We start from the raw sequence: 72089 nt of genomic DNA, 5'->3' as shown, positions 1-72089 counted from the left end.
ATTGATTCTAAATGCTCTGGGGGTAAAATAGGAAACTCCTTGGAACAATGTGCATTTATTGATGGTTTGTACCAAGACGTACAATAGTACAAATGTCAACAGAAGGCTGCTGCCAGTTTCTCACAAACAATAATAATACAGCAAAATAGACTTTTCCGCATGGCCTGAAAGAGTCTAGGTTGCTGATCAATACGGCAGCCTTCTTAAAATTCAGGACCCACCGTTTAATGTGAGCCATGAAGTCAATATTTGATGGATGGGACAGATTTATTTGGCTGCTGGTATTTAACCTGGAGTGCCGGTCTGTGTGGAGGGCTCCAAAGATTTCAGAGGAGGTCCAAAGCCTCTGAAACTTGGAGGAAATTGCATTCAAGTGAGATTGAGAATTTAACAATCTTAACTTAACGAGCCAGTGTTTGCAACACTTTGGGAAACTACCATAATAAAAGCGCACTTTGAAAGTACAATAAAAAGGAATTACAATGCAGTCAGCTGTAATAGGAAAACACTGTGTAATAGCTGATTATGCATTGTATGTGTGTGTGTGATTATTAGCACCCATATGTATAAAATGATATTATATGTAATTATATGTACAACTATACTGTACTAATTATGATATTTTATGACTCTTTTACAATCGGAGGTTGTGTTTTTCTCTCAGTCTCTTTTCTCTGTCCTCCCTGGCTCTGAACCCTGAAGTCTGTAACTTAGCTGTTTTGTGATTACTTTCAGAGCATTTTATAGCACCTTCATCTCTTCATATGTCTAATTTCTAAAGTACCTTTAGAACAAATAGGAATAATTAGGAATACGGTATGGCCCATGCCCAGTTTTTACACTATCTACAGTTGCATAGTTTCTTAAATTCTGTCCCAATGTATAGAAGTGGCTGTGGCTCTAATGACTTGTAGGATACGCTTTATATCCATAGACTGTAAAAAATATGGATGTAGCCTCCGTGACATCACCCATTGGTTTCTGAAGAGTGGATTCGAAGCTTAAAGTGGGTGGCTCTGGCAATCGCCATCTTGGCAGTGCCTGACTCCACCTAAATCCCGTCTAATCCAAAATGGGAAAAGAGGTGGAGCTGAGGCGGACCAAATGAAGCCTGGTTGCTGAAACAAGCCACCTAGCGGCTAGTGACCTGTCACTCCAAGCAGCATGTCCTTAATTATGCATAACTTTACAGCTTAATAAAATGTAAATGTGTGAGTTATAAAAACATTCATCCCCCATACAATTGTCATGAAAGGGGAAATTAGCTATAGGGACCAAAACCGTTTTTTTGTACCAGGCTGTAAACATGTTTATTTCTGCTTTAAAGTTGGGCATTTTAACATGGGGGTCTATGGTGAGTCAGCCTCAAGTGGCTATTTGAGGAACTGCAGTTTTTGGCACATCTGCATTGGCTTCATTTTTGATCCCTGGAGGTTGCCGCTTGTTTATATAAGTTTGCCCTAAGCAAAAAAAAAAGAAAAAAAGGAATATATATGATAGCCTTGTGGCTTGTAATACACACAGTAGTAGATTATTATGGCAGCTGGATTTTGGAATTCAAATCGATGAAGAGAAATGGAATTTGGCATATATTACAGTGAAGAAAATCACATCAGCTTTCCATTTACATGAAATGCAACTTATCATCTTACACAGATTGCAGACAACACTGGGCAGCAGCAGCAGATATAATTCAAGTTGTTCTCCACTTTGTCTTAAATGTAAACAGGACAGGACTTAATGTGGTCCCGCCCAACTAATATTTCTCAAATATTGAAACTTAAAGTGAACTTGCGTGTCAGTGTATTTTACATCTTCCAGGTCTGGATGGATCAATCAGCAACAAAACTATTGTATTGGTGGGAAACAGTTTTTAATCTTTTTTCCTTTAGAAAGATTTACTCATTGTAAATACGATTGAATTACTGAAATGTGGCAACCTGTACTGTCAAGGACAGGATTCATTTAATGTATTGTACAGAGGACTGGCCACGCCAAATTAATGAGTTTGTTGTGGTTTGCACATATATAATGTATGGCTCTGTGACCATGGACATGGTTTGTGATACTATTTTGTTTATTGTAAATGGTCTGAGAATGGAAAATAAGTCACAGAATTATTTATAATTGGGTACAAAGACAAAAGAAGTTAAAAAGAAGGAATTATTGTATGGCCATTTTCCATTTTTATTTATTTGTACTTAGCTACTGGCATTCTTATTTACTTGTGCTAAATTAACATGTCATGGAGTACTGACAAATCAAGTGATCATCTCAGATATTCCTTTTTTTCTCGTGTATACGTGTATAATATCTCCATGCCACTATAATGTAGACAGAATTTATTTGTGTGTGGTTGTGTGTGTATTTGGTCCCACATACAATTAGATTTTTACTCCTTTGAATTGAGTTATTGTTTTGTTAAAGATTGTTGCATTTTTGCACTGGGAAACTGTTGCCATGGATTTCTTATTTGATTGTATTAATACTTACTGGAATAAAGAAATAATGAGAAAAAAAGAACAAATTTCAGGAGAAAGCGGACGGCAAAACAATACAAATAAGAGAACCTGGAGAGTTGATGATAATTCTTTGTAGGTTCATCGCTACGAGCGACAGCTTTCACATTACACATTTGATACATTATAAAAATGTCAATTTGGTTGCTTTGAGGATTAGTGGAACTAATAACACTTTCCATAGCAATCTGGCCAGTAGTTGCTGAGTTGTCTTGCTCTCTTGCAACATACTGACAGAAAGACTAGCATCTCAGAATGTTTTTACCTTGTCTTCCCTAGACAACTTCTACGAAGTGTTCCCTGATGTCGACCACGAGGGGCACAAAACGCTTTTACGCAAATGTAAAACATGGCGAAGTAAAAGAGGAGAATCTGTAACCATTACTATCAACCTCGGGTCAGGAGTATTTTACCAAATGAATCATACCATTGGGTGCAACATCACGATGAATAGTTCCAGGTTCACTTTAGTCACGTCAGGTGAAAGAGTGCAGTCAGTCTCTGGTGTCTTATCGATCACATCACACATGTTGGGATGGAAGGCTAGGTTAGGGTTAGGGTCTGATGTGTAGTCTGCCATATCTCTCAGCCATGTCACAACAAGAACTTCTAACTACATTAACGCCCAATCTGACACTGACAATCTCAAAAGACAAAATGCCATGTAAACCCTTACTGGCATTAAGGAGTGCACCAATAGATCAGCCACTATCATCACCCTTGGGTCATCGCCGCTTCTTGCAAAGAATGAGGAAAGTCACTTCTTTTCTAGTGTGCAGGGAGTTTGCTGCCTCCCAGCTGATGATTAAAGGCAGCTCATACACACTAAATGGATAGCTATCTTCTTTTATTTCAATAAAACTTGCATTTTAATAAAAGTACAATGACCTCTGACAAAATAATAACAACTTAGCACTTCCCATGGTTAGCTTGATTACAGAGTTGTGGGGCTCAACATGGGGAGTGACATCCTTAGGATTATTTAGTCATTCACACCACTGAACAATTTACATCAGCAAGACAGCAACAAAAAAGCATTAAAACCTATTACATGTCCATGCTCCTCTTAGTAAACACTGTTATTAGTCATTACCGCCTAATAGGAGGTATGGCAATGTAGATTTAAAGGCCAGCATTTCTTTTGGAGTAATGTCTTCTTAACTCTTATCTTGTATTTCAGTTGTGTCGCCAATGCAGGTGAAACAAATGCAGTAGCCTTCACTGCTTGTCATCTCTATTTCCATATAATTTCCATTTTGTATAGTAAGCAAGTGTGTGTCTAAAAGATTGAGACGGGAATGTCTAGTTTCCCCACGTCTTATTCAATGTTATCCTTGGTTTATCTTAAATGTGTGCAGGGCAGAACAAAATAAGTTCATGAAATGACAAACAATCTGACACCCTCTTTCCTGCTTAGACAGCAATGTAAAGATTTAAACTGACACAAAGGGTTAAAAGTAAGATTTACTGAACCTGTAAATCCCTAAAAGTGTTTTGCCATCTTATTTTGCACTGTCAAGCCATATCCAGTGGTTAATCAGATAAAGATATCCAAATTTGGCAAAGGGTGGAAATACATAACAAGATTACTTGAATGGAATTAGCATATGTTTGAGACAATAATTTGTTGACATCTATGCAGCAGCCTACATTTAATTTTATTAACACTGTCACTTATCTTTCCACTTATCCTCTCTTCTAGTCAGGTCATTTGTAGTTTAGAGTCAGACCACTATTTCAGCCTGAAGCTGCATGCAAGACTCTTCAAAGATTATCATCTTTATTAGTCAGTATAGTGAAGTTGCCAACATTAACCAGTCGCCAAAACCAGAAATCTTGTCTGCCCTCTTGGCTCCTGCTGCCTCATAATAAAAAAACAAAAAAACACCTTGTAGTCTAGTGGTGGATTCTTTGGGGGGCAATGGATGTCCAATGCTTTGAGAAATTCTTGACTGAAAGGTTGCTGGTTCAAAACCCTCAACTGGTTAAATAAAAGCATCAGTACAACAAACCCTCCACAGTGCAACATTTTTGGTAAGACTGTCCTTGCCAGAAAACAACAACATTGATCATTTGTTCAAATGCCTAAAATGAATATGTCTGTGTTTTCCAGACAAGTACCTCTAGTGGTCATGTGAATCATGACTGTTATATGTAAGAACCAAACATGGAAGTGACATTGTTTCAGCATCACAGTGCTAGAAGGTTGGTGACAAAGCTTCACTAGCACTGTCGGTCACACAGTTTATTCCTGATACCAGCTTGTTCTATCAACTCCTCTCTCATCTGCAAACCATTCCCCTTTTTTGTTGGCAGTGCATGGTTTCTTAAAAGTGGATTGTACACCACAGCTAATAAGCTTTGACATTTCCCTCTGTTTTGGGCTCTTAAGCTCTTCATTCCTTCAAAGGTCACTGTCAAAACGGTTTGCCCTTGGCCAACTGCGCAAATTGCAGTGTCAAAGTTCACTGCAGTCGAATACAATGTGATTTACTTCGCCCTCCCAGAAGCAGGTCCAGTGATTGCAGCGATTCCATTAACTATCAATTAACTAATTGATTTTACCGCATAATGCTGCTGTTTTAAATGCAGGTATGACTGAGCACTCAGAGAGGAGGTCAGGGTGGATGAATTGGCCAGATAAGAGTTTGTCTTTGACATGGGGAGCAATGTTTCCTGTTCCCTACGAAGAGTTAATGTTGGTTTCAACCATGACCATGCTCCTGATCCTTACCCTAACCAAGTAGCTTATCTTATAATCAGACCTTAGCCATAGCGGTGGCAGATCGGAAAACAGTCATTTAACTCATGTCATATGTCACATTTGTTAGGTACTGTCCTGCCAATACAGAATGCAAAAACCCTCTAACTGTTTTTTTTTTTGGAAGACAATGACACAAAAGGTGTATGGCAATTAGTTTGGAGGATGTTATGTTCTCTGCTGATGTGTCCATGAACAAGGAAGTACTGAAATGGTTAAGTAGAGCTGTTTGCTTGTACTTCAGAGCTAGGCATCATTAAAGAACTGTATTATTGATGTGATGTGGTTAAAATTCTTTGGATATTGCTCAGCTAGAATTAAACGCCTAGACTCAAAGATAAAAAATGACTCATTAGTGAAGATTTCCAAAGGACATGTCCTTGTGCAGATGTTCACAACATAAATCCTCCACAGATAAGTCTTATGCCGGAGATTGTTCTGTGTGAGCAGGTGTTCACATTGTATCTGCTTTACGAACCCTTCTTGTACTTTCCATCCTTCACTTCCATGGTAACATATGAAACCAGACAATAATGTTAATTTATTACTTCTCATGCCTCATCCACCACACACAATCACATATCCCCACCTGTTGTACCTCCTCAGTCTGTTAGGACATGACAGAAGGACAAAATCACACATTTGACCTTGTGATGTTGGGGTTTGGTTGATGATGACACTGTGATGCATTGACACCCTCCTTCATGTTCTTGCAGGCTGATAAATTGACAGAGAAAAGCCGACAAGCACAGCCACCCATCTACAATGACTCTCAAGGATTAGATTTTCAGTCTGCTCAGTCCAGGGATTAAAGCCTCCTGTGTACATACATGGATGCCATTAGTTGGATCTAACAGACCCAGGAGTGAATCTCTTTATATAACCTGCGTAATGAAGACCAGTGTCAGTACATATCATATGTACAATGTGTTTTCACTCTTCTCTTTCTCTCTGCCTTGTGTTTTCACACATTCACAGAGTTCTGGAAGCAGTGATGCTCTGGAGCCAAAAAAATCTCTGATTGGGTAGTAAATGAAGTAAATCATTTTATAAACCATCCAATATAGTATTGCAATTTATGTCTCTTTCCCTCTATCAGCAGAAATTGTGATTTCTGATTTGGTAAGATATTCTTTTCTTCATCTCTAACACCACATATCTAGTAGTGCAAAATCAGTAGCTAGCCAGCCACTTTTATCTCTGACAACCAACCAAGCATAATTGCAAGGTAACATTCTGTTACTTTTCCGATTGGTGAGAACTCACTTGTACTTAATGGAAATCTCTCTAGCAACCCACGAATAAACTACAATTTAACCTTAATCCTACCTACTTGGGTACCCGCAGACCCCAGAGGTATACCTCTTAATCATATCTCACAGGTGCTTTATTCTATCATTCCAGTATTTAATGACTTTGTCAATCAATTTGTTCCTAATGACTTGTTTTCTGTTTCTGTTTTAATTAGTGCTTTTTAAAAATACCAATGTTTTGGGGTCCTGGAAGACCCCAGTCAAAAGCTCCCAATTCCGCCTATGCAGTTTTAATAGATGGAACTATTTACTGAATTTATGTTTGCCATGGGTCCTAATTTAAAGTATCACACACTATCATGAGGGTAGGGGAACTCCGTCAGTCATATTGAAGGCTTTGTGGATAAAAGATGCAATTTGTATCAAAGAAAAGTATATATTTTACAAAATACGCAGATTAACTGTAACTTTCCTAAAATAATAATAATAATATGTTTTTGTTTTTGTTTTTTTACAGATGACATTAATTACATAACTAATAATATTTTGAGAAGAAATAAGTTAACATTTTACTATGATGGTTGTTTCTTACAGCAGTTTATTCTTGGGGTCCCCAGAGACCCCAGTCTGTAGTCCTTGTATGTTAAATATGTTGGTAGGATAAGGGTTAAACAAAACAGCAAAAACTAAATAAATATTTGGAGTGTCTATATAAGGTGTGACATGGCCAAAAGTATGTCAACACCTGAACAATACACCCGTAATTGATTGTTGAACATGTCATGGAAAAATCAGAGGCATTCATGTGCTGCTATAAAAGCCTCCACTCTTACCCTAGTTCCACACTTCTGAATCTCCGGCTCCATTTCCACTTTGTTCAGTGATTCAAGTATGTCTGGTGTTGTGCCGACAAACTGCTATTCCCCCTGGTTGTGGAAACAATCAACCCATCAGAGCTCTGACGGCTGGGTTAAGAATGGTGTGATCATCTTCCTTCACAGCTTGTTAGCTACCTAGTTACATCCATGAAAAATAGTGACAAAAAAGGCAACAAGCACGGATGACATTGACACAGCTTTACAGGTTGTTGTAAATCAACATAGAGAAATAAGAATTCTTAATTCAACATATTCCCTCTATCTCTACCAAAAAAAGAAAATGCCCCTAGCATCCACTACTGCAGCTTTTGTATCAACTGAAAATGACAAGATGGATACGGCACTCGCTACTGATTGGTTAGAGCAAAACAGAAATCAGCCAAAACAAAACAGGCCAAATGAACTAATTGAAATAAAACGACAATTGAGTGTGATTATAAGGCTAAGTCTGCGTTCCAACTGATCCTAAAGGTGATGAATGGGGGTTGAGGCTCTGTCAAGTTCATTCACACCAAACATGGAAAATGGGAACACCATTTCTTCCTGCAGGGGGTTATTGTTATGTTGAAACAGGACAGGGCCCTAACAAAACACAAAGTTGGAAGCACACTTGTCTAAAATGTAACTGTATGCTGAAGCATTGATAATTTCCCTTACTGGAAACTAGGGACCCAATCCATGAAAAAAACAGCCCAGGGCCAAAACTGCAGAAAAATATGCAGACAGGGGAATCCACATACTTTTGCCATGTTATCTGCCATGTTCAGATCAGCTTACAGAAGCCTAGGAGACTCAGTTCTGAGGGTAAAAGACAATTTACCATGTTCCCTGCAGTGTTATCTGGTTATCAAGTCAGGAATTCAAGATCATTTTGATAGGCTTAACTGTAGGCAGCGAACAAGTGTAAAAACTTGCAAAGAAGCAGGAGGGGCAAGAGCTTCTGCCTCTTAGCAAGTTTTTTATGCCCGTTTGCTGCCTACAGATGTCTTGTGCAGTAGAGCACACCTCCCTGAGTCTGAGCACGGAAGTTACACTTCGGACTATACAAGATCATTTTTATACTTTCCGGCTGACATAACTGGATAGTCTAAAAGAGTTTGGATTGAAAAGTGGAAAAAAATGCATGTGAAAAATTGGGGAAAAGTATTATGAAATTTGGTGTGGCCTTTTTCATGATTGAAAGCTTGGCAGATGGATAAAGGGCTGATCAGGGTTGCCAAGTCCGCTACTGAGGCTACTTTTGAAGTGTTGCCGGTGGTTGGGTAGACCTATTTTGCATACAAATTACATGAATAATATCTATAAATAAAATTCCATATTTTAAATGGAATAATTTATTTATACCCAAATCCTACCAAACTGACTACAGATCAGCATATACACACATGCCAACACGCCACCCACATACACTTAGACACACTCACACACACACACACACACACACACACACACACACACACACACACACACACACATTGTGCTATGCACTGAACTGACACTAAACACACACACTGTCACACTGAACATTTATGGTGTTACTCTGTACAGATTACAATACATTTGACAATGATAGCAATGCTGTTGGACTTTAAAAGCAGTGGCAGAGGCATATTTTGAGTCCTGGTATTGGGCTGGTTTTTGAGCTAATTTTGATTGGCCCATGTGCTGGGTTTGTCACTCAGACCTGGCAACCCTGGGGCCAACGCTGAAGTTGCCAGATTTCTGTTAGAAAGGTAGGTCACCAAATTAACCATTTTCAACCAGCATAATGAAGTAAATTCATAATGTCATGAATAATTAGGCTGATAGGCTTCAGTACGGTCTAAGTTGGTTGATTTTGATGGAAAAGACGACTCTTGGGGAAAGCCCATATCGTTTAATGCTCCTTTAATAATCATATCCCCTTTGGGGGAGGATAATGGGAATTTGACTTCCTGGGCTTCACATTTCGGCTGTGTGGGCACAGAAAAATATCAAACTGTGAATTATCTAACTGACAAATGTCAATAGCAAAGGAGCTCTTTTTAAAATTTAAATAAATAAAAATAAATAAATAGCTTATTTTGATTCATTAATATCATTCTTTCATTTTAATTAGCTTACCTACATCACTACACATTAAAGGTTGTAGCAGAAGTCATAGGCTTGATAACAGTCATTACCTCCTCTTTAATCTTTTACTTTTTACCTTCTGTACTTGTCTTCAATCATTCAGCCAGTTTTGTCAGTATTTATCTCAGCCTGTAATATCTTTTTTTCTGCTTGTGTTCTGTTTAGCACCTGTACACCTCTTTCCATCATCCCCTTTAATCTCGCTGTCTTCACCATTTCCATCTGTGCTCTCTGATTCTTTCTCTCCTGATTCTGACATTTCATCTTTATGTCTGTGTCAACACACTCTGCATATATCAGCGTATTATTAGCTTTCTGCTCATCTGCCTTCAAATCACACACTCTGTTGTGCCACACCAAGCGTGATGTATTGTTGTGTAAAAAGGTAAAAAAAAAATAGTGAAAAAGACACATAGTGATTTTGTGTGTACGTCAAGATACATATCACATTAAAGATTTTGTGACAATTATGAATTCATGTTAATATTGTCTAAAGTGCAATCTGAAAGAAAGCCTGTCCAATGCATCTGTTCATAAGAACAGTGTTATAAAAGTCTGGAATAAGCTTTCTTATCTCTGAGCACCCTATCAAGCTGAAGTATCACTCAACACAGGGACTCTTAATAGCTTTTAGCCTGGGATCCAAATGAAATTCATCTAGGGACCAAAACGAAAATGTGATTCTGTTGCGCCGGCACTCAGTCTCATTATAACATATTAGTTTCCTTGCCATATGGGAGCCCAGCAGAAACTTCAGTTTACACAGACAATTACTGGATTTATCAATAGCTGAGCCGGCAGGTGAGTGGGAAATAAATGCATTTGCATTGTACAGCACTCTAAAGGTGAAATTCCACCTTAAAAACTTCTGGAACATCTCGTTTTGGATTATAACTGAGCTGGGAAAGATATCTTGAGTTTACCAGCCACATTCATCTGGCAGATACTGGGTGAAGTTTATCTACTAACCAGTAAGGCAGATAACGGTAATTTATTATTTTGAGATACTATAGTGTCACAGGGTGGGTGGTTGACTGCAATGTGTGTATTGCCATGAAACCAATGGCTAATCTCCTAGTGGAAGTTATAACGCTATATGTTTTGTGCTGATTATTATTATTACTTGTTCTACCAGTGGGGTTGTTTACATGCTGAAATTCCCACATAGCTTGATGTATGTGGGGAAGGCAAAACAGAGAACACAGCCACACAATTTCTAGGCCAAGCTTTCAAGGCATTGAGAAAGTGAACTGCAAAGAGCAAGATGGCATCTTGATCTATTACTTTTGAAATTAAATTGAAAGTATTTTGGATACACATGGACTGAGTGAAGAGTTAGATTTGAGGTGTTTCCTTACAAGCTAAGTTAAACTGTTATTATTTAACTTTGATACATTTTTTGGGAAATTATACTGGAATTAGATTTTCTGTTTGTTTCTTTTGGTTGGATTGATTTTTTTGTTATTTATCCACAAGATGGTGCCACAATGTGTAAAGCAAATACAAGGTGACACAGATGATGGCTTGATTACTGAATGATGTAATTATATAAGCTGGTGGACCAGCGTGCCATATTATTTTTATGCATGAGAAAGCCTCGCCAAAGCAAGCATACAACTTTGAGGAATAAATAACTGAAATGTAGCTTCATTTCTCAGGTCAGATTATGGTCTACAATTAAGCAGAACCAGTTGGGTCAGGTAAGCTAATTAGCATGCTTCCTGAGCCACCAACTCAACCAAACAACAAACTACCTGTTAAGCTAATTACCCTGCTAAGCTAACTAGCATGCTGCCTGCGCCACCATATAACCAAACAATCTTCTACAGCTACTCCACCTTGTCAATTAAAATACACCTCTATCTAACAAGCTACAAACTTTGTTGGCTTGCAATTTTCATTCAATTGAATACATCCATGCTAACACTATTAGCTAACAACATGCTAGCTAATAACAGCCAACAGCATGTCAGGCTAACTAGCTCGCAGCCATCTAGCCATCCTCAGCATTATATGGAGTTATTATTATAACAAAAGTTCAGGAACAAGACCACGCACCTCTCTCTCACTAAATTGAATCACCTGTGCCTCACTAATTCAATCATCTGTGCATACGTGTTTAACCTCTTTCTCTCCCATTCGTCTCAGTTCTCACCTACAATACGCTTGCATCGCAAATGCTTCCCCCCCGCCCGTGCTCCATGATCCACGTTCCTCGGCAACATACCGCCCACGACTAGATCCAGCAGTGCCAAAGAGATATCTCCTTCACCACCACATCCACATGGAACCCTTCTCCTCCAGACGCCACGCTTCTGATCAGCTGGGATCCAGACGCTCCACACGCATCCACACAATGGCCCACTCAGACGCAGCTCTTTTCCGAGTGATTGACATCTTCAACCGGATGTTTGCGCACCTCCAGTGAGCTCTCAAGGAGACGGTCGTCCCACTCCTATGAAACAATCATAAAGACAAACTTTCCAACTCTATGCAGACTCTACTTCCAGGAATCCTCTCTCCGGCAGCTAAAATCCCCCCGCTCTTCCGGGTTCATTGTCTGCCGCCGGGCTGACGCACACCCCCGGCTGAAGGCCAGGCTGAACTTCAGATACAAATCCTGTTTCGCCGAACCGACAACAAAGCCAGGTTCTTCCTGCTCCTCTCTGCCTCCACCTCCACCACCACTCCGGATGGCCACTCACTTCTGGGTTCCCCACCCAGCGCCACCTGTACGCTGCCCGTCGATGACATCACAACGCAGCAACTTCTTCTAACTAACCCTAACCCCTACCCTGAGTCTTGACACCCGGGTTCCTAGATACTCCAGCCTCTTTGATTCCTTTTGGTCCCCAGTCATCCCCATGCTATCTACCCCCTTCATCCCTCTCCTCGACCCCATCATCCCAACACACACGACCTGCACCAACCTTCAGCTCCCATTCATCCCCCGGCAATCGACCCCATTCATCCCTCTCCTCGACCCCCATCCAGCCCACCATACACTATCCTCATCCAATCCTGAACCCTCTTGATAATCCAAATAAAACTACTTTTATACGGTTCAAATGGTGTGGTCTTTGTTAGTGAAGCTCAAACCTCCAAACAAATCAACCAAGCCCCTACAGCAACTTCATCCTTGCAGGCAACGCACCATATTCACTTAATATGTTCATATTGATACAGTCATGAAGTACAGATTTGTAGCATCTTATACTGGTATACTGGTACAGTGTACCCTCCTTTATCCTCTACTTCTCTTCCTCTCACACACAAACACACACACATGCTTCAGGTGCAGTCGTCCTCAGTGGCCTGTGATTGACTTGACAAATGTGCTGTGGAGCAGTGCTCTGACACTATATACCCACCTGATCTCATGTGAAAGCCTGCAGGCTTTTCCCTGCAACACTCCCTCTACCCATCAATCATCGCTGAAACCCGTGGCAGCCATCATTCTCAATAAAAAAATCAACAAATAATATGATGGATGTCACTTTCTTCATTATATGCATCATTCTTTATCATCATTATCGTCATTGTTGTTATTTGGATGATATATTTAGATTGCAGGGAGGCCTCAGTTAGAATAAACTTCCGAATATCACACCATGTAGAACTGTTGAAATTCTTTACCACGAATCATGTTGTTACTAGAATTTAATGTCAAAAAGTCTTTTTTCAAACTCAGGGAATATCAGCAAAGTTGGAGCTGTCCTTTCAGACCCTGGCATGGAGAAAATCATCCCCACCTTTGTGTCTTCACGCCTGGCCTGCTGTCATAGCCTGTTGTCATGCCTCAGTCAGGCTGCAGTAAGGCCACAGCAGCTGCTGTGAACTCTGCCTCCTGCCTCCTGCGTCCTGCCTGAGCCCTCCACAGGTCCCGTGTCACTCATCTTTTAGCTCCTTTGGACTGACTTCTACTTTCACAGGGTCGAGCTAAGGTTCTCCACATCACAAATTAGGCATGTCATGGTGTTGCTCAAACTTCCATAGGGGGATTTCTTTTGCCCTTATACACCATAGCCACAGTCCTTATGTCGTCTGAGGACTGCTGTCTGTTCTTTTAAGAGAATGGAACTTTTAGCATGCAGGAAAGAAAACTTTCAAGCACAAAAACAAAATGTATGCTATTGTTAAGCCTGAGTGTCCATGATGTCTTCCCAGTCCAGCTACTTAAGTTCATGTTTTGTTTATGCCAATTCATAACTAGATTTTGTTTATTTAGCTTTTACAGACAAGTGCAAGAAACCATTAGTTCTTAGCCCCAGTGTATCCTTTGGAGTGTTCTTTTTAGGAGATAAAGTCACTGCTCTTAGGCAAATACATTATATATGGTTCAGTCCTGGCCTGGAGACTTCTTCTTCAGAGGAAGTCAGGAAAACCTTCATTCAAAATGTTGGGTGAAAAAAAAATGCTGTCAATTTTATCAGTAGGAAAAAGACATACAGTAGCTATGGAAGTCCATTTCAACCAAGGAAAGGAAAAAAAAAAGTTTAAGAGTTATACATTTATGGTACAGTTAATACAGTTAATATGCATGTGTGTGTGTGTGTGTGTGTGTAGGATGGACCTAAGCTAACTAGAAATGTGATGTTAAATGTTTTGACTGCAATGAAATATCTAATGTATCAAATTTACAAAAAAGTGTCCTCTTGAATGTATGTTTTTATTTGTTTATTTAGTATGAATGTATCTTGGTACTGTTGGTATGAGGAGGGTATAGGACAGTAAAGGAGATGATGGAATGGGTATGTTATAAAAAAATATCAGTAAAAAACCCACCTGAATATTCCTGTACTTATTTAAATTACTAATGTCTTCTGTTGAAACAGGGGAGAGATCCTCCAGCTGTGAATATTACAGTAATATAATTGGATTTAACATACCAAATTAATTACCGAAGTGTTGGACAAAATAAAAAAAATAAAAAAAATAGAATGCACCATTTCATTTGCATATCTGCTGTTTTTTTTCCTTTCTATTATAAGTGATACATGCATGTATGTCATATATTCATCTCAACTTTTAAAGAAAAAATAAATGTTCATTGCATTACTTAATGTATTTATATTACATATGTGCATATACTGCATTTATATACAGTAATACACACATACATACATTATTCTAGTCTATATTTGAATATATATTTTGTATCTATTTATTCATGTGTTTCTTTATCTAATCTTATTTAATTATAGTGCATTCTACTTCATTATATCACTGTTTATTGTATAATATACTTTTATAATCAATCAACCGCTGTCTCATTTTGCTCAGGAATATGAGAAAACTGCACTGTTGGTTAATGGGATTGTTCATTAAGTCCATAAATATAATCCTTTCTGATAATAAAGACATGTTTAACAACTGACTAATGTCTGTGACTGTGAGAATGACAGGAGATAAGAAAATAGAAATAACGAGAGAGACGCTGGAAGCCTGAAAAGAATCCTTTCCTGCCTCCTAGTGGCTTCATGGGTAAAAAGGTAAAAAAAAAAAAAAAGAAAAACATCCACAAACTGACTACCGGGGTGGCAGCACTACGATGAATGTAGCCCTGTTTCTGCAGCATGATATGTGCATGATCATGTCACATCCCTGATTTGCAAGTATATACATATATTGATAGATAGATTAATAGCTTCATTATTTGGTGTTGCAGGAGATGCTGAAGAGGCTTTTATGCAATTTAATTCCCTGATAGGCAATAAGGTTTAAAGTAACGTGTATGTTATTGTATACGGAAACTAATATTCTCAGCTGTACCTTAAATAGTGATACTGCACATGTTTCTACACGGGGAAACTCCGTCTGAGTGACATAATGTAACTGCTTTGAGTTTTAAAGTAGATTTTTTTCAAGAAAAATTACAATTGTGAAACCAGACAGACAGACAGACAGAATAATGATGTGAAAACAATAACAACAACAGGACAAATATATTCGATGTAAGAAATTCTCATCAGGTTTTCAGTGAAAACAAGTGAAAATCAGATTATTTTGAGGGCGAATTTATCATTTGGTTTAAGACTGAATTTAATTATATTTGAGGAATTGTTAAAACTAAATATTTTGCAGGATAGAGGTCTCTTACTTTCAAGAGTCTCTGTGTGTGTGTGTGTGTGTGTGTGTGTGTGTGTGTGTATGTGTGAGTGAGTGTTGAGTGTGTCGGTGACGTAACGGCCCCTGGGTTCCTCTCTCTCTCTCTCTCTCTCTCCCTCTCTCTCACTCTCTCACACACACATACACACACACACACACACACACTCACACACACACACACATACGCTCACACACACACACACAAAGGCAGTCAGGCAGCAGCAGCAGACGCTCAGTGCTGCTCTCAGTGTGCGGAGCGGAGGAGGAGGACCGACGGCACAGGCTGTAGTTATGCCTCAGCTCCGGGAATATATATCTCCCTTCGCTCCCTCTCTCTCTCGTGCGCTCCTTTCTCTCTTCTTTTCTCCTCTCGACTCCACTCTCACCCCTCTCCTTTCTTTCTTCTGGAGGAGGCGAGAAGGAAAGCCAGCCGTGCGTCATGGTGCGTCTTTGCGCATTATTTCTGGATCTTTAAAAAAGTGATTTTTGGGGGGTTGGACTAAAATGAAGCGCTTTTTCTGTGTGAAGGGGAAGAGAGAGAGCGTTTCGCAGCCGGTGTCTCTCTCTGAATATTTGGCTGCAGCTGCTGGTGATCTGCGTGAAGCCACTGAATAAATCGGCGCTCTCCAGAAGGAAAAAGAGGTTGCAGTAAGCGGCTTTTACTCCCTATGATTCTTCTCTGCCTCTGACAATGTGCCAAGTCCATTCACCACGCAGGATCCCGTTGATTTGCGGTGGTTTCGCTTTTTTTCTTTTCGAGAATTGATTTTTTTCTCTCTTTTGGTGGAGTGATTTTGGAATTTTTTGGATTTAAAGTGAAGGTCAATGGAGAGATTTGCGCGCCTCCCGTGCGTCACGTTCCCATTTTAACACCAAGTAACGGTGTTGCGCCTGTTTTTTGCGCGCTTGTGTATATGTGTGTGTGAGTATGTGTTTGTGTGTGTGAGCGCCTCTACCTCCTTTTTTTTCTCTCCCTTCTGTGAGAACTCACTCCCCTTTTTTTTTCTTTTTTTCCCCATTCGAGGCTCATGCTGCAAAGTTAAATGCTGGATCTATATTTCAGCGACCATTTTTGGCTGTAAAAATGCTGAGCGGCGTCCTCTTTCTGAGCGTCCTCACGGTCACCAGCCTGTCACCGTCCGAAACGGAGAGCCGCAAAACTTCAGCCTCCAAAGATATCTGCAAGACCCGCTGCGCCTGTGAAGAACGGGAGAACATACTGAACATCAACTGTGAGAATAAAGGATTTACCACCGTCAGTCAGTTCCAGGCGCCCCCAAATAAGATCTCCCAGCTTTTTCTAAATGGAAACTTCCTGTCACGTATCAGCGCCAATGAGTTTGTCAATTATGGCAATGTCACCTCACTGCATCTGGGGAATAACGGCTTGCAGGAGATCCGAACCGGCGCTTTTAACGGGCTCCGCTTCTTGAAGCGGCTCCACTTGAATAACAACAACCTGGAGGTGATTAAAGAGGACACCTTTGCAGGACTGGAGAGTTTGGAATATTTACAGGCAGATTATAATTATATTAGCGCCATAGAACCTGGCGCTTTCAGTAAGCTGAATAAACTCAAAGTGTTGATCCTCAATGATAACCTGCTGTTATCTTTGCCTCCCAATATTTTCCGCTTTGTGCTCCTCACACACTTGGATTTACGTGGCAACCGGCTCAAGATGCTGCCGTTTGCAGGGGTTCTGGAGCACATAGGCGGCATCATGGAGATCCAGCTGGAGGAGAACCCCTGGAATTGCACCTGTGATCTGATTCCCCTCAAATCCTGGTTGGACACTATTTCTGTGTTTGTGGGGGACATTGTGTGTGAGACGCCGTTCAGGCTGCACGGTAAAGACATCACTCAGCTCATAAAGCAGGATCTGTGCCCGCGCAGGAATGCTGGTGAGCGTGTTCATCCCCCCTCTGACTCTCACTTTCAAGGGGCCCTGCCCCCGACCTACCACCCCGGCATGATCACCCCCACCCGTGCCCCTAAAGCTTCCCGCCCACCCAAAATGCGCTACAGGCCCACCCCCCGCATCACAAAGGACAAACATGTCTTCGGGCCCATAATGGTTTACCAGACGCGCTCTCCTGTGCCCATGTTGTGTCCCAGTGTGTGCGTGTGCACGTCACAAAACCCCGACAGCGGACTGAACATCAATTGCCAAGAGCGGAAGTTGCATAACATCAGTGAGCTGAATCCCAAGCCCTCTTACCCAAAGAAACTCCACCTGACCGGTAACTACTTACAAGTGATTTACAGAACTGATCTGACTGAGTACAGCTCTCTGGAGCTGCTCCATTTAGGAAATAACAGGATAGCAGTGATTCAGGAAGGTGCATTTGAGAATCTAACAAACCTCAGACGGCTCTATCTGAATGGGAATTACATTGAATCACTTTCACAATCACTCTTTGCCGGCCTGCAGTCGCTGCAGTATCTGTACTTGGAATACAACATCATCAAAGACATTTTACCACAGACATTTAACTCTTTGCATAACCTGCAGCTGCTTTTTCTCAACAACAACCTGTTAAGATCGCTGCCTGACAATGTTTTCGGGGGCACCATGCTAACAAGACTCAACTTACGGAATAATCATTTCTCCTACCTTCCTGTTCGAGGTGTGCTAGACCAGCTGTCGGCGTTTATCCAGATTGACCTACAGGAGAACCCCTGGGACTGCACCTGTGATATTGTGGCACTCAAAAACTGGATGGAGCTGTCCAGTACCAGTGTGGTGGTTAATGAAATCACTTGCGACTCACCCTCTAAGCATGCAGGTCGCCTGTTGCGCTCACTACGCAACGAGGCCATCTGCCCTGAGCCGAGTGAGGTGCCCCCACCTCAACATGCCCCCCCTACAAAAGCCCCAACACTAATAAGCCCTGGCACCGAACCCACTGTCCCTTCTTCCTCTTCTTCTTTTAGCTCAGTCAGCCCCACTGAATCCCGAATCCACACCCCAGAGTTACACCCTGAAGTCCCGCTCTCAGTCCTGATTCTCGGGCTTCTTGTTGTTTTTATCCTTTCCGTTTGCTTTGGTGCAGGCCTCTTTGTGTTTGTTCTAAAACGGCGTAAAGGGGTTGAACACGTCCCCACGGGCGCCAACAACTTAGATCTCAACTCTTTCCAGGTGCAATACGCCTCCTACAACCCTGAGCCGACCCAAGATAAAACCTCTGAAAGCCACGTGTATAACTACATCCCCCCACCTGTGGGCTCCATGTGCCAAAACCCCATTTACATGCAGAAAGATGGTGAACAGGTGGCGTATTACCGTAACCTTAAGGAGCTCAGTTTTGGGCCCCTGGATGCAAAGAAGGATGACGTCCTCACCCGCAGCCCGGGGACCTACACTATCAGCACAGTGGATTTTATGGATAAATCACCAACGTCGTGCGGTTTGACCCCAGAGCCTCCCGAGATGTTGTATCAAAACTTAGGGGAAAGGCCCAACAAAGAGCTTCCCACGGCTGCAGGTGCCCCTCCTTTCAGTTACAACTTTTGCACTTTACCTAAGAGACCTTGCATCGTGCCCCCCTACGAGGCTGCAACAGCACGGCGGCATATCACCAACCAGGACAGGTTGAACAAAACTGTGCTGTACGGGACCCCCAGGAAATACTACGGGGCGGAACACCTTTCCAAAAACAATGAGCACCCACTTCTGCTCCCTGGGAAACTAAAAACAGAACCAGATTACCTGGAGGTTCTGGAGAAACAGACTGCGATGAGCCAACTGTAAGATAACGACAATGCCCTACCAGGTTCTTTGCAGCATTCATAATAATGACGCAGTTACTGTAATAATAGCCCTCTCTATATATCTATCTTATCTATCTGTGTTCAATCCTACACTGGAAGCGAACCGAAGCCTTTGATGATCTTTTTTCCTCTCTCCTTTTTCTTCTCTTTTTTTTTTCTTTCCAAGATGTATAAAAGGAGTATAAGAGTTATATTATTATGCAGTTCTATTTTTTCTCCTGGAAGGTATAAATTATTTCTTCTTTTTTGAAAAATGAAAATCTAAAAGACTTTGATGACGGCAGGTATATAATGGACAGGACTGTGTACAAATACGGCTTTGTGCTTTTCATAAAACTGTATTTTATTTTCCCTGTGAGAAACAGAAAAATTATGAAATAATGATTCTTTGTAGAAGAGGAAACGCTACAGAATGACATTCCTGTACATACTTAGCCTACACAGATAAATGGTGAGTGTAAAACCATAAAAGAAAACCTTTCAAAATCCAACATGCGGCGAAATCTTACTATACTTACTCCGGAAAGTGCCTTTGCACTCAATTATTTTATCAACGATGCTCTCTGCAAAATGGAAATGTTCCTCTCTTTTTTTTTTTTTTTTTTGAAAGTGCTGTATTTTAAAGAATCAAATCTTTATGTAAAATAGAAGACTTATTTGTCCGTTAAAAAAAAAAAAATCAAAAAAAGAAAATGGAAAAAAATGAACTTGAGACTGGGTGTGATAAATGAAATGATATATGAGTTCTTGACAGGGAGAATCATGTTATTTTGCTTTGAATATGAAGTGTCTTTGGAGATGTACAACTTATAGAGAACATTGTATGCTATAGGGGAGCAATACAGCACGGCGAAATTGCGCCATTAAATTTTCACTGAAGCACTTTGTCAAGATCCTGAGCTTGAGGTAAATTTTGTTTAGAATGTGCATGATTATTTTTGGATGCTGCGGTGTGCTGCTGCTGACTGCTCTAATGCGAGTGTGTGTGTATGTGTGTGTATGTGTATGTGTGTGTGTGTGTGTGTGTGGTGGGAGGCAGAGAAATATAAAATAGAGCTCGCCTGCAGCTCCTGCTCTCTCTCTCTCTCTCTCTCTCTCCAATGAAATGTGATGGGCCCTCTAATGATTGACGAGGTGTTTCTTTTTTTTTTTTTGGCTCCTTCTGAGTTGAATGATAGCTGCTGCTTCCTTCATTCTTCAACCTGACACAGCATTTCCAGATTTTCTCCAAATTCCTATAGCTTCCTCTGAATATCTCCACACCATCCATCCTGATGGTACACAGACAACACTGACATTTAATGTAGAGGGTCAATATTGATTTCAGCAGAGACTAACATGGAAAATTATTTTATTGTCTAAATGAGGCTATTTGGCCTCAAGAAAGGTATGTAGATTGAGGAATGTGTAACATGCTGCTTCTTGCACATTGCAATCTTACAGAAGAGAAAAATTGTCATTAGTATAGCAATTAACAGTAGTGAATTGCCTCTTGTGGATAAGCAGTAAAAGAAAATGTGCCTGTGCTGAAAATGGAGAGTAGTCTGCAGCGTGAAGAGTACTACCTCTGCTAGAAACAATTTCCCATGAAATACAGCATTTCTCCACATCTTGCCGTTAGAAAAAAACACAGTTTGTGAATTTGTGTGCGTATTATCATCCTCTGTTCGTTTATAGGCCTGTCCTTCTCTTCTTGCCTAGCCGTGTGACATGGACGAACTGTGCTACCCGCTCTAATGCTAATTCTGTTTTCTGTCCTTCAACTCGAGTTGACATTGGCTCTTTGTATCCTCTGTGAATGGCCTCCCAGCGGCCAAATTCTTCTCTTCCCCCCCTTCTCCCTTTTGTATGTCCCAGGCCCACCGCCTCCTCCACCTCCTCCTCTGTCTTTTGTCCTCATGTTTTTCCCCCCGCTGGATCTCTGCTGGCTATTGTGTAGCTGTCCAAGGTGCTGAAATGTTGCTGGCAAACAGGGCTGCGTTCCAGCCTGACGGCTGGGACCTGCTGAGAGCCCCGTGTGAAGGAGATGAGTGGTTTCACTTCTTTGAGATTGAGGTAGCAGTAACAGTTGTGCTTTCTAGAGTTCTTGATGAGAAATCTGATTTTTTATTTAGCTGGAAATATTTTCTCATAAAATAGGTCTGTCTAATCTTGAGGGCACTGGGAGAGTCCCTGAATGTTGCATATTCGCTGGTTGTATTTGCTGGTTTCAGTCATTTTTGTGTGTTTTTGTTCACTACATGGTTGTTGTTTGGTTGCATTGAAGGAATGTGAAACTTTGGAAACAGTAGTTTGACAAAAATATATTTAACTAAAGGTTCACTGACTTGCTTTGTCAGGAGTTTCCAACCACAGCGTCCTCTGAAAAACAGTGGAGTCAGAATTAAAACTCCAGAAAAAAACAATAAATGCACCTTGAGTGAAGATTTTTTTTTTTTTGTCAAAGTATGCAAGTCATGTTTGGGTTTGTGGGTAAACCAACAAAGTAAATCAAGTCAGCCCATATGTTAGGAATTTTAGTGAAGCTGCACTGTGGCAAGTTTTTTTTAAAGGCTAGTTCCAGTTTATTACAACTTGTGTCTTACTTTTGTACTTTTTGCCATCTATATCAGTTATGATAACATTGTACTCACCTAATGAATTGCTAAGATCTGTGAAAATCACTAAAATGAAGTGTGATGGGACAGAAACACAAACAGTCAGATGACCAGACAAGTTTTAAAGAAGACAACAATTTAGCCAGATTTTATAGGCTACTTTATGTTGAGGCTAAACTGAAAGTCAGCGCACTGGAAATGATGGTAATAAGGTCTCATTGGACAGGAAGACTGTTAGCATGTTGAAATGCCTTACTACATACTAATTTGCTTACAGTATGTACTAAGTGCTAATTGTCTCAGTGTACTGTTTTAATATATTAAAAGAATCAACATATGTAACCATTTCATACCAACAGAAAATGTGTGCACCAGTGCATGTAAATCTAACAGCAACTTTGGAATGTCACTGCTAATGAAACAGATGGAAAACATGTTTTCCTCCAAAAATTGAACAGAACTTTTTTGGTTTCCTGGGGTGAACATGTGGGGTGTTTTACCACCATCTAAAATATGTTTTAATTTCACTCCTCCATGTCCGTTGTACATCCTTTGTACATCGTGGGAAAACAGTGTCCATTAACTGCACACTCAGAAATCAAGCGTTTATTTAGTGTTTGCACTTGCTTGGAATTAGTATGAAGTAAGGAAATGGGATACAATTAGCAATATTTATCAGTTAATAGTTTGTAGTTGGTCTGTAAACTGTGATGAATGTTCACAATGGACAGATTTGTTAATGCAATTCATCACTGACTCTTTTCAAAATAAGTTTGGCTAACCGGGGGGGTTTGTTTAGAGCCTGTCTGATCATCTAACTTCTTTTTTCTGATGTCAGCATTTTTCCAAATCTCAACAATCAATTTAGTGAATATAGCATTATTGATCCTGTTAAAAATGCTGACCAAAACTACAAAAAATAAGACCTAAGTTTCGATAATGCATGCCTTTCCCCTTCCTCACATCTGCTGTCTCAGACTCCACAGAGGTATACACATATCCATCCATCTAGTAAGAATTGGACCACTTACATCAGCGATTCCCCAACGGTCCACAATTCTTCCATGATAGATTGTTTCAATATTACAGGGCAGGCACGTCAGTTTCACTCAGTAAGCAGAGTTTTGGATAATATCGTTTGCAACAAAATTGTGTTCCAGAGAGAACATGCTGCAGCTCTGCACACCTGAAAAAGCATTCTCCTTTAATGTTCTTTTGTTGTTGCTGCTGCATGAAACAACTCATTTACTCCAAACCTTGATAGTTTATTTTCTTCTTTTTTTTACCTTTATGCATGTACTTGTGGCCTCTTAGTGTCGTAACTTTTTTTTAAAGACATCGTATCGAGTTGCTTTCATCTGTGGTTTCTGGTGCAAAGGCACACGGTGAGCAGGGGAGATGCTGCGGTAAGCAAAGCTGTGAATGCTGTCATGTGGGCTTCCTTTTTAACAAGCTTCGCCATTTCAGCTGCTGGGTGAATGGGAGGGGAGAAGAAAGAGAGTGTGAGAGAGAGAGAGAATGAGAGAGGTCGGGAGAGATGAACGGAAGGAGAGAGAGAGCTGTTCATTCCTCTCCTTTTCTGAAAATGGAGTGATTTTCCTTCCTTGGGCACAATAGGTCCTCTGTGTCTTTTTAGTGGCAGCGAAGGAAAGAGAGAGTGCTCTCACACACACACACACACACACACACACAGACACACACACACACACACACACACACGCAAACACACACACACACACACACAGGGGATATAAGGGAGGGTTGGAACATGTGCAGCCTTGCACACCAATGAGGAAGCTTTCTACCCAGAACACTCTCCCCTCTTATCTTGCAGCCCTGGGACTCTTGTGTGTGTGAGTGTGTGTGAGAGTCTGTGTGAGTGAATGAGTGAGTGAGTGAGTGAGTGAAAGTGCATTCATATATTCATATACTGTATGTGTGCATGCCAATATCTTTGCAGAGCTGTCCTCTTCACTCTCCTCTCCAAAAAGATTGAAATATAGGTATTTTGTGGATAATTCTCTCCCTCTCTTCCTTTTCCATTCTCTGTCTACCTCTCTCACCCCTTTCCCTCACTTCCTCTCTCTCCCTCTTTCTCTTCTCTCTCCGAGTTATATGATAGAGGACTATAAATTGGTATTCCTATAGTGTGGCTCAATGTGTGGATAAGCGATTCAGAGATGACTTTGAAGCATAAGGGCTGCTTTGAGTTGATTTATAATAGGTGTTTCCGAGGCCTTTTCTTTATGTGTGTTTGTGTGTGTTGGCATTTTCTGACTTGTGCACGATTGTGTGCATTATGATGTGTGTGGCGCTGCCTTTTCACACATACGATTTTAATCATTTTGCTGCAGATTGCTGTAATCCATTTTCCTCCTCTCAAGGGTGTGTGTGTGTTTGTGTGTGTGTGTGTGTGATGTGTTTACCCTTATTCCATCAGTCAATTTAGCTGTTCCCCTTAACTCACTTTCAATTATGTTCACGTCATCCTGAGCTGTCATTTCTTATTCGGAGGTTTTTGTTTAATTCGAGCAGCCGAACACAGTGTTTATATATGAGAGCAGTTGTTTCATTTAGCTCTGAACTTCATATTGAGCAGAAGTGGAAGGTGGGCAGATGATTTATCTTAGCTCTCCAGTTTTTGTCATGACCTTAAAATGTGTAAAAAAGAGAAATGTGCTATCATTTCTTAACATTCGGAGCATCCAGTTTGGCTCATTTATGTCTGTGCAAAAAGACAGATGACAGATGGCAGGAAGATTACTGCTTCATGTGTCATTTTACTGCAGTCTCTCACAGACTTGCAGTAGCTCTGTCTCTGTGGTTTGTGAGAGTCTTCTTTTCTGAGCCCTTTTGTTGCATTCGGTCCTATTTGTCTTGTGTTGAATACTTCTGCTTGATGTTAATTCAATGCTGTTTTTATCTCAAGAGTGTGTAGACAGGGCTAAATTAACCCGGGCAAATGTGCCTCCTGTTGAACCCCACCCTCAGCTTTTGTTTTGCTTCAGTTGTGCATTTTGCCAAATAAATTTGCAATTAATCAAATTACTAATTCCCACACGGACAACCTGTGGCCTTCGCGGTCCAGTTGTTATTCCAGCCTTGTCTGTAGGATCTTTTTGTTTCATGCAATTTATTATTATGTATCGGTAACTGTTTAACAGGGACTTTGTGTAGTTTTTAAAAAAAATTTTTTATGGTTTTTATAACTTTTAGACAATGCTAGACCAACTATGCAGAGTGTCCAACTGCCCCAAAGCCACAGACCCCGAGGGTCCCCTGAAGCACTAGGTTCACAGAGTGCCAGTTGGTTTTTGATAATTGGATTGATTTCAGAGATTTTGCACCTCTGAATTACAATACCAACTAAAGTGGGTCCTCCAGTGTTACCTAATCTTGTAGCCTTGTTTTGTGGAGATTTAAGACCATACTTATTGTAGTTTATCTTGTGCTGACATGGTACACGTCCTGAAATAGAATTATGGTACTCAACCTGACAGGTCCCAACAATGTAGCGCATTTCGAGAAGGGTTCTTTTTGTTTTGTTGTGTAAAGCTTCAGTATTGGATCAGAAAATGTAATTCATAAAGGAGTTTCTTTCTTTCTCTTTCTGACTAAGTCAGTTATCAGCACCCATGCTTATCATGTGATCCCAGCAGAAACATAATACCCAGTGAAAAAACAGTGAGTAATGAATGTAATAAAGCAGAAGTGTAGCTCTGTGGCTCAGGTCAGGTTTTGGTTTCAAATTTAGCAGTGACAGTCAGGTTCAGTAGGGTCAGGTTTTAAAAACATTGGGTACAGACAGGGTCAGGGTCCCAGCTTTAGGCCCGTGTAGAACTGTATTCCTTAATGGGTATTTGTTTAATCAAATAACCAAACAGACAAAAAAGAAAACCCGGGGCTATCTCAGCATAGGAGTTCTGATTGGGTTCTGTGTGCATTGATTAGAATTTGAAGAAAACATGATACAACAGGGGCCCAATAACAAATGTTTGCCCCGGGGCTGCCTAATATATTTATCTGGCCATGCCTTCACTGTTTCCATGTCAGTGAGCATGTTAACATGTAACCTGTGATCTGTGAATAGCTGCAATTGATTAAAAATGACACAACCCTCTATTAACACTTGAGTGGAACTAGATTAACCTGATCAGCCTTAAAACAGGTGTCTATTCAGAGGAAGGACCTGGGTGACCCTTTTAAAACTCTGCCGTCTAGTGTGTGTATGAAATGCATGCGTCACAGTTGTGTGATATGATCAGCTATTTATATAGACAGAACTACTCCCAGCAAGCAATGCAGCATGTCTGTGGATGATTTGCTGTTTGAAAGTATCTTCTACACACACTCAATGATATGTGAGATATTAGCAAAACGCAAGTGTGCTTCTTTTATTTAGAGTGGGGAATTCAGTGTGTGTGAAGCGTTCCCACTGCTACGCTGTAGACCGCAGAGTCATCACAGTCAACCAAGCAGAGAGAGACATAGCTGATCTGGATGCAAGGCATTCTCCAGTGAGGTGCTTACATATAATTAAAATATAATTTACTCCTTTGCATGTAATTAGTGAGCCTGCTTAAATATGAATGATACTGTGATCATTCTTGATTAGAGTATTGATTTACAGTTTCCTTTGTACAGGCAGTGGAATCCATGTTAAATGTTATACTGTATCATGTTTGTCAATGGTTAATGATGATCTTAAACCAGCGGATTTTTTAAATGTCACCATGACAGATTATAGCTGCACTTATCAGTTTCTTTTATATATTAATGGATCAAATGACTTCTGTATGTGTAGGTGTTGCTCATACTGATGAACCCACAGAGAATTATCTTCCAACTCTGTAGTTCCCTTCTGCTCAACGCAGATGTTTAGCCTCTTTTAGCTATTGTTTTGGTTTTCTGACCCACAAACAAGCTCTCAGCAACCTCTTTTTCAGCAGCAAGCAGCGTGAAAGCTTCGATAAACCCTCTGTAGCACTAAACAGTAGACATAGCAACTAGCTGGTGAAGCATTCATTGACTAAAAATCAGATATTTTTTTTCCAGAGTTCATGTAGACTCAATCAGAGCTAAAAGATATACGGACTGAATATCAGACATTCATCAGATGGACACAAACAAGAGTCCAAATGAATGCTAATGTAGCTTTGTGTCTAGATCTGAAAATAGACTGTTGTTTGCTAACATGTTAGCCATAACAACTTTATTAGGTGATAATATGTGAGATTGCTTTAAGGTTTGTTCTGCTTCCCCCAAGTGGCCAAAAATAACAATAATGCACATATTTTATGAAACTTCTGTCCAAATTGTGTCTGTGGCACATTTTTATTGGTAGCATTTTATGGTGTGTATCCTTGAGACCTAGAATGCATTTCCTGTCTCATAAAACATTTGTAAATATAATTTCCGGAGTATTGTGAAACCAGCATTGCTTACATTCATTTGCTAGCTAGCAATCTTCTTCTTCTCTGCTTTTTGTTGATACTGACTGTTAATTAGTGGGATGAAACTGACGGTAGGAAAGTATGTTGTGTCATGTGCTGCTATCCTTATGTGTTGCACAAGATACAAACTGACTGGGAACTTGTCCAATGAAAAGCTCTTTACTGCTAGTTAAGTAATAATCAATTACTTGAAAAGGTACATTAATAAATAATTATCAATTACAGTCCTATATTTAACAATACAGTATTTAAAATGACTGCATTGGTAGTAAGTTTGGTTGTAGTGTGTTGTACTGTTGGCACTGATCCCTACTGCAGTACAGAGTAAGACACTCACCTACAGGATGTCAGCACAGTATTACACTGTTGTATTTGGCAGTGGGATCTATCAGCTCTTCTTTGTTCCTGGTATCTTCAGGCAGTGATGTCGCGTACATGACACTGGCTACAGCGGCTGATTTCCAGACTGATAAGAAAGGTTTCGCTCGTCTTTATAAAGGGTTGAATGTCAGGCGTTTGAAGCGGTCAGGCAGATCCTGTTGCGGTGCATTCTCAGCTCTCTGGTGGCCCTAGGTGTGTAAACCGATTGTATTCTGACAGGAGCCTGAGGAAAAACAGAATTTCTAATTTGACTTTATCTGACAGCCAAGAACTGTATGGGCCAGATCATCTATTGTGTGATTTAAGTTGTTAAAAAAAAGATAAAAATCTACCAGCCTGCCAATGATTCAATAACTGCACTGGCTTTTTGGAGATTAAAAGGTTTCGGCAGGAGACACACGCATTTGATTTCAAGTCATTCTAGCTCTAATATGCAGCTTTACTCTGATCAAGGTTCTTGTACTTTCCCCTATCAGTCTACAGTATCGGATATCAGAGATGTTGAACCTAGTTATATCTGTTTCAAGGTTGGACTCAATCCAATAGAGTGTTACCACTTTGATACCGAGTGCTTTGGTATAGGGTGTAAGAGGTTGTCTAGCAAGTTGTAGCTGACTTCAGCTGCAGGGTTAAGTTTAAATTGCCTGGTGTGGTGAAGTTTGGATCTTCACACACCCCTTCAAAAGGTTTAAGTTGAAGCTTGAAGTCAGTCTGTAAATAGTGATGTAGGTTTACAGCAGACAATTCAGTTAATAATGTGACTGTTCATCTTCACTCTCTTTCTCAAATATGTTTGGCTTACTTGAAAGGTTTTTCAACTGGCTGCTAGTGTTTCCACCTCTCAGCAACCAAATTTACTCAGTTCACCAGCTCGTCGTTGACCATTTAGTTGTAGTTTTTTTTTTGTTTTTTTTGTTAAACCACTGTTTCCGAGGTAATGAATGAACTTTCATTCTCGACAACCAAAGCTGTTTTACATCCACTACGTAACCTTAATCACTGGCTAAACTATTCACATGACAAGTGGCTGGAAATGTTAGCTGCTGTGGTAAAGAGGTTCCAAAGCATGTGCAGCATGTGCCTCTATCTGGATGGAGTGTCTCTGTAAAGAGATCTTCAGCTAGTTGAATGTGATTCCATCTACATTATTGGTTGTAAGCCATTCCTTATATAGCTGCACAGTAGTAGAATCAGTCAAGGTCTCAAGGTTTTTTCAGCCAGATGTGCTAAGCTGCTGGCAGGATTAGACTTCTCTCTATCTCCAATCTTAGGTTTGTGTCGAGGTCGAAGGAGCTCGACCAGGAGACGCTTCCTGTGACAGGAGGATGTAGAGAGAGAGAAATCAATTATAGAGGGAGAGAGATGGTGGGAGAGAGGAAAGACTGGTAAAGATGTAGAGAGAGAGGGGAAACGGACATCGAGCAGGACGGTGGAGGAAGGGACGGAGGAGGAAGAGAGAAAACAGAGAAGAGAATCAATAGACTTAGTTCAATAGGCCGATTGGAGTTGGATTTTGCCAAGAGAAATCCTATTCCTGCGTGTGTAGTTTGTGTGTGTGTGTTTAAGTGTGTGTATTACGCTGCCACATTGCTCCAGGTTTCATGATTTGATCACTGCTGGTCAGAAGAGGATTTTGCTCAATTTTATGGTTAACAGGAGATGATAGCATGGGACTTGGGAGAGAGAGAGAGAGATTAGGAGGGAAATGGGGGATGGATAAACGAGGTAGAGACAAAATGAAAAAGAGAGATGGAGAGAGAGAAGGGAATAAAAATTAAGAAAACCCACCCTGAGGCCTGTTCAGTAATTCAGAATGCATTTACCCTAATGGAGCTGCCTCACTTTAAATCACACCAAAATCAATGCTGATCTACACTAAGTCCCTGCTGTGGAATGGCAACTGACTTAAACTGTGTTTACACAAAATCCAAAGTCTGATTTAATACTAATATAGTCCATATTTGACCTTTTTACTTTTTATTTTGTTTGTTTTTGTGGATTAACACAGACCAAAGTTGCTTAAATCCATCTAACCAGAGTGCACAGATGCAGGATTAAAGAAAGTAAATATCAACTGAAGAACACTGATACTGGACCCCTGTATAAGACAAGACCTCTAGATTCACCCTCTCCAGATTTGCCTACTTTGACCAGTTGATAATCTGGTTTTCAAAGATATAATAGTGCTGGAATCAATAGTCAAGTCAAATTTATTTGTATAGCACATTTTCTAAACTCAATGTGCTAATCACTTCTTTCACTGATGACGTTTCTGCAATGGCCCTTAAGAAGATGGTCAATAACTCTGTTTAGAAATCATATAAAAACTCTCTACTTATAACTTCAGGTCTTGCATAATAATCATCAAATGTTGACATCTTCTTCAGTAGGTGAATCAGGTGATTGTTGTCTGTGAAGGTTTCAGTGCAACGCAGCATGCATTCATGATGCAGATTTGCCTCTAAATGAAAGTTTTCCAGACCTTGTGACCTCCGTCCACTGATGAAGGTCACAAGACTGAAAGCTCTGGAAAATTTATGTTAAGTGTATCTGGTGATAATAATTTAATTTGTGTTTAAGTACTATTTCCGAGATCAATAATGAACCTTCAAGTTGGAGATGACCAATCTGATCCACTGGTACAGTTACATTAGTTCAGTTTTTAGTGCCACCCTGGCCTCATATTAACTTACATACAAATGATTCCATTAATTCCTGCAATGATTTATATAGACTTTAAATTTGAGAAAAGGTATCTGGTATCAAATCTGTAGCCAGTAGTGGCAGACCAAATGATGTGTTTTTGAGCAGCTGACTTATTCTGAACCATACATGGCATGTCTAGCTGAAACATTTAATGTAGAAGCAGTGAAAAAAAGAGAAAAGGAAAAGTAGTGCTGATGGCAGATAGGAAGAAAAGAGAGGTAGCAAAAACTAAAAATACTAATCATATTACAACCAAACGCTGTACAACAAAAATGAAAAGGGAGGAACTCAGGGACCACAGTCAGGCCAAAATGAAAGAAACTACAGACATGAGAAAGAAATTAATGAAGCAGTTAAGGAAAAAGAAGAGATGATGAAAGAAGAGCTGGGTGAACAGGGGAAGAAAGGAAGCATGGCGTCATAGAATTAATGAACAGTGGCACTTTAAATCCGACTGATTTAACTGCAGCTCAATCCTGAGGCTACAGAGTGAAATAAAATAAAACATTTGTCACTGTGATTTTCATATCGCTACTAAAGCCATTTTTCATAAAGTACAGCTTTAATAGAATTATTACTGTGACTGGCATGGACTATTTGCAAATACAAGATTAATTATGAGTTTGAGATGAAAAGAAGAAGAATGGAGGATGGAAGGAATAAAGAAGGAGTGGCAAGGAGCAAAGTAGAAAGGAAAGTAAAGGGAAGCAAAGAAGGGGCTTTAATTAATTTTCTTCCCATTCAGACCAGTCCTGTAAGGTTCTTAAATGTAGTTAAGGGACAAGGTTTACAGTAAAAGCACATTTTAAAACTCACAATAACCATATTATCACAGTAAAGCCATAAAAAGCCATAACATGAAAGCACAATAAAACGCTAAACCAATCCCCTCTACATTCACCTCCAGCATATAGAGTCGCATCAGCTAATACGATATGAGCCAGTCAATAGTTATTTTATGGTTGGAGGCTGTACAGATAATAAATGAGTGAATGGATGACTGAATACTTTTATGGGATCCAGTGTTGATTGTTTGCTGTTTCACTGAATGGCTCAGCACAATGTGAAGAAACTTCCTCTCTTTCAACACTCAATCACAGTTTTTCATGGTAACACACAAGCCTTTTGGGAAGCAGTGAGCTGATTTGTTCATTTGTTTAGTTGCTTTTGTTTATTGCAAACTCTTTTTCCCACCTCACAGTGATTCTTCCTCGCATCTGTCTTGATGACCTTCCTTCCTCTCTTCTCTCCTGTTTGTCATTTATTCTTTATAGCTTTGAGGTGTCAAATGGTAGCCCTGTCCCCTAAAAAACGTACATTTATATTTTACGAATTGCTACCAGCAAATATGTTTTGGAAGAACCGTGATGCAACCCTGATTGCATTTTTTATTAACATAATAAAGAAATGTTTTCAATGAACATTTGCAAATTCACAAAATGTTCATCCTGAATATACAGTATCTGCAAAATGTTCATTGCCATTATATTTCTCCTAAGTCTGTCATTTAAACTAAAGTATTCAAACTAAAGCAAAATTAACTAAATCAAAAAGAACCTCTTCATGGTTATGTTGAGGCACTCACAGCACTGGGTTAATTTTAGGGAAAGATCAAGGTCTTGGTTAAATATTGGAAAAGTCAACATTGGCTTGAAGCACGAGACACACTTACTTCATAACCACAATCTTTCCCTAACTTAAATCAACTAGTTTTTGTAGCCTAAAGCAAAACACATGCTAGATGTAAACCCCCGGTCTCTGGTGTCAAACTCCTGCATTTTGTACAGACTGGGAAAATGATCCAAAATCCAAACAGCAAACCATTTAGTACTCTAGAAATGCAATTTTTAGGAGACAGGGTTGCTTACTGTAGAAAACAATATTGATGTGGCAATCTAGCGATCTTTACAATCAGATTAATAAATTGCAAAAGTGGATTACTAAACTGTGTACAGATTGCTAAACTGAGCACATGCTTTAGTGGAAATTTTGTAGCACAGCTTCTGGAAAATGCATGTGACATTGATAGTAAAAGCGATGAATTACAATTCTGTTAATAAGAAAATAAATAATGTAATGCAGTGTTTGGAACTTTCAACTGCATCTCACAGTCTGCTGTTGAAATCTCTGAAAAGATAATAAGTGGCCCTTTGAGCTGTGATAATTTTGTTACACATACTATTATCAGTTGAAGAAAAATGGTATGGAATGTCACAAAAACAAACTTGTGACCTTTATTCAGGCTCATCCAATTAGGCCCTGTAGCAAGTTTGATGAAGATCGGGTTAATAATGTCAGACAAGATGCGAAAAATTCAAAGCGAAGAATGTCTAATCAGGAGAAAATGGCTGCGTTCTATTTGAAACAACACTATATGACCCCAACCACCCCCACTGTTCTGTAGGTCAGAGGTCCATATCAGAAGTCTTGTCGTTCTCATAAACACAGTCTAACTGAGCTGTTCCAAACAACTTTGTCTCACTTTACAGTTTATCAATCTGTGTGCAGATTGCTAAATGGGATGTATGTTTATTAGTCTATGCTCTCGGTTTATTAATCTATGCACACAGATTTTTGCGTTACCATTTTCAGGCATAAACAAGCATTTCACATCGGAATTGAGTTTAGGCAGATCACATCTACACATAGCATTAAAATGCATCTCTTGTATACAAATTAAACTCCAATTTCTTCTTCCTTCTCCCTCACTAGAGTGCTAAATCAACTCATGCATCACTTCCTATCAAACTATTTCCATCTAAATCAACTAACAACTCAGCACTTCTATCCTGCATCGTCCCGCCGCCTGCAGCTTGTTTGATCTGCTCTACACTCAGAAACATAATGGTTCTTAAATGGTTCTTAGTAGTTCTACAAAGAACCATGACCAAATAAAGAACCTTTTAATTTAGTGAATAGTTCTTAGTTCTTTGTAGTTTGAAAAGGTTCTTTATTCTTATTAGAGTTATTTGATGGTACATGATGGCATAAAATAAAATAAATAAATTTTTTTTTTAAAAAAAATAAAAAACATAGTTATAATCTGAGGTGGTTGGCTACTAACGGACAAAAACAAAAAATATCAATCAATCAATATCAGGAGTTTGTGCGCAATGGGGTAAAAACATCAGCAGTTGAACTGCTCAAACTTTTGAGGCGAAGAAAATTGTAGACGGTGTTAAACACCCATGTCCCTAATCATGGATGTATTATAACTCTACGCCTTTTCCTTACCATTCCAGTCACCAACGCAAGTGGAGAGTGATCTTTGTCTAAACTTTCCTTTGTTAAAATTAGTTCAGGCCGTGGATTTTAAAAGACACAATCAAGGAGTTTGCAGTGAAGAAGACCAGAAGAAAGCACTTCTGAAGGTAAGACAATATCCTCTTTTTAAACCGGTTCTTTACTTGTGATGTTTGCAGGTTTTTAATTGAAAAGATCTTTTCATGTTGCCGCTGTGCACACAGGCCTACTTGGCTGATAACCTAGCTTTGTCTTGACTTATTGTTGACATATTGTCTTATTTTGGTGAGTTTTATATTCTCTTTACTGATCAGGAGGGCACAAGATTTACTATTTGTTGCTATCCATTGACCATTGTGCTGAATATTGCCGATTTAATTGAGAAGACTGATCCTCTCATGTTGCCACTGTGCACCCACACAGGCCTACTTGGCTGATGTAACCTAGCTTTGTCTTGAGGGTGAGTGGGGGGTGGGGGGGCTCCAAAATGTGCATAGCCCAAAGGCCTAAAGTAATGTTAAGGCGCCCCTAATGACTGCCCAGAAGGTCTGCACACAGAAAACGAGCGCCCCTCTTGAACTATAACTCTGGGAAAATGTCTCTCTGTGACAGCAAGTGACAGTCATCAGTATCCCTAATCAGCTCTCTTTTCACCTAGCCTATGTGATTTTAGTGGCACTGGTGCCTGAAGCAGTGAGGTGACATAAATATTTTCACTGTAACGTTTGTAGCTTTTTCTCTTTCTGATAACGTTAGTCAGTGTCGGACTTGAGGCTGTGCTAGTGTTTCAACAGTTAGCAGCTAACTAGCATGTTGTGGCAATCAGTGCTCTACATTAGGTTCAGCTATGGAGACATAGTGCCAGAGTCAACATCCATTAACACTAGAACCGTACTCTGTCATTGTATTAAGGCACTGTCTTCACATAGAAATGTCTAAAGTCATTAAATTAACTTTTTTAGTCATCAGCTGTGTTTTGGTCCTTTTGTTTCATAACCTAAGTATCTTTAAGAACACTCATCACTTTGCATGGCCGTCAGTATAGTTCAGTCTAAAATGACACTGAAATGATTATTAGAAGGGCGGTGTGATATTATTATAAAACCACATTCATCACATAATAAGATAATCCATGTTATTTAAATCAGCAAAGTAGCCTAAATACCTCAAATAGACAATGATGATCCATAATAATAATAATAAACAACCGCACTTATGGGTGATTTAATGTTGCAACAAAATCCACATGAGAAAGTCAATCACACAGTTTCACCTAATCAATTATTAATTTAGGCATTTCAACAATGTGTGAATAAAAGAACATCACCAAGGGACTTGAGGTAACCATTAAAGCTTTTTTAAATGTATAACATCATAACACAAATATACAGATTGGTGACAAATTAAAGGAAAAACTGGTACAGGTCTGAATGCTTGACCCCTACAGTGAGGGGATATGGTGGTGGTTATGCTGTGGGGGGCATTTTGCTGGCATGGTTTGGGTCCACTTGTCCCCTTAGAGGGAAGAGTCACTGCAAATCAATACAAAGTTTTTCTGAGTGATCACCTTTATCCTATGATGAAACATTTCTATCCGGATGGGAGTGGTTTCCTCCCGGATGACAATGCCCCAATTCATAGAGCACGAGGGGTCACTGGATGGTTTGATGAGTATAAAAATGATGTGAATCATATGCTATGACCTTCACAGTCACCAGGGGTCCGTTTCACAAAGCAGGTTCAACAAACTCTGAGTCTAATCCTGAACTCTGAGTTGATCTACTCTGAGATAGGAAACTCTGAGTTTCCGGTTCCAGAACAGCTGATTTGAGTCAGTTTATTCAACTCGGAGTAGTTTCACCTGGAGTTAAGCGCGTGCACCACAACTATAAAAAGCCAGCATCAATGGAGCCCCGATTCAACGAGTCACCATGGCAACGGGGAAGAGGAGGGCTGCGTTTTTCGCCCCACCAGAATTAGAAATCTTAATGCGATAATACGGCGAGTTTCAACACGTTTTCAAAAAGAAGTGCAACACCGCTGCAGCTGCAAAAGAGAGGGAGACGGCGTGGGAGAACATCGCTGCTCGGGTCAATGCGTAAGTTTAAATGTGGTCCTTTGCAATCACAATAATATTACAGAGGAAAACTGCTTGATTGGTCGCCTATTAATTTATTTCATTTAGGTCCAATCCCGCGAGGGAGAAGCGCACTTGGCAGCAGTTTAGGATAAAATATAAAAACATTGTTCAAACAGGTGAGACCTCGACATAATCTCATGGGGGAACCTCATTTTGATCATTTTTACATTGTAAAGTAAATATTAAGTGGCTGTTTGACTGTGCACTTGTTTTATCCCCAACATAATGCTGGTTTCACACACATAAATGTCTTCTCATCTACATCACGTTCTGTTAAATAATTAATCCTATTTAAACTAACACAGACTTCTACTCAGCCAACAGAAAGAAGGCAGATGTCCGTAAAACGGGTGGTGGTCCAGCACCGCCACCTCTAACGGAGGCAGAGGAGCTGGCCCTAAGCCAGAATTTAGGAAGGCCAGTGGCTGGCTCCGACATTGTACAAAAAACTTCCGTTTGCAAAGAAACGCAGCGCAACACACAATATCTGCTGGGATGTGAGAGAATTGATTACGATTAGTAACGTTGCAAATGTAAGGACGGATTAGGTTTTGTATGTAGATGATGGACTGTGACCGCTCAAAAAGATAATTGTCTGGAAATGCTAGAACATCTATGCGCGGTCTGATAACCATCTCTCAACGAATATTTAATTCTCTGCGCAGTAATGCTGCACCTTCATCCACGGGATCGTTATCAAAAGGACATGCCATGTTAGTGAAAAAGTCGCTACTTACTGTGCCTAATGGACTTCTAATATACTGACTTTGATTTTTTTTAATGATGTTTTTAAATGACAGACGGCAGAACTAGACTACGCCAAAACTCGCCTGCTGACTGAATGAATGAGGAAATCAAATGGAGTGTGTGGCTCTGAAAGAGGGCGGAGACTGAGAGAAACTTGAGGTTCATTGAGAAAAACCTGGTCCCGACCAGGTTAGGTTCATAGAGTCTGTTACTACGGTAACTGACCGAGAGCTTAAGTTACCCCTCTCTGTGAAACAGGCTAGAGTTATCCCTCTTTCTCTGGTTTGAGTTACCTCCCTTTTTGAAACGGAAAACTCAGAGTTTCCCTCATTTCAGGGTTAACAGACTCTGAGTTTTCACTAAACCTGCTTTGTGAAACGGACCCCAGATCTCAACCCAACTGAACACCTATGGGAGATTTTGGACTGATGTGTTAGACAGCACTCTACACCACCATCAGCAAAACACCAAATGAGGGAATATCTTTTGGAAGAATGATGTTCCACAGCCTCGGCATTGATTCTACAAGTCTCTACAAGGATCAACATGAATCATGAAAAATGCTGTCATTTCATTTGCTGCCAGATAACCTCTTCAGAGCATGGATGTTTTTAAGAGCTGGATACCAGATGAAAATGATGCCTATTCAGTCCAATAAGAATTGCTCGCCTGGCCCATTTGCCAACAATGTTTCTATCTTCTGGATATGCTTCTGTGTTGTGCGGCCCACTAAATATGCCCATATATATATTTATATATGTATATATCAACAGTTTTAGTGGTCTATGGGGAAAATGCTTTTTGGGCCACAGGGGGGATTTTTTGCTGCAATACCGCAAGTGGTCACTGGGAAAAAATCAGCTGCAAGACTGAGTGGCCGTGCCATATCCAGTTCTTATAATACATCCATGTTTCAGAGTAGAAAATCCTCCTGGTCAGCTCACAAACCAGTGCTCACATAAGCATAGTGTCTGTATTTTCAGTGGCATGGAATACAACAAAGCATTTAACACTGGTGATGGTGCATTTAGTATAGATAAACATGAAATTTTATGGTACCTGACAGATGATGTTACACATTATGTAAAGCCATGATACTGTAAATAAACAGTCTAAATGAAATTAGTTTAAATATTTTTTAATAGTTCAACACTGCATGTCAAGAGTGGTCCTTGAGAAAAAGCTTAATTCCTCTGTTAAAAAGTGGTTATTGAGTAAAAATAACATATTTGTCGACTTTCTCCTATACAATAGCTTATTAAGGATTATACATACAACAGTCAAAAAACATTTTGATCATTGTAAATTGAGGTTTGGACATTTGAAGATGTCATATCTGGCTCTGGAAACTTGCAATGAGCATTTCTAAATTAATTCTTTCATTAATTAATTAATTTATTTTGCTACATTCTGACATTTAAAAGCTAAACAATTAAGTGATTAATCAAAAAATAACTGACAGATAAATCTATGAAGAAAATAACCATTAGCTGCAGCCCTCATATTAATTGCTGTCATAATTTACAAGACATTAATGTATAATTTATTTTTTCTTGACAGATAAAGATACAACAACCTGGCAAAGTTTCCATTTGTCTGCAGGAATTTGATTTAAGGGCAGCCAGCAAGCCTCTTAAGTGAGCCTTTACCATTTTAGGTGAGCATTTTCCGGCACTCAGTTCTCCAGAATGTAACATGAAGGTTTGCTAAAAAAAAAAAAAAGGAGCAATAAATGAAGTGTCTTTGTTATCTGAAACAGCCTTCATTTGAGCCTTCATCAATTCAATTATTATTGTTAAACAGCATTCCCATATAGACTGTATGTTGCTCTGTCAAATTATGTTTGCATGCAGTGCTCTTTAACAATGTCTGACTTTTAAAATGTTTTCATATATTTCATTGCCAACAATATTGTTCATTCATTAACTCATCTTAATGAAAGTTTTGAATGGAATTTTAGGTTGATGATTTCTTCTACCACAAGGTACTGAATATTCAGTCATGTGCTGGGGGACAACAGTAATACATAAATGCAATAGCACATCATGACTTGAGGTAGCACACTGATATTAATATCATGGTTGTGATGAATGTATCACTCTTCTAATTTTGCTTCTCGTAGGATGGTTTGCCTTTTCATTTGTTGTTTCCATGTTTTCCATGTTCCATGTTTTTTTTTTAAGGGAACTTAAATGTCTTATCTTAATTAATTTGACCTATCTACCCATTTATTTTACATAGATTTCACAGTTTATTTGGAAAACCTGATTATTGTACTAATAAACCTAACTGGATTCCACCATACCATAATCAATAATAGATATTTAAATCACAATCCTAACAGAGTCTCAACTGTGTTGTTTCAGGTTCCAGTGAGCCCACAACCCTTCTGAACAGCAGTGACTGCAAGCCCCTGTGAGACTGCAGTGAGGTTAACGTCCAGATGGATGGTTACAAAAGGATTATGGACATTAGAGTGTTGGACATTTCTTTCAGACTACGGTCTTACTCATGTCTAAAACACTGAATATCCAAGTGAGTTGAGGAAAACATTTTTAGCCATGCTAGCAGAACAGCTGTTGGGATGGACATGTCTGCCGGCCAGTTGGTCCACTACTTTAGTCCAAACTAAAACATCTCAACAACTATTTATGTTCTCCAGAGGATGAATACTACAGACTTTGGTGAATCCCTGACTTTTCAACTGGCACCACCATAAGGTTCACATTTAGGGTTTTGAGTGAAATGTCTCAACATTTATGAAATGGATTGTTAAGAAATTTGGTTCAGACATTCATGTTCCCCTCAGGATGAATTGTAATAGTCATGGTGGTCCTCTCACTTTTCATGTAGTCCCATCACCTGGTCAAACTTTTAATTTGACATATACTTTGGTTTATGACCAAATACCTGCAAAACTGACATTCCCAGTAGCCTCATCTGTACCTTGTATTAAGAGCTAATAAGCAAATGTTAGCATGTGTTGGGGAACATGGCAAATATAACTGCTTAACAGAAAATAAACACTGTAATTTTGAGCATGTTAGCATGCTGTCTGTACCATTTAGCTTTAAGTACTTCTGTGCCACTCACAGCTGCTAGAATGACTGTAGTCTCTTACCCCCAGTGTTCACAGGATCCAGCTCTGTCACAGCTGCTGGAGACGAATGGCTGCCATTCTAGCTGGTGTGTTTATGTTCACTGGGCTGTTCAGCTCTTTTCTCTGCTCTGCTATCTTTACGTGCCGGGTCTATTTGTGCGGGACTGGCTTGTGCCTCTGAAGCATCATATTCACTTGTGAATGTATATAAATGGTTGTATTCATTAACAGTTGACTTAAAATTAATTTTTAATGATCCATTTGATTTGATTTGATTTCACTTTGTCTCAGCACATAAAGCACAACAAATTTTTCATGTTTGTAATTGGTGAGAGAGAGAAACCGAGAGGAGGGAGGGAGACAATTGCATTTGGACTTCCATTCTGGCCCGTCCTGCTCTCTGTGATCACCTACAACGAGAACATCAGCCAGCCATTTCCTGTGGACATAAAGAGTTAATTTTGTTAATTTTAGAGGCCTTTTATCTTGAAGCTTGATACTCTGACTGCCAGTGTGTCAAACAGCTGTACAGCATATGGGAAATATATTCAATATTTTTTGGGAAGCAGCCAGATGCTTTATGCATTTTTATGTTCCCCCTAAAATGAATAATTTTGCAGGTTCATGGCTATGAAGTCCATCATCACAGTGCTCTTCTGAAGCTTATCTGAAGCTGACATTTTTCTTCTCTTCACTTGTTCAATACATTGTATGAGATTTATTCTTATTGTAGATGGGTCACCTTTTCAAGCTGTAATCAGCCTTTGCATATCTGCGTACATGATGTATGTGTACAATTGCCTGGTAATGCTGTTAATACAGGTTTTACTCAGAATTTTTTACCTTTTTAACTTGTTCACATATGTGGTTCTGAGATACAGAAAATTGAACTTGAATTCAGTTTTTGTATGCAGGTATGTTCATATGTATGTATGTAAATGTGTACTTTTAACAGTAACAGTATTGCACTTCAAATGTTATGCCGTAATTGAAATGCCTTGATTTTTATAGAAATATCAGTAAACTAAACTAACACTAACAGCCATGTCCATTCATTCATTTTCACCCTACATGTAATATTTTAATTTGAAATCCTCAAATAATCATTCATATTGTAGAAAACCTTTTAAAAGGGGTTCTTTACTGAACCAGTTGGGTCCACGAAGAACTTTCTTGAAAATGGTCCTTAAAGAACCTATTTTTGCAAAACTTCTTTAGGGAACAATTTATGGTTTCCCTTATTCCAGGGTTCTTTAAAGAACCATACAAAGAAATGATTCTTTAAATAACCCTACACCCAAATGTTCTTTGTTGAACCAAAAATGGTTCTTCTATAGCATCACTTCAATGAACCATTATTTTTCTGTGCGTATTTCCATTTACACAGCTCTATAACACAAACATGGACCTGCATTCACACTTTGCTGTGAATGTGAACAAAATCATTTCCGGAGATAGTTTACATGCAGATCTGGAGTTCATTTTGAGCCCATTTACACCCAGATTGGATGTTTTTGCTCTGTCTGAAAACAATCCAATCATCTACAATGCACATTGATACAAGAAATAAAGGGGATGGAGGGGTGGGGGGATTAATATTGTAATTTGGGGAAAGAGGAAAAACAGCAAGGGAAGAAAGAATGGAAGGTGAGAAACTAAAGGTGACAGGAAGGATGGATTTAGGTAAGAGAGAAGGGATTTCTCAGCTCATTTCTGCCACCCACATCTCAACTGAGCTCTGTTTAGAGTCCATCAAAACATCTCTCCATCTCATTTCCCCGTAATAACCATTTTTCAGGACTTCTCATGTATTTTGGAGGGTATAAAAAGATTCCAGGGACATTAACATTATTAACATTAACTACATGCTCAAGAGGAGAGAGAAAAAGAGAAGAAAGACAGACAAGGAGGGAGGAGAGGTGCCTCACACACACTTTCAGTGGCTCTATTTTTCTTTCTGTGCCGCTCAGCTGAACTCTATTTGGATTCTATCATTGAATCTCTCCATTTAATTTCCTTCCTAATTAGCTGCCTTTCATTCCCGGGGAATGTGCAGTCTGCTGCCCAGTCTAGCTGCTGCAGTCTGTTGACATGCCAGCACTCGGAGTGTGTGTGTGTGTGTGTGTGTGTGTGTGTGTGTGTGTGTGTAGCTGTGGGAAGGGCCAGTCAGTGCTGAAGTGTGTGTTTGTGTGAGACTAAATCAATAGCCAGTTATCAGATAGGGCTGGTTAAGGGCCTTTCTCTCCAAGGAGGGAAGAGTTAAGGCCTCTTGGAGAAATGCTCACGGCATAGTTCATGTTTATTCACAAGCACACACACACAGAGACCACACACACACACACACACACACACACACACACACAGAGGCAGAGAAAGGCTGGGTACAGTTTAGTGATTTTGAAATGTAGGAAAGATCCCTACAGGCTCCAGAGGGTCATGCTGTTTATATGTGTGTGTGTGTTTTTCTTTTCTGCATTAATGAGTGTGTGTCAGTGTGTGTGTGTGTGCGTCCAGGCATTAGACTAGCTGTTCAGCTGAATGAACACACCTGTATGCAGTTTTATTCTTCAAGTCTCTTTGACAACGTGACGCAGTGTGTATTAGTGCGTCGTATCTGTGTTTACGTGTGTGTGAGTGTGTGTGTGGGCTGCTGAAGTGTGTGACATTTAATACTTTTGACAACGAGTCTGTGCAAGCCAGACCTGTGGGAATATTTCAAGTCAATATTTCAATACAACACCCACAATCCCCCACAGCTAAAGACAGGAAGTGTAAACAGGAGGTGTAATAAGTGAGGGATTTTGTCAGACTGAGGTGATATATGGAGGTTAACAAGGCATGTGTGTGTGTGTGTGTATGTGTGTGTGCAATGTTCTTGAATGATTTGCTATAAAGCCTCTCTTTTCCCCTGCTCTATACTTGACTTGTGTGTATGCACAGGAGCCTGGTGTTGTAGTCCAGCTGCGCGCTCTCCTTCACTTAGCTGATAGGTAGCGTGATATGTGACTGAGCTCTAATGCGTACTGGGGCAAAACAAAGTAGATCCGAGTATCTAAGACAGTAGCACAGAAAAGAAAATTGTGTCTTTGTACTGTGTTGTGAATGGTAACAACATTTGTGTTGCAAGTAGCGCCGTAGCTACCACTGAGGATACCAAGATCACGTCCTCTGTATTGGAATTCGGAGACTGTAACGACTTGAAGAGGAGGTTGAAGGCCAGTGAGGACCATGGGTCTAGTGATTACAATAGTATACAACATGCAGTCACATGATGGGAATTGAGGCCTGGTTTCATAGCAGTTGCAATGGATTCCAATGGTGACCCAGAGTCTGAAAAAAGGTATCAAAAGGAACATCTCATACTAATCTACCACTGATCTCTACGTTCTGAATCAATAAGCAGTTATTGTTTCACCAACAAATCGTTTAATACGCTATTTCCTGCTAAGCTTCAGAGCTATGAGGATTATTATATGTACTGTAGGTGTGTTCTGGAGAGACCATGAATGTTTTGAACATACTGAATCTATGGATCAATGAAAAGAAGTATATTATGCTCCAGGGTTTAATTTTAAGTCTTGTTCTGAGTGGCAATACTAACACCCTGTACAAAGCAAAACCGAAACTGATCCATCTCTCTCCTCTGTTTACCCATTTTACATCAAAGTCAACAACATTCTGTCATCTTCCATCAAGAGTTGGACGTTAGATCACATTCTGGACAGGTGGACACTCTTTGCTTCACTTCTGCTGTTATGAGCATGCAGGTCTCACATAACTAACTGCTGTAAATCCAAGCTGACAACAGCCGCTGTCCTCCATGAAGTCTCAAGCTTAAAACTTTTCAGAACCACCTTTCAAGGGTAGATCTGATATTCAGATAGATTGTAGTACTCCATCAATTTAGCATTGATGATGAGAAATGGACTACAGAGGTCTTGTAACCTCATTTCTTTCTAACTCCATGTCTCCAGATTGTTTTCATTTTCAAATTTGACATCACTTGAGGCAATTTATCAGCTATCACACAGCTCCATCTGGAGCCGCAAAACTTTTAAATATTTTTTTTTCACATACACAGTAGTACTCCCCAACACCTGGAAACACACTTTGATGTAATGAACACTGAAGATATTGACACTGAACATTTTGTAGATGAATGTGATCATTTGGCAAAAAAAGCTCCATCTGAACATTTTGTCTGATGATATAAAACATAATCCAGGGGCCATTACATTTTCCCCAAAATGGACTTTATACAAGATAGTAAATGAATGAAATAAGGAGAAACAATTTTGTGTATCAGCTTAAAATGGTTTGGCCACATTCACTGATCTGACAAGCTGCTCGTTGGCTGTGAACACATGACTCCCAGCTGGAGCTGTATTATATTACTAGTCCAATCTTCTTCATAACTGTCCATCCAATAACAAAATAAAATCTGAACTATCCTTTTAAAATTGAAATGTAAAGTTGTACTCCCACTTTTATGCTGACTAATTGTTCAGTTGTTGGAGAAAAGCAATCTCTGTCATTATCTATATTGCAGTGAAGGTGAAAAGTATGTTTCACTGTGAAACTGAAGCCCACTCTGCTGCTATACAACAATGCCCTCAGAGTAATTACTGACATGAAACAGTATTTCTAGGTTATATTTCAAAGGAGAAAAGCAATCTATCTGCTCCTATGAGTTTCAAACATACCTTTGAGAGATGATAAAACAGCATAAATCACTGCAGGCATCCATGTTTCCCTTCAGGCTATTTTCCCAAAACTAACCACAGGAAGCTGTAAAAACAACTCAGTTGCAGGAGATTTCTGACTTATGGCTTTATATGTAATGCAGCATTCAGTAAAGGTGAGGGTTAAGGTTCGCCTCAGGGAATGTAGTCAACACAAAATCCTCACAATTACAGTAAAACAAACATGTGTGCGTGAGCATGTGTGTGTGTGCGTGAAAGCTGGCATGCAAGGGACCTCTGCAGGCCAGCTTTCACTCCTCTGCCAGAGGACTTCATCCTCTCACTGCGGGCATCATGTCATATATTGATGCACAGCTGAATGCATTTTGGCGACCGTAACTGAGAGCTACTGTAATGTGATGCGATTGAAACAGACATTAAGGTCATGCTATAAGGAGAAGCTATGAATGAAAAAATCCTTCATATACCCATGGAGGTCATTTCTGGGGCAATGACCATGAGAACAACTGGATTCTGATTGGCTGCAGTGCGCCTATGCATTTGCCTTTAATGTATGGTATGACCAAGCACCTTTGACACTGCTGGTTAATCACTGTCACATGCCTCACTGCAGGACATTTCATTACCCTGCTCTCAAACTGAAATCTTTTTATTTTTCTGAATTATTGCTGCTCCTCAAATACACATTAAAGGCCTCTCTGTTGCAAAACATAATTTAGGGAGACAGAGATCGAGGGTCAGTGCACTGGCATGGGTTCAAACTCTTTTATACAAGTTAGAGCAAGTTATTCAAATCAATACCACTCAAAAATATATTAGGAACAGTTCTGCAAGAAAAACTAAAACAGGTCTGAGGCAGATGATGAAAAAAAGTGTGACTCCATTTCTCTCTGGAATTTAGATGAAAAGACACTGGTGATATTTCAATCAGGAGAGACTTCAGTTTTTGAGGTGAATATTATTTATTAAACATGCATGATAGATGAAAGTGAGAAGTCTTTGGTGATTAGACTCCATCGGGATGTCATCATATATAAAAGGGGAAGTGAAGGTGAGAGTAGAATAGGATATTCCCCCCAATGGAGTCTAGACACTGGTGGTGGTGAGGAATAAAGGGGACGCTGAGATCTTTATGGTGGAAGAGGAGCGGGCTTCTGGTGATCTCGGATCTGGTGCCGAAGTGATGAAGTGGAGGAGAATGGGGTTGAGAGCAAAAAGGAGCGGGCTTCTGGATCACAGGCATGGAGGTAGACGGGGTGGAGGAGGGTTGCAACGATTGCACGGAAATGACAGCTGACAGCGACAGAGAAGGGAACAGATTTAAAGTTTGACAGCTAAGATGTGATTGGTAGATAGACATGATGGTGGAATCTGATTTGATAACTAAGAGTAACGCCCCTAATCAGCTGATGCATGAGGGGGAGAAACAGGGGAGAGAAAGAGAGAGAGAGAGAGGAATGAGAATGAATGAGTGACACAATCTTTTGCCTGAAGCTCTATTTCTACAATGATGGAAAGTAACTATAGTAAGTGCATTTACCCATGCAGTACTTACAGTATGTATTTTGATTTTATGCTACTTTTTACTTCTACTCCACTATATTTCAGGGGTGAAAATTGTAATTTCTACATTTACATTTGACAGCTATAGTTATATTTACTTCATATGTTACATTTTATTTTACAGGTCCCTTCATTTTATTCTAATTTCCTGGAAATTTTTGAGTAATTTGCAAGTATATTTTTAGGACATTTTACAAGGAGTGTGGTGCAAATTGGTACAAATTATAAGAAAAAAATAAATATACATGGGCACATATGTGGTTGTTAATTTGCAAAAATTCTTAATAAGTTAGACTCTTGACAATTATTTAACTGACAGAATATACTAAATACAGCACCTGTACTTTGTGTGTCAGACAACAACTGTAGCATATTAGGTTTTCTCTCTATTTTTCCTAAAAGTAACTGTTGTGTAACTGTTCCTAGAGCATTTCTTTGAAAGGGTTATGTAATTCGGTAGTAAAAATGAAATGTGCTCATTATAGTGTTTTTAAGAAACAACATCATATACTAATTTGTAGTATGAGACACAAATCTACACACATTTCTTTCATGGGGTCATGTATGAATGGGAGCAGGGATCAATATTCAGGGAAATCTGTACCGCCAATTTCCCACCTCAAGACCTAATAACATTTCAGGGAAAATGTCAGTACGGCTGTGTTGTAACATTGCAGGGACAAGCACATAAAGGGCTATGTCCGTCTGATGAAAGATGCTTTCATGTGACACGAGTGAGCCAATCACAAGACTCCTCTGATGACGTCTTTGACTCCGCTGATGACATCTTTGAATCCGCGACTTGTTTACGGTAGCCTTGCCAATGCTTTTGCAGATGATTTTATAACTAACAAGCAATATAAGTTCTTTTGTTTGCGAACAAGCTCCTTTTTTCAAGAATGGCTGGAAACTGAAAATAATACAAGACGTCTTCTGCCGCATACATGTACATTCGGCCTTGCCCAATCTTTTTCTTCTTCTGTTGAGTTTTATGGCGGTTGGCATCCATAAGTTATGCATGTACTGTCCCTTGCCTCATTTATTCCAGCATTGTCATGGCATGTGTGAAAAGCTGCAAGATGGAAATGTTCCTGAATGTAGCTGCATGTGTGAAAAATCACTAGCCGCACTTGAAAGGTTATCCCACAAATTACTGGGAACTATGTGTGAAAGACGCATATGATATGAGCTGTTCTGCAAAGAAAGTACATTTACCTTTAATACTTTTCTGTTACCACTTCTTTATTTTTCTTGAAAATGAGACTGTGTAACTTTTGAAAGAAGAAATAACATATTAATTCTTCAAATGAAAAATTGAATTCATGAGAAATGAAATGCACTCTAGCGTGCTCAATCCAGCTACAGTCGCTAAGACTGTTAGCAAGAAATTAGCAAGAATGTTAGCAACTGTTAACATTAGATATTGCTGTGTAACCCACAAAACTGTGAGTTTGTTGACTTTTTGACTCCTTACTATTCTTAACCATAGCACAGATAAACATTTCAGTGGTTAACATAACATGGGCTACTGTATGTCATAGTCAGGAGACAGTCAGGAGACAGGTGTTTCCTGCTTGTGCTCCCATTCCCTTCACTCTCAGTCAGGTTCACTTGTGGCCATAGTGGTTGCTGCCCAGCAAAAGTTGCATAGTCTCACTGTGAAGGATGGTATAATGGTTAATTTCACTTTAATACAACCTGTGCGGCACACACCTGTAGCGCAGGGTCATATATGACTCACACCAGTTCACACCTGCAGCACACATCAAATGCCCTGCACAAAGAAATAGTCAGGGCAAGATCTCAGTAAGTAAGTGCAATATTATAAAAACAGATAGAAATGACGGCAAAAACGACAAAAATAAGACCTGTGTTGTCATAAACTGAAATTTCCCCTCATAAAAACTTGAAATGTAGGACTTCATCTTGTTATTGAGCAATTGAATGTGTTGTTTTCTACTTTAACAAAAGTAAAGGATCTGAATATTTCTTCCACATGTATTTTTTAGGAATTCAAAGGAACAGTGAGGTCAACTGTGCGCAGGAGAAAATCACATAAAAAGACATGAAACTGAGTAAATTATTCAAATCAAACATTACTGCATGATTGCCTTGCAAATCAATGAAATCCAAGAACTCATACTTTAACCTCCTCTTTATTCACCATGACATCAGTGGGAACAGCCCCTCTTGCAAAGCCTGCTAAATGCCAGCCAAATCACATTTTTTAAAAAAAAGCTTTCTTGCTTTAGGAGTGGAAAAAGAATCAGAACCCTGATCACGTTCTGCAGCCAAGAATCTCATCACAAAGATCTGTCTGCTTCCAACTCAATGGCCTGGTTGAATAGTGGCAAGTTATTATAAGAGGAACTTCAGTGTTGTCTCAGAAGATGTGATGATTATCTCAGTATGTGTTTGCCTTCCGTGTGTGGGCGTGTGTGTGTGTGTGTGCGTGCGTGCGTGTGTGCGTGCATGCGTGTGTGTGTGTGCACGTGTGTACGCTGATGACTAATGCAGCTATTTGACTGCACAGCTAAATCATTCAGATCCTTACCGCTCACACACACACACACACACCCCCATCAGAAAACATGAAAAGAGCCAATGCATAGTTAATGCATCGTTAACAACGTAAGCAAGGCGCCGCAATGTACAGCTGGCTGTCGCAGTGTGTGTGTGTGTGTGTGTGTGTGAGAGTATGTGTGTGCAGCCTGCTGTCTTGGAGAGTGTGTGTTTGTGTGTATGTCAGGGTGGTCATGATTTATAGCGAATATTACCAGCACTCAGAGAGGAGGAGGAGGATGAAGGAGGAAAAGACAGAGGGAGAAGAATATGAAAGAGAAAGTGCGAGGACAGAGATGAAGGGGTAGAAGCAGCTGACGGAGGAGGGGAGAGAGTGACGGACGGTGGTGGGAGGTAAAGAAAAGGGGGAATAGGAAGCACAGGCGAGCGAGGGATGAACACACAGAGGGAGAGAGAGAGAGAGAGAGAGAGAGAGAATGAGGCGGAGAGAGATAGAGATGAGGGATGAAGGCTTTTGCAATCTCACCCATGACTAAGATCAATGTAACCTTTCTGCCTGCCTCTGTGATTCAGTTTGTGTGTGTGTGAGATTAAATCTTTGAACACACACACTGTCTGCATGTCACAGAGCGCACACATGATTGTACACCGGTGTGTGCGTGTGTGTGTCTCTATCTGTACGTGCCTGCAGGTGTGTGTGTGTGTGTGTGTGTGTGTGATGGAGCGGCGTACACACCACGCGACTGCTAACGGAAGGTTAAGCAGAGCAGCTCGCGACCCCGGCGGACGTTCCCCCTCAGCCGACACACATTGATCTTAATGTAGAGAACCACAGCGGCGCGGGAGAGGTTAGAGAGACGCGAGACAGGATGAAGATGGGGAAGAAATGGAGGGGAACAGAAGTGAGCGGGGACATTAGTTGGATCTGAGAGGAAGCAGGGCAGGCCTAGTTCAGGATGGATGGACACAGAATGGAGCGTCATAGTGACTTGTACGAGGCTCAGACTCATGAAAACACGGAGTCATACATTTCAACTAAGGATGCTGATGTTTCTGACATCATTTAATGTCTTTACAGGCCTTTTGGACATTATCTTGCAAGAAAAATGATCTGTTTTGACAGTATTTGTTATGACTAGCATGATAGTATCATGATTATAACTATCATTACACTGTCACTACAATGGCTCAAGTAGTAAATTTAGCAACATGTCCTCTGAATGAAACTACAACGATTTGGCCAAAAAAAAAAGAAAAAGTCTTTTCACATATATAGTAGGGGTGTGCCTGAATACAAATACATTATTTGGCAAAGCACAAATAGTGTTTTTTTTTTTTTATGAATATTTGTTTCATACAAATATTTCAAAAATTATTTGTTTTCAGGAAGAAAAATAAACCATGTCAAATACCAGAGTGCAGGTCGGTTACATCGTTATCTCAGTCTCTCTCCTCTGCTCCGCTGTTATATCTATCAGCAGGTCTCAATGAGGGGAGTCACATCCACCTGCTACATGACGCATATTTCCTAATTTGGACATCACTCCCAGAGTTGGGAGTGTTCCCCAGAGATAAAGCTGACACACGCTTCATGATCAAGCTTCATGAACACTTATTTTAATTTTCTAAAATTAAAAGCGTAATAAAAACAAAAACAGTATTTTTAAGCCTCTTTCCACTTTCATTTAAATACAAATACAAATACAAATAATTTTGCTGCCTCAACAAATACAGATACAAATACAAATACTGGGCCCTCTGCTCATCCCTAATATATAGCCTCAAATGAAAAATAAATAACGATGGTTATAATGAGCAGCAGAAATTGGCAGAAACATAGGTAGTAGGAATGACATGTTAAATGCCCAGAGGGCTGACTTGGACTGAATTTGAACCTTTGTGCTTAAAATGTCACCGTGTGAGTCATAAAGGTTTGCACTTCAGGAAAATATGAATGACACATTTGTGAGATATGTCAGAAGGTTGCTGCAACCATGAGAAAGAAATGATTGCTATAACATCTCATTATAGCAACTTACTTCCATGGTAGAATGACATTTCTGCACATTGCAACATAGCATTACTTGTAACGAAAAACATTTCTCTCGATACCAACATCAGCTTTAACTTGCTAGGACAAGAATTCATTTTTAAGCTGGTATGACATTATAACATGTCACTTTCATATCTTATAATAAGCAAAGGATACCGACAAGGCATTTGTAGCCCATGTCAGAACAAATGACAATGACTTAGGATGGGACATGGTGAGATTCTGCTATTATTACACAACACGCTCCGAAACACATGCATGCATAGAATTTCTATATATTAATGGGCTAGAATGTCTTCTCTTTAGACTTTGGCTGATTTTTTTAAATTAGTGTAACAACATATGAATGTCTTTTGTTATAATGACACACAATTTAAAGAGTAACTTAAGACTAAATCCATTTTTGTCGTTAGTAAATCACATGTACACTACACTTCATTACACCATCAAATGATTCTGGTTCCATTTGATAGTGTTCATTGCAACAGAAATGATTTTCTCTTTTTCCGGAGAAAATACAGTTATTATGTCCACTTGACTTGAAACTCTATGATGCCCGCAAATTAGGAGGAGACATCACATTGCTGTCTCAATGGCAAAACTATCAAATACAAGTCAAAATATGGAAAAACACAGGTTTCTTGTCGCAAAAAGACAAGCTGTTAGTCAACAGACAGTCGAGACAGACACTAGACAGTAGACAGACATTGTTTCTAATTTTTGTTAATAGAGAGATGCAGAGAGGTCAGTTAGGGATTGCTGACTTCTTATTTACTTACAGTCATAACTGCTGGGAGCTGATGGACCAACCACACTTACATCACGGTTAAGTGTCTCATTCAATCGTCCATTTACAGGAATGTCATGGTTTCAATCTCAAGGTCTGTACAATTTAATTGGTAATATGCAACATTACAGTGAACAGGAATGTTTCTGTTTCCATCGTCCATCAGTTGCGCATTTATTTATTCATTTGACTGCCAGTGTTTGAGGCATATTTCCCTGTAGAAGAATTTAAAAGCCACCATGGCTGAACACACACAGGATGTCACATACATAGTCAAAGCTGATCAACGCTAAAATCCAAGGAAAAAAAATGCTCCAAACATTCATAGTGTGAATGCAAACACTGCAGAAACACTGCAACAATGAGAGGCAGCCTAAACTCCAGGGGACTGTTTTATGCAGTAACTTGTGAGGACAGTGAATAATGAATGATGTGGAAAGGAATGAATTATGGCAGGCAGATGACTTTTACAGTGATTAAGATGATAATGATGGTAAATTCTGTACAGCTCGTCCAGTAATCACACAAGCTTTTTGATTTTCATTCCAAAAAGAAAAAAAAAAAAACACAGTGTTCCAACATCCTGTCAGTATCCTGAGGGCATTGACCAACAGGCTATTTCTCAGCTCCTGTGGGTACACAGAGCATGTTTTGTTGAATGAAGTACAAGAGCAATACCAGAGTTTAATGTGTTGCAAGCAAGCTTTGCTCTCCCTCCGCCTCTGCATCTGACTGTCTCATCTGCTAAATGAAAGGACAAAAAAACAATTCACCGGGTCTTCCAGGATTGGTGCAGATCTAATTCTCAGCTCACGTGGAAGAGCACAACATGTGTGGATGAATGAAGCGAGAGGGCACAGCCTGGACTCCGGTCTTCTTCTGCAGTATCCATCTCTCGCAGAGAAAAAAAAGGTCATCCGTCTATCAGGATGAGCGACTTGCAGAGGTGCAGATTTATTTCTCGGCTTACATGTAACACGACACGGCGCTGATGAATGAAACAGGAGGGCACAGCCGCAGCTGGTATATTTACCTTGAAGCGGTGTGCCGCATGACAGGCCATCTCTGAGTTTACACAGCGTTTATAGAGCGGTCAGCAATCTGGGGCTCAGGATATGACCACATGTTTCACTTAACCTTGGAAAAATGATCCATCATTTCAGCCACTCAAATCAAACATTCTTATATAGTTAAAGAGCAACAAGGGGCATGATTTTCCTTCTCTTCAACGTTGTCATTTTCCTGCTCTTGGGTCTTTTTTCCTTCTAATTATAATATGTCATGCATAGCCTAGTGGCTTTGTGGTTCAATTCCCTGCACCTAGAGGAGGCTGTATTCCTGCTGTGAGTTGATGAATGGAGAAAAGCTGGTATTACATCACTGAGACTCTTGTGCATAGTAAAAGCCCTGAACCCAAAGCTGCTGTCCATTAACTTTGACCTCTACTAATAACCCCATCCCCCACTTTCCTTCTTATTCAAAGCCCTCTACCTCTCCTCTCACAGCGATGACTCGGCTTTTCTTTTCTACTTCAACCAAAGGGGGAGCTTTTTCCCTTAAGCAATGTTTTTACCTGGTTTTCCAGCCTCTCTTTCCACTGGTCCCGTATTTATTTGACACAAAAGAAAAAAAGAAGAGGAGGAGTCTTATGTTTGCTTCCCCTTCTCAAAATAAGTGACATACAGACAAGTGGCTAATAAAAAAAGAACAAAGAACATAACAAATGTAGATGACCGGCAGAGGGGTCGATTAAAAGTCCAATGATGTGAATCATATGTCCATATTGGACTAATCCACACCCCACAATTTCCATCCAATGCCAATGTTAAATGCCAATGCAGGAAGCAGTGTGGCCTTTATGTAGAAAGTAAGGATGTTGAATTAGGTGGTGGACTTGGAAACTGGACTTTATGTTCCATTACAGACCCGCAATTAATGTTTTATTAAAACCACAGTCTTTCAATTACCATCACCATACCCTAGTTGCCATGAGCAGATATTGATGGAACATGGAATTTGAAAAATATTTGCATTGAACTTAACCGGGGTTTTCATCCAGTATCAATGTTCTTGTCTGGTTCTTGTCTGGAGTCATATGCAATGGTCTTTACAGTCACCAAATCTCAACCCATGTGAACACCTATGAGACAATGTGCCGTTAGACAGAACTCTCCTCCATCATCATCAAAACACCAAATGAGGGAATATCTTTTGGAAGAATGCTGTCCATCCCTCAGGTAAAGTTCCACACACTTAGAGAATCTATGACAAGGAGCACTGAAGCTGTTCTGGAGGCTCCAAGTGGAACAACACCTTACCATGAGACATTATCTTGGGTTTGGGTTTGGTTTGCAGATACTTTTTAAAAACAAGCTTTGCTGCAAAAAATGAGCACCAAGCCAAAAAATAATAATTAAAAAAAAAAGCAATTTAAAAACTTCATACACAATCACTGACAGTCAGTTTACTTTAACAAAACAATCCCAACTCAAGGTCCACTTACTATCTTTTTCTGACACTTTCAACCATATCACATGGTCTTCTTCAGCAGATGGAGTGTTCGCAGTGGTCATGGAGATTTATCTTTTAACTTTATCTTTTATGTGAGCTCAGTAGCTGTCACCTGAAGGTGAAAATAGTTGTTTCAAAACACAATCCCAACTCAAGACCTAGTTACACGCTTTTTTCCAGAGCTTTCAACTATATCACATTGATTTCTATACACTTTTCTCCAGAAAATTCCAACAGTTTGACTCCACATACTCCACTCCTCTCTCATGTCTGTACAGAGGCTACTACCAGCAGCCAGTTAGCTTAGCTTAGCACAAGACTGGAAACTCGGGAATCAGCTAGCCTGGCTCTGTCAGAAAGTTAAAAAAAAATGCCCCTACCAGCACTTCTAAAGCTCACATCAGCTACTGACATCTCCTTTGTTTAATCCATACAAAAAACCAAAGTTTAAAAAAACGCCAAGCTGTGGTTTTACAGGTGTTAACAGAGTTAAACTAGCTGTCTCCCCCTGTTTCCAGTCTGCTAAGCTAAGCTAACCGGCTGCCGATGTTAGCTACATATTTACTGTACACACATGAGAGTGGTATCAATCGTGTCTTTTAACTTTCAGCAAGAAAGCTAAGAAGCGTGTTTCCTAAAAAGTTAAGTATTCCTTTAATGTAGTATATGTATACTGACTTTTATATTACATTTCTTGACACAACCTCTAAATCTTCTCAGGCAATAATCTGTTATTTGGCTCGATACATAACTAACTAATCCAATTAACAGCTTTTAGTTTTATTACATAAGACCTGAACAGTTGGCATGTGTCTTTGAATCCACCTTCATTATAATTTATATTCTTGTTTTGTAGCAGCGAATTTAAGGATTTATATGTGTGTATGTCCCACACCTCCACTATTCTAGCCTATCTCTTCCTGCTTTTCTCTGACTTCCCCTGCCCTCTATTGAATAAAACTCTTCTTTCATCTACATATCCGTCCCCTTCACCCTGAAAGTGTTCAAAATTCCACTTTCCTCCTCATGCTCTGCTTCCTCATTTTCTTCATCTTCCTTCCTCTCTCTTTTCCCGCATCACCCTCTTCTTCTCGCTGTCCCTTTGCCCTCTATGAATAAAAGACCTCTGCTCTTCCACTCGTAGATATTGTCACTGATCATGCACTGTGTCTGAGGAGGGCTGTTAAATTCAATCAGAGGAATCATTAGTGCTCCTCTGAGGTGTGAAGCTGTGACACCCAGAGCCAATGTCCCAAGACAGCCTTTATGAGTTTGGCTAACAAGGCATGGCAAGTGCTGGCGTGCGGGTGAAGACTCACATGGGTAAGGGGGGTGAACACACACACTTGAATGATGCAGCTAAAAATGAATATTACATTCATAACAACAAACACACATGGATGTCTACAGTACAAACCATAGCATACTGTATAATACTCGCACTCACAAATGATGAGAAGCTCACACGCAGTAGCAGTGATTCATCAAACTATCATACGTTTAAATCTGATTTTAAAACAGACATGCACTCATTTCACTGCAACAGACAGTATTTATCAATTCCATCCTCATTTAAGCCTCCAGATCAGTCATAATTTTCTGCGACAAAGCACAATATTAATTCTGACCACATTTCAATTCTGAAATATAATTAAGGCTCTGAGGGGCTACTTACTCATGCTTCTGATGCCAAATTCACAAAGATGCCCAGAATTTTTATGGAGACACTGAGCACTAAGGCCTTTATGTAGACCTCCTCCTGATGAAAAATTTGGTAATCATGACAGGTCCGTCCATTTTGTAAGGCATGTTGGCAGGAATTAACTTTGCTGCACTGTGTCTTCATTTTAACAGGCCAAGAGTTGTTAAATGTGCATAACAAGAGATTCACTAAGACAGTTTGATAAGAATCCTCAGAGTCCTTGCACAGGCTAGCCCACAGACACACTTGTCAATATATAAAGAATGGCTGTGAGTCCTGCTGTTTCCTGACAAGGTTTAAACACTGTACACAAGGTCCCACTGCAGGTTGTAGTGATTTTTCAGACTATGGTTACCAAATCAGAACCTGTCTAAAGGTAAATATTTTATACAAAATACAAGTAGTCTGATGAGGTAATTCATCGGCAAACAAGCTAACACACTAATTTGCCAGCTAGCACTTTTTCAAGACTTGTGTTCTCACCAGGTATCTAAGGTTCATGATATGAAATGTCACCCTACACTACAAAAGCATGTGGCAAACACATCAGTAACAAGACTATGTTCATGTAGATTGGAAGCTGTGCCTCAAGTGCACACTGGAACAGACACAGAGGCCTCAAATTAAACAAGGCAACATGAAACTGTCTGTCTGCTTCTCATTTCACAGCTACGTGTGATTAATTAGTCTATAATTAATCACATGATGCTTATGATTAAAAATTATAATTGCGACACACCATAGGATAACCCTGACATTTCAGAATCACCATTTAAACATACACGGAATTTGACTTCAGTTTCTCGTGACTCTCAACATATTTCCGCTCAGTTTAAAGAGCAGGAAGCTATATGGACGTACAGCTAAACAACGAACAACAAAGCTGAAATACAGCTAGGAGCAGCATAGCAAAAAAGCTGGGGGCATTTTAATGTTCAGCAGTGTTGCCAGTGTCAAATCATCCTAAAAAATTTACTGTGTTTCAGGACAACCTATTGTTTATTAAAACCCAGATTAACAGCTGAAATACACCAGGCAGAGACACGACGTGTCACGTAGATGGGGGACGGAGCAGGGTTTTTCTATCTGCTACACAAACTCTGTCTCCATCACTGCATGCATATTGAGTTTGAAGCCAGGATTATGGATACACATTGATTTGATTGATTTATTTTATTGTGCAACATAAAGAAAACCCCACAAGGTTGTACTTCTTCATTGCATTTCCTCTGGTAAAATAAGGTATTTATTTTAATCATTTTTTCAACAGTTTGTACTCATTTTTTTACACAGTTATGTGCAGTTTTTAACCTATTGGAGGGCCGCGTAGCCACACATAGAGAAAGTTAAAGACGAGAGAGCGAAAGGATGAGCTGCATGAGGCCTGCACGGGTGCACCCGGCCTCCATGGTCAGTGTAGCAGCTTCAATTGATTATAATGGACGCCCTCTGCTGTGTCCATGCTGCGACAGACGTGTCTCGCTGCATCCATGCCTGGTGTATTTTGGCTGTAAGGTTCATCCAAAGCCAAGTTTGCTACATTTATCAAGCAGTTCACAGTACTCTCATTAAAACTACAGTGCATGCCAGCATTAATTATGCAGGCTGCAGGACATAATATACATCCTAGCATGTAAGCAAATACAATATACAATAAACAGACACATAAACCGTACCTAACAAAAGTTGTAAAATACAGTCACAAAGAGGTTAATAAAAGGTTGTGAGTTGGCTGCAGCGGCGGTCTCTGATGAGATGTCAGCAAGAATGTTATTGGATCATTTATTGCACATCCAGGAGTTGAGTATTATACAATACAGTACATTATGGACATAGTTAACACTACAAAGATAATCTATACCCTTTCACTACTATGGGAAAAAGAAAGAAATTAAAATGTTTTGAAATTATCATATATTTAGAGGTTTTTATGATGATTGGTTGCATGTCATACAAGTGACTAAATTATAATCTCTCATATACTTAATTTTAAAGGGATCCAAGCATTTCCACAATACTAGTACAATCATAAGCAGGCAAAGAGCTGCTTGCCCTAAAAGAACTGCAGTATCAGTCCTGTTTGTAATGTCCCATTATGCTCTACATGCTGTTTTAGATGTTTTCCCATCAACAGAATTGATGAAAGAAACAATTAATTGTTCCCTTTTCAGCATGAAAATACTCCATTGTATTGATTACTATCAACAGAAAATAGCAGCTTCAGTGCAAAAATATCCATATCAGCAATTCAGAAACCTTTATCTGTTAAGCTCTCATGCACTCACAGCAGGCCGGGCTTTCTCCTGAAGGTTATCAGATGAGCGCTTAACAAGCTCTGGGTCAAAACGGAAAATGCTTCAATTACTGTAACAGTCAGATCAGAAGGGGTTTGGGACTTTCTGATGGAAGACAAAAAAACTCTCTTTTTTTTTCTTTCCCCAACATTACTTTGCTATGCAAAATAAATATGGTAAATGAAAGCAAACATCCTTAAGTTGGCGAGAAAGAATGTAAGACAAGGAAAGCCTTTTGTTGCAAGAAGAAATAACCTTAAAGGGAAATAGTGATTTCAATATTTGCTTATGGTATGTCTGTCAGTTAATCCCTTCAATAAATCCCATTTAAGAAAATATCATCGATTCGTTTGCAGTCGCTTCTTGAACCGCGGGCATGTGTTAAATCAATGCCACAGACTCACTGGTGAACACAAAGGCCCATTCATGGTCAAGCAGACATGGCCCAATACCCTCTCTTATATAAGAGGAGGAAGTGGAGGCCTTCCTTGTTGGGGAATGGAAAAAAAGCTTTATTTATATCCACACTGGAATACCACAAAGATAAAGCATAATCTTCACAAGTGCATTCATCTAAGTTTAAAATTTTAATCAGGGCCAGTCTTGCTTGTTCATTTGAAACCTGTTAAATTATGTATACTTTCTGTATGTATTCAATAACAGATGCATTCCTATTTTTTTTTTTTTAAACCAGAGACATTTAGCAGCCTTGTTGTTTATTCAGGTGCACTCTAAAATCAGTTTTCTCTAAAATGTAATTTAGCATATTTTAGATTTGACATCCTGACAGATTTTGTTTAATTCATCAGACAGGAAGTAGAAAAACTGACAGATTCATTTGGAAAAGTTGCAGATTGTTACCGTTAACAACTACAGTGACATGACAAGGCAGCACCAGGTGGTCCTATTGGTTAGAGAGAGCATCCAAGAAGGGGGACACTCTGAAAAATGTGATTCCACTACATCTTTCAGCCTCACAGCTGGGGTCCTTTCCCTATCAGATACTGTTTGTTACACACTAGAATCTGTGTCATTTTGTTGTTTTCTCATGTTTATTCAGGATACACCTCTATAGTATACTTCAACTCAACTTGCTACTAGGGGGGCAAGCTTGAAAACAGTCTTTTGTGGTGTGGTTGAGGAATTGTTTTCTTGGAATCCCTGGTTAACTGCAGTTGTAATCTGCCAGCTGTAACGTGTGGATTGTCTTTTCAAGGTAAATGTTTCAAAGGACAGTTTAAGTTGTTTGGCATTTTCACACTTTCACACAACTTGTTTTTAAAATGGTAACTGGGGTGTTTTGAAGAAGCAGATTTTTGAGTTTCACAGTTTCATGCAAAGGTAAGTGAATGGATTTGTTAGTATGTCAATATCATTTTTCAAACCATTCCTACCAAGTAATTTAATTTCATATCATTTGCATTTCCTAATACTGCAGGACCCTCCAAAGCAGCACGTGGTAGAAAATATTGCCAGAGCAATCTGTAATATTAATAGACTGGACACATGGATTGGCAAACCATGCATGTTTGACAGTCAAAATAGCCTGTTAACCTCTGTTCTGGCTGTTCTGCTCTGTGTGAACACCTGTTTTAATGTAGCCAAATTCACAATATAATTGTTCTCATTTACATATATTTCTGTTTCTGTCGTCAGACAATGGGACGAGTAAGTAATATATTTTATAATATATATATTTTATCATTTAATAGTATAATCCACTGTCAATGCAAAATGTTCAGTTTGAATTCATTTTGTAAAATGTTCACTGTAATTTTTGTTTTGTTTTGTGTTTTGTTGTATCCACTACAACTACAGCATGATTAACACTTTGTATGGTTATGTCTATGCAACTAAAAGTATTAGATATAATTAGGGAAAGATTGTAGTTAATATTGGTTGATATTGGAAAAAAATATACTTTGCAGTGTAAGTACAATACACTGTACTTACCCTGTATTGGAACAAAGCATTGTTTGCATATGTAATGTGCAGAGCACTATGTTTCCCTCTTAAATGCATTAGTGCAAACAATCTGATAGCATATGAGCACAAATCCATGCAGACAGGCCTGTACGTCTGATGTCATGCTAGGACTGAAGTGAAAACTGTGAGGCACTCACATGTCTGTAGGTGTATTGTTAATATAATCGTACAAGAGATTCAATGAAAACTTTTCTTTGAACAATCTCAGTACAAATTATAAACAATTATGCATGTGTTACTCTCACCATCCCACAGGGAGCTTGTAGGCAGTTTGATGCTTTACTGTACTGTATGTACAAATAAGAGGTGATGAATCATTCCTGAATTTTAAATACCCCTTTTAAGCACAATACCTCCAATGTTTAGAAGCAATGAGAAACAGATTCAGGTAATGATATTGCATTTATTAAACCATCCTTTGTTTCTAGAATTTAAAGTTTCTGTGGGCATTTTACAGTAACACAACTAGAATCTGTAGGCAAGAATCCAGAGTGCCAGTGCAGACAGCAGGTTTCCCAGACTCTAATGTTTTTCCATCTCCTGAACCTCTATGGAGATGTGTGTGCTGATATGATGTTCTATCAGGCACATGTAAATGTGTCACCTCTGACTTCTATTCATATGTAAGCACACACTTGGGGTTACAACAGCAGGGACATGTAGTATGTCTTTACCTGGCTCTAAGAAACGCAACCGGTAATTCCCGAGGGAGGTCCTGCCCTCTCTACCACTGCCCCTTCCCACAGGAGCTGAAAAGCATCTTGTAAGAGGAAACACGTACGCCCATGGGAAACTTTCCTAACACTGTGATGAATTGATGGTCTAGCCTCCTGATGCTATCTGTATAATGGAGGTTGCCCATTTGATAACCCCCTAACAGCATAGCTACACTTTAATCCAGGAACAGGTTTGTGAATAAGTACACTTGTGAGGGCCTATCCTCAGAGCTGTTTTGCATTAGTCCTTCAACAACTTAATACATCTGACTGTACCTCATTTCAGGCATTTCTGAAAAGCAGCCAGGTGGTCCTGAGGGAGCCAGCTTCAACAAAGCTCTGAATTAATAACCTTACCCTGTGTACCATCTATCCATCCCTCAGCTCACTGCTTTTTTCTGTTTCTCTGTGCCCGACTCATAGCTTAGAAAGAGTGGAAAGCGCCCCAGAGGAGAGGGGATGGAAGCAGGGATTTTATAATCTTGCCCCTGGTGCTGCGTCTGCGGGAAGCTGTCTACTTGATTATGCCAGAGATGCACCTGCTCTTAACCTCATTTCCTTTAACATCTGTCTGAGGTTTTCAAGTTAACTACACAATCATGTGTGATTATGACCCTCTTTACACCTGGCGCCACGGTCCCATTTCAGAAGAAAATTACAGTCCATGTATGAAGAATATTGTCACTGTGTCCAGGTTTCTGAAGCCAGTTATGAATTCCTGAGGGAGAGTGTGAGAAGAAAGTAAACCTTAGCACTGTCTCTGTGATAACAGTGGCTCACTTGATAACCCAAACAGTCTAACAGGGTTTCTCAGTCAGAGTGAACATTGTTCTAGATGGGATTTTCTTGTATGACTACGGGAATACCTGCTCACAACTGCCTTTCCCTTTAATGTCAAAGTCAAGATAGAGACATTTTAACTATTTTACACCCAATCCAGGGGTACTTTACATTACTAATGCCATGTCTAACACAGAAGCCGTCAGCTTTGGTTTGCAGCATATCCATATTTATCCATATATCCATATCCATTTTGACAGATTGTCCAAGTCTAGACAGTTGGAAAAAACAGGAGCATTTCCGGCTGGCAGGCGGCCATATTGGTTTTGAGCTTTTACAGTCTATGGTTTTGAGAAATTTGTGTTGCACTTACAAAGGCTGGCCAATAGATGGCAGTATATTGGATGACACACTAGAGTCCACTGTGTTGGCTGATGTGTAACTACCCATGTATATATAAGAAAACAGCTTATGAATAGCTGTCCACTGTAGTGACCACTATGCATGAAAAGGTTAAATATAAAAATAGTTACATTAAAGAGTAACTAAACACTTAACCACTTTTTTTGGGTTACTGTAGTAAATCACATCACCTTATTATTGATCCTGGTTCCATTTGATTGTGTTTATTGCAACAGAAGTTATTTTCCTTTTTCCAGACAAAAGGCAGTAGTTCTGTCCTGTAGAAGCCACAAAAATGTTTGAAAAATCTATGAAATTCTCTGGGACCCTGCACTCTCGAACTTTGAGGCGAAGTTCAAGCTCACCCACGCACACCCCTCCACCCCCAACATACAGTATAAATACAGCAGTCAACAGACAGCAGTGTGGGCAGCATGGAGTATGAAAGATTGAATGAATGCAACTGAGAGTAGCAGTAGTAGAGATAGTGTCTCGCTTGTAAGCTAGTACTTCACAGTTTTGATCAGAGCTAGAATCTTTGAGGCAAATTTACAGCTTCACTTCCACTCATTCACACCCACTATTCTGTCACTGTCCACTGCCGGTGCTGCAGGCACTTGCACAGATAGACCTCAAAGGGGGCTTGAGCACCCTTTTTTTAAAAAAAAATAAATTAACAAATTCTCGTTATTCCTGCTACATCCAGTTTGACATAGCAATATACTCAGTATGTCATCTTGTTTCTGAGTGATGCTGATAGAGAATTTATATTAGTATATGTCAGTGTTAATAGTGTACCGTGAGATAAAGTGACTGTAGGTGTTGGAACTCAGTAGTGTAGAACTAAAATTTCAGGGGGGACAATTGTTGTCATTGCGCATCACATGCAAAGCAAGCATGGACACTGTCATGTAACACGTTTCTCCAAGTTGTTTAAATTAGTTATAAAGTTGTGAAAAATGTTTGCATCTTTATCCCCCACAAGCTACAAGATAACGGCAATATGATGCACTTAATATGTTTTCCTCCTTCTGTGACAAGCAGCCAATGAGGTGCGTCCAATGTAAACTAAATTAATCTGCTAATCTGAGCTAATCTAAATTTCTAAGATATGATGTGTGAATTATATTAAACCAATTTGTTGGCAAATACTTATAATATCTTAGCCATACAATATCAGCATGTTCTTATTTCCTGTAATTACTGAAGCATTAAGCCTTCTAAGTGGTAAGAGACGAATATGGAGGTGAGAGAGGCAGCCGTGCAGACAGAGGAAGTGCATCCCAGTCAGCAGTATTTAGCTGAGCTTCTGCAAGTGAGGATGTCAGTCAGAGGGCTACAGTAGGTAAGAGTTGGGCTGATTAACATGTGAGGAGAATTTACTGAAATACACTTCATTTATTTGCAGTAGTAGCAGTGCATGAACCAACCTCCGTCATGGGTTTGTTTTAAATACATACATTTTAATATCCCTTTAACAGTGTCACAAAAGTAGTCATTTGAGGTATATATTTATTTAATTATTTGCAAAAATCACCTTTTATGAATTTGGGCCCCTGCCCCTCTAACATCCTCTGTACATCCCTTCTGTGCTGCCTCTGCTGAGGCCTCTCTAAGCTAACATTAAGCTAGCAGATAAAACGCCTCTGAGCCACCGTCTTGGCCGTCAGTGAAGGTTGATACTCGAGGGGACTGAAGTGAATGTCTCTGTTTTCAAACTTAGCTGGTAAAAAAAGACACTTTGTGTTGCAAGAGTGAAATGAGAGCCGTTACCAGTTTAGACATTAAAATGAGAGTTACATATGCATTATTGATTACTATCAGATGTAAAATGTCTGAAAACAGCCAAAACATGTAGTTTAGAAGTGTTTGTCAAGGTTCAGAATGCATTTTTTTGTTAAGTTGCTCTTTAAGTACAAAACACCTTCAACCACAGTGTGAAAAATGTAAACTAAATATTAAAATAAACATATACACTCACCTGCCATTTGATTAGGTACACCTGTGCAATCTAATGCAATCCAATACAACAGCTTTGCCATAAATTCATCTTTTATGAAGCTTATACATTTTCAGTTTCTGCTGACATTGTCAAAGGTGATAATTCACCTTTATGTTTATTAGTGAGGTTGTAGTGGGTGGTGGTGGTGTACTGGAGTCCCATTAGGAATTGTCCTGACCCTCCAGATGCCACAGTATGGAACATTTATCCATCCTATAGAAGAATATTTTCTTCTATAGCCAAATTGTTACACATGGTTAAAATTGGTGTGTTTGATATTTGGCAAACATGGAGGAAATAGCTATCTCATTGCCATTTTGGAGCCGCCGGTGTGCAATTAACTGTATCTAATGCAGCTTTAACAATCTTATCCCTGGACAATCAGCCCTTCCCTGTAGTGATACTTTGGAGCCAGTTCTTCTGCACACAGAGAATGAATCACACTGAGAATCTTCCCAAAGGTTCAGTGATTTTTATAATTGAGCCTCTTTCCTGTTGCCTTCATAATGGAAAGCACCCAGTTGATAAACCCACCAGCACACCTGCTGTTAACTGTTTAACAATTATGTGTCACTCACTGGCTCAGCTGATTGCTAAGGGGAGTCTACAGGCACCCTGTCGAGTATTTGACTGTCACCCATTAACTAAATACATCTAGGGTTCTTTTAATGTAGCTGTGCAATCCTGAAGGAGGCATTAACCACACCTCCAAACCAGCTATCCTCTCCTTGACTGATTTCCTTTTTTCTCAGTGTATGTACCTGAACTGGGAAGGGAGGAAGCCTTTGCAACAAAGCGATGAATTGATAATCTTGCCCTCAGCACTGTTTCTGTGGTGCCATATGTGCTCTAACAGCCTGTGGGAAGCGACACGGGGGCTCTGGAGCCTAAAATAGGGTAGGCCTCGTCTGATTGTAGAAGGCAGAAACTGGAGTCAGATAACACACACCATTCTCAGACTTACACCGGCGGGCCAAATCTGATTTTTTGCACTTCATGTCATCGCACAAGTTCCACTGTTTACACGCTTTGCTTTGCTGCTCCCGCCCTGTTGCTCCATCACGGAGAGACTGTGTAACTCTGGTAACACAACCCAGAATGAGTACAACCTTACATTATTGTACAGCTACTGGAGCTGTTGCATAAAAGAAAATGTGTGGTTATTATTATTTTTTTTTTCCAGACAATTAAAAGCATATATTTTCTTATAGGCTATATTGCCACACAAAGACATAGAGAGCTGTGAATACACTGAAGGTGAGAAAAGGGCGTTAAAATAGGCTAGTGGGGCAAACTGTGTAATAGATTCCTTGGTTTTTGCCTTTTCATTATTATTTATTTCACACCACATAATCATTGTCATAGTCCACACCTTAACATGACATATCTACAGCCATGCTAGCGTAGGATGTCTCTGTTTTAGTAGTTAGTGCAAATGTTAGATGCTACTTTCATGAAGATAAAAACATGTTTTTTACAGCATGTTAATTTTCAAATAATAAAACAGATGTCAAAATTTCAGATTCAGGACTTAAAGGTAGAGTCAGTGATTCTAGAGAAACATTGTTCAATACAGTTTTTGTCAAATTAAGTGAATCTCCTCTCAGTCGGCTAGATGTCCGTTCTGTGTGTGCACTGAAAAAAAAAAAAAAAAACTGGTGATCATACACAGCCTTGGCTGTGTAAATGAGAGTCACACACCATTAATCCAGCCGGTCAGAAGGGGGCGTTTGTGCTTGTGCACAGGGGGAAGTCATCAGAGCGGCTGTCTGTGTGAGGACATGACAGTCTCCCATCTCCAGCACCCATTGAATGGTGGGAGAGAGAGAGGCCGCGGCCAATTCACATAGAAAGTGTTTTCTCACAGAGCAGATACGCTTGCATTTTATTAAATGTATCAATCCACACTGAATCTGAGACAATCTCACAGAGACCCCCTCCAAGTCTGTTTCTGTCACGTTTAGTGAAGCAAAATCTGAGCAGGCAGCTGTTTAAATCACACAAATATCCCACTGTATATGTGCGTCCATGAATTTGGGAGGGTGGAACTTCTGAAGGAGCACGAAGGGAGGGGTGTATTTGTTTGGGTGTTTAGTTCAAATTACTCTACCTTTAGTCTAATGTACCTTTAATCTAATGTAATGCATTCTGGCTTTCTGGGGCACTATAATTATGCACTTAGAAGTTAATGTCCTCCCCCATCTACAGTTGGATATTTGAGCTTCACTGTGCAGAATGATGTATGTGCAGAATTTGACACTAGAAGGCTGTTTTCACATTCATCTACTGAAAATGAAAAGTTTCTCTGAGCTCATTAGAAATCTGAGTTTAAGGGGTGGGCCTATGAGCAGGATTTGTGACATCACAACTAGTTTTGATGCCTGTCATGGTCCAGTATGCAATTTATACAATTTTGATGTGTAAATTTGAAGCCTTCAGTGCACATACACTGAGAATGTACTTGATAGTGAAGCAGGAGACATCTTTCATTTTTAATGAGGAAGAAGGAGAAGATGGCATTTTAAGGATTTTAACAAGGTAATTATACTTTTTTTGTGGGAAAAACAATATTAGATACACATTATTGTTCCAAACAGTATTTTCTGTCTTATAATATATCTGGAAGGTATCTTTAAGTAGTGCTTACTATGCCATTCATTCATTCATTCATTTCAATATTGTCTAAAATATACCACTGTATGCTTATTAACATTTACCTTGATTGGAACTATGGGGCCTGGCCCAAACAAGACCAAAAGTACATTAAAGTAAGGAAAAAGTGGTGTTGACATACTTTTGAACAAATTGTTGAAGTATTCCTTGAGAGACAAAGGAAGAAATGGCATGCATTTTTGTTGTGAATAGAACTTTTCATGTTGTGCTCTTGTTCTGCTGTTGGCATCTCTATTTTTTGGCAGACAAAAATAGAGCTTTTTTGGTGACATTTAGTGTGATTCTGGCTGATTCTGATTCTGGCTAACCGTTTGTCTCACTGTGTCTCTGTGGGGTTCAGCAGATGTCAGTGGATCAGCCATATCACCATGAACTGCTGGAATCCCCATACTGAGCTGGAGGACATGTATAGGGTCCAAAAATGCATTTTTAGGTTGGAGGACTCTTCCCTCAAAGAGGCAATTATTCTTTACACTGGCTTGGTGCCTCCTCATTTCCCAACAAGCATTTCACAGTAGGCGACCTGCAGGCCATACCCTCAATGTCAACTCAAACATGCACATTTTTTGAGATATAATGACAATAAAGATTTATATTAACACATATTTGGAAATCAAATAAATCAAATAAATGAATGTTTGTGAAAATAGCCTCAACTTTAAATAGTTACTGCTGGTACAGGTCATTGTATCAACAAATATCTTGATTATCATTGATTATCAGAAGCAACTATTGGACTGTTTGTATTCATTCTGTCTTCTGTCCATCGTCAAAATCATCAGCAACAGCACTGATTGGTTTGTTTCTCTGTTTCTTGAAAAATCTTATCATTTGCAAAATCCCTGATTAGAATCAATAAAAAACAAACGCACTCTGAGTCTAGTACCTTTGGTCTCCAATGCAACAACAACCAATGAAAGCTATAAAACTTAAAGTTGACCCCAAGAACATTTGCAACTGTTAACTGGGATTCTATTGTAAAGAAAAAGGTTATAGATTGTCACTGGCCTTCTTTCTCAGGATTTGGTTAAAAGTGACTGAGGCCCCGTCAGAAGATTCACCAGGAGCGCAAAGAGAAAACAGGGATAGAAGTAGACAAGATGCTTCACAGCTTTGTCAAATGATATCCACTGATGTACGATGCCTACAGGGACTCTGGGAAAGACTTGCCACTTCAAGGCATACATGAGATTTCAGACTCTAAATCTTATTCTTCTCATTCCCTTAATGAACTGAATAAAATCAATTGAGCACTACATTTTTAGAGGCTCAGAACTCAAATCATATACAGGTTACATTCATACAACAAGTGAGTATGGTGTTTTTTATAGCTAAGACTCGCTATATTCTTTTATTGTCAACTAGTCCAAGGAAAATATCAAATGTGAGTCATTTTTCTGTACTTTAAGCTGCCCCGGCCTGTCTGTGGCAGTTTTTAAGGAACGACAATTTTAAGAAACATAGGAAATGGTGGATTTGTTGGGGATTATTTTCAGCTGCGGATTAATACATATTTGGAGTTCTAATGAGTATTTACTGCAGCAGGACAGTGTGTGTGTGGAATGTCAAACTGTAGTGTGTGTTCATAGTAATGAGGAAACATGTCACCCAGTGCAACGTGTGTGTTTTTAAGCTATTTCATGCGTTGGATGCACAGATGATTCTTGTTAGTAGAATCAAGTCATTATTGGTTTTGGTCTGTTCATTGGGTTTGTTGACAATAAGAGAAAGATATGAAAAATATGGGCTTATGCTTTAATATATGAAAATGAGTGATTTTATATATGTGCGTATTCCACATCACAGTCTGTGCCTGCTAGATTCTGTTTTGTTGTGCTACCTGCAAAATCTCTTGAATGCTTCTTACATTCATTTAGTAAGCATCTGGGAGCACAGCCCTCTATACCAGATACAATCGTATAACCACAGTTGTTGAAATGGTCAAATTTATTCTGATGTTTGAACAGAAACACTATAAGTCTAAATATATGTAAGTCCATTCTCTAGTAGGTCCAGTGTTTCCCCTATATTCACTCTGCAACGGCACACCACCGATTGCTGTGCAAGCATGATAACACCCTATGTTACCGTGGAATTGTTTTGAGTCATCCTCCCTCTCCTTATTCTTCAATGGACATCTACGTGAAAGGCACTGTTATAAGAGTAGCATAGTTCCATTAAGGAATAGGACAGTGTGCAATGTGTGTGCGAATGTGTGGTTAAGTGAGTGGAGAGAGTGAGCGGCAGAAAAGTGATGGTGAATGTGAGTGGAGCAGAGGAAAAGGTTAGCAGAAGAAAGTTAGTTAAAATGCATTAGCCTAACCTGACCAGGTTCACTTAAGGTGGACTGACCTTTAAGGTGGAACACTCAAGAGCTTATCAACTTTAAAAGCTGCATGACGGTTTTCTCAGGCCAAGACGTCGTGCTTGTGCTCCTATTAGATTATTTTTTTTCACCTATTTCATTTTAGGCCTCAAAAAGTATCTATGTAGAATGATATGGGAAACCTAAAGCATTACATTGAAACCTTTGCATTACATGCTCATTCATTTAAGTTTCTTAAAGTACACTTGAGACATCATCCAGACTTCAAATGGCTGCAGACTCGCTATTGCATGTAAAATATTTAAATGATGTACCATTAACAGCTGCAAGATGTCTCTACTGTAGAAATGTATGAGGTTGGTGACTCTAGTCTAGACTTGATACCTGATAATGTAGTACTCACTGGCATAGTAGGAAAGTATAGAATAAAACCATATTGTGTGCTATTTGGTCATGGTATATTACATTTATCTGTGTAGAAAGTTGACAACACATTGAATGAAAATAATATTTAGGGTTCATAATGCTTAACAGGATAATATTTAAGCACATTTTCACTTGTAACTGTCAATTATCTCAGTTTCACCAATGCCTTAGTTCCTGCTATTTCTGCCTTTTTTAGCATAAGATAGCAGCTGTGGAGAAATGATGTCAGGTTCACACTGATGATGTAATTTTTTCAGTCAAAAGAAGAAAAAAGTAAAAGCATGATTCATATAAATGAAGAAAACTCATTTGCATGAGGAATGACGGTAGGAGGTGTACTCAACCATTTGAACTCAAGCAGAGTACATTCTGCCTGCAGCAGACGCTCTCAGTCCCAATCTCTGTATCTGAATAAATCATACAAGGAACACATCTGGTTCCTGAGAGAGAGAAGTGAGGAAAGAGAGAGAGCGAGGGCAATGATAAAAAATAAGGAGCAACAGTAATGATAGCGGGAGAGATAAAAGGTGGGGATAAAACGGTGAGAGGATAAGGGGGCAAAGGAATGAAGAAGAGAAGTGAATGGTAGGGAAGAGAAAATGCAGCATGAGGAGGAGGAGAAAATAAGGAGAGAGGAAAGGATGCTCTGCTCTTCCTATCTGCATTTCCAAGCAGCTGAAGTTGTGTTTCGTGGGATTCTTAAATTGCGTCCTCCTGAGCAGAAAATAGACTGTCAATTCTGAAAATATCCTCCAGAGCCGACAGCTGAGAGACCTAAACAAAAATGACACTCCTCTATAATGTGTCCAGCATGTGCACTCGCACACAGCCATCCTCATACAACAACCAGACTATTTTCTCTACCAAATGACCTGTCTGTGGCCATTACATGAAAAGGCACAATTTATTGGATGTACAAAACAGTAAGGACATGTTCCTGATGCTGAGCTGCAGTGTCTTTTACACACTCCTCATCTCACATGTGTGGAAGGCTTTCATGGTTTCTGCAACCCATCAGTATCTCTGTATACTGTATATCTGGCTGTGTGACCAGCAGCTGGATTGAATAGTACACATGATAATGTTTAATGTTGACATTAACATCAGGAGACCAGTTATAATACGCTGAGTGCCAGTTTAGAGCTTTAATAATATAACAGGTTTAATTTGAGGTAGCTTTAATAATATTACAAGGATGCAGTCTGGAAATAGATATTTTACCAGCAGTACAGCTGACATAATAAAGCAAAGACCACAATTATTGCTAATCCCCCTTCTAATAAACTGTAGAGCCTCAGCAATGCTGGATTTTTGAGGTCAGTAATCATATTGATATTTGAGACAAGTAGATTTGAGAAAAAGTAGATATGGGTATATCTAGCTATATTCATTTCATAACATGAACACGTAACATACTGTATACAAACATTTTTAAGAAGGATCCCTTAAATTTGTTTTTTTTTTTTGTTGAAGAATTGTTACCAAGATGTGAGTGGACACTTTTTTCCACATTGGTGCTTTGAGCTAAAGGTGTAGGCTAATGTTTACCATGTTCACCATCTTAGATTAACATGTTAGCATGTTAGCATTTGCACTAATCAGCTGATCATCAAAGTCAGTAGGATTCATCCTCTTGGTCCCATGAATGTATTTACCAAATTGCATGGCAACCCATCAAATAGCTGTTGAGATATCTCAGTCTGGACCAAAGTGGTGGACTGACCAACGGACCAACAGAGCCATCCCACAATGGCCACTAGTGTGGTGAGAAAAAAATAAAAAAACCCAAAACTAGAAAAATAACAACAGGAAACAGCCTTTTTCTCAGTTGTGGACAGGTTCATGTTTACAGAAAGCTAAGGGAAGATGTCAACTCATACTCTCTATAACCAAATTTGAAAACATCCTTGTGGATCTGTGGTTATCGCTGCCAACAGAAGGCCATTGGGTCATATTATTACTCTATGATTCCATAAAGGCCAAGGAATATTAGGATGGCTACATGTTGCAAGCACTACTCCTTACTGATATTCCCATCTTTCAACATGCCATCCATGACCTCTCAAACCACTAAATTTAGCCATCACTGAAGCTTCAAACCCTTGGTGGGACCACTTATGTACATATTGTGACTTGTTTCTGTTATTTCATTCTTAGAAAGTGTATTTTATTTAGATTTTTTTAAGCAGTCCTTTGAGAGAATTTTTATGATGGTGGCTTGGCAAAGAAAGTGGCATGGATAAACATATAAAACTGCAAGGAGTCAGCAAACATCAGTGTACAGAAGTAAACTATAATCAGAGCAAAGTCTAATTGAGTGCTGCAGCAAGAGGAATTCCAAATTCACACCAGCCAGCTCATGGGCCAAAATCTATTTAAATCTTGGCTAAGTAGAGCAAAGGCAGACCCTCAGTGAGTCTGCCACAACATCCTTCATTACCAGTTTTAACACACAAACACACTGGCATTGAATCATTTTGCTGTGAGCCCCACGAAGAGAAAACTCTGTTAGCGGATTACGGTCCAACCTTAGATACAGATGTGACCTTAAATAGAAATTTCTTCCAACTTTTGTCCACAGATGTAAGAGTACCAATAATCATGAAAGCCACATTGGTCTATTATTAAAAATAAAAATGTGTCCTTGATTAAGTCTGGGAATAAACTTGTCAGTCAGTCAGGTGTTAGAGGTCACTTCGTGGAAAGCAAGAGCTTTCAGTCAGTATTAAAGTCATTATGCAACAATACAGTAACAATAGGAGAAAGTGCTGTATAGCAAAATTTCAACTATCAAGCACCACTAAACACATTGGGCCTCATTCATAAAAGTGCATTTTAAGCAAAGATCTGTGCTTAAACCATGTGTTCAAACG

At 39.5% G+C, this 72089-nt stretch overlaps 1 protein-coding gene and 1 long non-coding RNA gene across 2 annotated transcripts; both read left to right on the top strand.

The window, feature by feature from the left end:
* Positions 1–15887: 15887 nt before the first annotated feature.
* Positions 15888–20286, top strand: slitrk2 (SLIT and NTRK-like family, member 2). Its single transcript, XM_044362791.1, has one exon. It carries the CDS (start codon positions 16716–16718, stop codon positions 19380–19382), a length of 2667 nt encoding a protein of 888 aa, XP_044218726.1. The 5' UTR covers positions 15888–16715; the 3' UTR covers positions 19383–20286.
* Positions 20287–37135: 16849 nt separating this feature from the next.
* On the top strand, positions 37136–39674 carry LOC122990452. Its single transcript, XR_006405363.1, has 2 exons — positions 37136–38326; positions 39036–39674. It is a non-coding gene; the product is annotated as an uncharacterized LOC122990452 (long non-coding RNA).
* Positions 39675–72089: the final 32415 nt, after the last annotated feature.

Source organism: Thunnus albacares, chromosome 10, assembly GCF_914725855.1.
Source record: "Thunnus albacares chromosome 10, fThuAlb1.1, whole genome shotgun sequence".
NCBI classification, from domain to species: domain Eukaryota; kingdom Metazoa; phylum Chordata; class Actinopteri; order Scombriformes; family Scombridae; genus Thunnus; species Thunnus albacares.
Note: the sequence above shows the minus strand (reverse complement) of the source record. Positions and strands in the feature narration are given on the sequence as shown.

Bases quoted from the DNA above. Each gene is read 5' to 3' on its own strand.
- slitrk2 (XM_044362791.1), top strand. From the start codon at position 16,716: ATGCTGAGCGGCGTCCTCTTTCTGAGCGTCCTCACGGTCACCAGCCTG.